A 71,281-nucleotide genomic window follows, 5' to 3' on the forward strand; every position below is an offset into this window, starting at 1 on the left:
GCTGAAACACCCTCGTTTCTGGTTAATTTGTGCCTCAGCAGGGTCTCCCTCCCCCCCATGAGGATGCCAGCACAGAAACCACTTGTGTTCCATCTCTGATCCAATAGGATTAATTACACACACAATGGAAGCTGATGCCTCTGGTTTCTACGCTCTGCGGGCTTCCTTGTGTTGACGATGGTGTAGTTAATCTTCACTGGGAACAATGGAGATTTTGTTCTGGTGTATTTGGTGGAGATGTAGATACAGATGTGAGCTTGACTATGCTGCCATCTTGTGATTGCATCTGGACAAGTACAGGGTGTAAATACAAGGACAAGAAAAATATCCTGGACTATTTTAATAATGCAACGCTAAGCACTGATATTAAATCAAAGGTAAATGAGGCACTTTAGGAGATTCAGTATCTGTCATTGTTACGGGTTCCCCCAGGAGGAAAGTCTTACTACACTCAGGATGCAGGCCAGATACTCAGCAGAGAGCCTCTGTGATCAAGAAAAAAAATCCTGACAACTGCTCAGACTGAAGAACCAGCAGCGGTCAGAAAATAGCTGCATGATGAAACTGTGAAAATGTAAAACGTAAGAGATGCCTGCTGCAGAACTGTGGAAGTGTCTGCAAGCACAGTGTGAAATCAAATAAATCCAATCATTTTCATCTGGAAAGTTAGCAATTAAATCTTTATTAGGTCTGCAAAGACTTACCAAAAATAGGTTAATATAACAAAAGTCCATTTCTCATTCCATACAAAACCACATTGCATCACACTTTAATCCTGTTGATTACTCCAGCATCTCTGAACATTCATATACTGCACTACGACATTACAACAAAACAGAGAGAACAGGAAATTTTATGGACCGAGCAAAAACATTTAACCAACATCACTCAAAGACTCTTCAACCACAACGTTGCCTCTGGATCCCTCTCAATGTGGAAGCACAGTTGTGAGCGTAAAATGTAATTTCTCGAGTTAATACAAAACTTTGGCACAAAAGATCTTCTGCCCATCAGTAAAGCTTTAAGCAAATGTCCTTGCAGGTTTTCGAGCATGTTGAGTATATTGCGATCCGCTGGAGAGCAAAACAGCAGGAGCCAGAAAAGAAGTACCGGGGGAATCTGACAGCAGAGAAAAGGGTGGTGGGCAGGGAAGGGGGGCGTTGTGCAGTTTTTTTTTTTTCTTTATGGTACAACCACTTTGTAAGGGCTCCCAGGGACGTTATCGTCGCCCCATTTGACGATGACGGTGTAACTGCCCTTGTCCTTGACGGCGTAGGTGACATTATAGAGCTTGTTGCCCATGTGCTTGACGTACACCTCTTCACAAGGAGCGAGGGGTCCGTGGACGCCCACCATCAGCATGTTGGTACCTGGATGGAGAAGCAGGAGATGGATTTAATGATTGTTTAAAAGTTGTTTGTGTGTGTGTGTGTGAGGTTTAAAGCTACACGGATCAATTTTTATGCAACCAATGAATGAAATGTAATGTAATGTTGCTCATAGCGACTAATTCTGCATCAGCATCTTAGTGTAAGCACTAACAATCACACATAGCTTACAACAAGCCTGTGAACACAGTGGAGCATTTTTTCAATTAGCAAGAATCAGTGTTGTTCAGATATTAACTGGATATTTCCCTAAGGAGTTGCTGGAGACCAAAGAAAGCACCTGACTTGATTTGTACTGACCAGGTGGCCAGAGACACAACAGAAAATGAATGCTAATTTTACTCCATGTCTGCTGGATGTGTAAACTAGCAGCTGGTTCCCAACACAACGACTCTGTAAACCAATCTGTCTGTTGTGTTTACAGCATCAAAGCAGACAAGTGTTTTTAATATTGCTTTACCTCAGCATCTGTATACACGATGTGTGCTTGCTTAATGTTTCACTGTATCAATCAAACAAATCCTGCCTGTGGATTTAAAAGGCACTTTGTTGTTTTGTTTTGTTTTTTAAATAGGTAAATTTACACCATTTACCAGACCCAGAAATGATAAAAACAGAGAGAATTATCAGACTTTCAGCTTTACAACAGTTTTTTAACCACTCATTCATAATGTGACTTTCATTACGAAACTTAGCGGTAAAAACTGTGACATTTCATCAGCACTGCTTTATTCTACCTGTCTCATTCAAACCTTCACCCTTTGTAGTGACCTGATTCTGTAACAAAAACCTGAACTAATTCTGAGCTACTGTGTTTAACCATGGAGCCATTTTCATATGGTGACACTTTTTAGCTGAACTGCAGCTCACACAGAGCAGATATAAGACAAGTATGGAAACAAATTAAAAATGTAAGTACTAAAACGTCTATAGTATGCACCGTTATTTCTAGTATTAGTCACACCTGGGCCACTTGGGAAAATGTTGTATATACTGAAGGAAATATCATGGTTTCCACAGAGGTGCAGGACTTCATTTAGCAGTGAAAAATGAGTCCACAGTGAGTCAAAATGAGATAGAAGCAAAAGCAAAAAAAAGCCCCAAAACTGGTCAGGGTTCAGAATGTTAAGACAAAATCTGTGTTTGTATCTTTGTTATCATCTTACCTGCTTTGCTGCAATCGACTGTGAAGTTGTTTTTCTGCCCGATCGTAGCCTTGGCCAGCCCTGTTCCGCGACAGACCACCTTGCTGGCATCGGAAGTCAGTTTGGTTGAGGTGGTAGAAGAGGAGCTGTAGGCACCACCCACTTTGGAGGTTTTGGTAACAGTTTCAACCAAAACAGAAGAAGTCTCATGGAGACTGTGTCCCCCTGACAGCCTCGTGCCTGCAAGAGAGAGCGAGACGGAGAGGGAAAAAGGTTATCTACAGTCATCGCGGCTCAGTCCAGACATTACATAACACACTCGGTATTGACAAAGATATAAGGCTGCTCGTGGGGAGAGTTTGCCTCGACAGAAAAGTACAAGGAAGAAGACTAGAGCCTGAGATCAGATAATAATAAAGTGAACTTCCAGAACTCTTGAGACTTGTTTTCAATCTAAATAAAATAAAAAAAACTAAATCTGTATGCACCAAGCAGTGAGAGAAATATATCACTGTAGTGCAGCAGAAAGGCAGCTTTTATCTAAGATGTACATTTAGCTGTACAAATGTGGATGACAAAACATTCTTCTTCCCCAATTTTCAAGCCACTTGTCATCTGCAGATCAATGACTGCGACGCAGACCTGTGATTTTAGCTTTGAAGGGGCTGCCCACGATGTGCTGTGGCCCGCCGTATTTGATGGTGATGAGATAGTTGCCAGGTGCCATTGGCGTGTAGTTGATCTTGTAGCCTTCAGGACACTCCCTGCAGTCCATCTTGACCTTGGATGGGCCGTCGATGTTGACTGACAGAGTGCCAGAGCCTGCGTTGCATGTGTTAACTACAAACTCTGAGGATACACCTGGAAGAGTGGGAGAAATACAGAAAATGATACAGTTGGAAAAAGGACTGTTGTCAGGACTGTGGGATAATGCTATACTAAAATACTATTAGCAAATGTAGTATATATTTGCAGTAGTGATCTCTACCTGTGGTTCCTCCCTGCAGTCCAGCTCCGTGTGCAGTCACCATGCCAGGGTCTCCAATCAGCCCCGGATCTCCCACTCGCACATTGAAGGGGCTTCCAGGAATGTGGCATCCGTTGAACTTGACATCTATGGAGTGAACGCCGTTGTCACGTGGAATGAAGCGGATCGCACTCTTGTCTGGAAAAACAAGTGGACATGTTATTGATCTGTGCTCACACAAGATGCTTCCAGGTTTTTAAAAAGGAATTGATTATATTCTAAAAAGTCTACTTTGCACTGCAAACTGAGAGGGGGGGTGCGTACCGCTGTCAAGGTCAGACACGTAGCATTCCTCTGAAGAGCCAGAGGGGGTGTGGACCTTGGCGTCAACCACACCTCGGGCCCCGTTGCGCTGCACCATGAAGGATGCTTCTTGGTTCACTTTCAAGTCCTTTTCCTACAAAAGACAGGGAACAAGAGGATCACAATATGTGTGTGTGTGCCTTTGTGTTTGTGTGTGCCCACACCTTGAGGGACACAACGTGTGTGACTCATCATGCCTGAACGAGAATAGATAGAGCACTTGGGTGTGAGAGGCAGAGAAGGTCAAAGTTTACAGCGAGGCGTTTAGTGTTTTTGCCCCACAGGCGGACAAGCGGTCCTACCAGACATAAGAGATAGCGTGACATTTTAAACGTTGCTATTGCACTTCACCTGGCTTCGAGTGGTAGAAAAGCACTCTGAAGTGGCATTTCAGTTAACTAAAAATACATGGTTTTAGCGTTATTGGCAGCTGTAATGGAGACTGGGAAAGCAAATATAACATCATCTGTCCTGTGATGAGACCAATATTGTGAGCTGTCGCAGGTATCTTTATGTTTTTGCTCCACTCTTTTTCTTTCTTCCTTCCTCTCAGACAGGAACACAATCACATGGACCAGCTGAGTGCCTACATAGCACAGCTTGTGTTGCCCCACATTAGCAAGGGACAGTTAATCCAGCCCTTCATCACTGGCCAGCATCACAGTATTATAGTTGTGGATACTGCTCCAACACTGGCATTCAATTACACTTCAAGGGCAAAGTACTATTAGACAGAAATATCTACAACCAATCATACGTTATATTACATGCCATCTGTTATTCACCCTTTATATTTTTGCATGCGTGTATGTTTTGTGTCCGCGATTGCTGCTGAGGTTTTGCAAATAATTAATGTGAGTATTGTCAATTTTGTGCATATGTGTGTATGTGTGTGAGCTAACCTGAAGGCTTGTGACAGTGAGCCTGCGGGCCTCGTCTGACAGTGTAGCAATCGGAACGATGAAGGGGCTGTCAGGGATGTGCTCGTTGTTGAACTTGATTGACACCTCGTAGTCACCTGGGGATACAGACGGGTTATTTACTTTCACCATCAAATGAACTGGAGGGAGCATAGAGGAACTACTGAACAGCTTTGCAGTTCAGAAACAGGGAAAAAAAACAGATAAAACATGCAAATGAGCAAAATTCTATGTCTGTGTTTGGCAAAAGTTTCACCTGGTTCTTTCACTATGTAGGAGACGCCGCAGGAACCATCCTTCCTGTCCTCAAAGGAGATTTCAGCCTTGCTGGGGCCCTCCACAGCAATGGACAGACCACCAGCACCTGCCTCTCTGGTCCAGATACTAAATTCAGCTGAAGGCGGTGAAACAAAGCTCGATTAGGTTCAACTTAAGTATCAACAATTCATTAAACATTAACAATCATGTCTTGAATAATACATGGAGACAATTCTTCCCATTGAGAGCAAATCCTTGTCCATAGAGTGAACTTACAAGGTGCTCCAGCCACGCCTCTCTCCAGACCAGGACCTCCTGCGCGGACCTTGTGCGCTCCTCCTTCTCCCATGGGGCCCACAGTGAACTGGAAGGGGCTACCGGGAACATGCTGGCCTCTGTACTTGACGTTGACAGTGTGGGGTCCGATCTCCTGGGGGATGAAGCGCACGCTGTATGTGCTGCTTCCTCCATCAACAATGTCAGCATCCACCGTTTTCCCACTGGGGCTGGTCACCTGAGCAGTCATGGCCTGTGAGCCACTCTCAACTGGTGAGGCACAGGAAACCAGCAGGTTAGACACTATCATCATACAGAATATAGAGCAGTTGTTTATGATTTAAGAAAGCATATAATTTAGTCGACAGTCAAATGTTTACAAATGTACAGAACTGGGCTTAAAGTCGGACTCACCCTCGGGTCTGGCAGTGATCCCCGCAAAGCTGCTGAGGCTCTCTCTGCCCAGAAAATCTCCAAAAACATCTCTGAATGGGCTTCCTCCTCCACCTCCCACCTGGGTGCTCTCCTCCACTCGTACCTCCCTCTTTGTCTCTCCACCGCGGGTCTTGCTGATCTCTGTGCGCTCAGTGCGGGTGTAGGTGTGGCTGCTGCGAGTGAATGTCCGGGTAAGCCTTTCCTGAGCTGAAACCATCTGAAACCAGTTTCCTACAGCAAGCAGAAAGCAGCGAGAATACAAATGTAAGAGTGCGGCACCTTTCGCTTATTTTAAGAAGGCTGACCGCTGCCCTCTAACCATTTCTGACTGGCCTCTGTACGCACCTGGAATCTTGAGGTTAAGACCACATGTGCTTCCCACTGAGGCAATAGAAGAGGCCTGTCTCTTCCTCGTAATACTCTCCTTGATCCTTCCTTCTCCGGTCACCTTCACTGTGAAAGGACTTCCTAGAAGGAAAACATGCACATACAGATTTAATTCACGTTAAGGTGTCGGAAATTTTGGTATTTGTTAATCCTCCAAGTAAAAGAGTCTAACCTGGGATGTGCTTTTCTGCAAACTTGATGTTAACAGTGTAACTTCCAGGTTCAGTTGGGCAGTATGTCACCCTGCATGTCCCATCCTCTACATCTTCACAGTTGATATCCACTTTGCTTGGACCCTCAATTGACAGTGCTAGACCTCCGTAACCTACACGGGGAAAAAAATAAATGGAAAAGCAAAGCAGCAGGTTAGATAAAATCAAGTGGGGAAAAAAATGACCTGTATTCTTTTCCAGCTGCTATAAATGTGGCAAATACAGTTTGCAATGCTTACCTGCATTCCTTGTATCCACAAAAAATTCAGCCATTTCGAAAGTGTGTGCCTCCACCAGGCCTTTGCCAAAAGCTTTCACCCTGCTGGCCTCACCGATTTCCGACTGGCCAACCATTATCTTGAAAGGGCTGTTGGCTACGTGCACGCCATTCTTCCTCACGCTCACTTCATGCTCGCCAACCTCCTTAGGGGTGAAAGAGATGCCTATGAACATGAAAACAGAGAGAGAAAAACCAATCAAGACAAAGAAAAAGCAGAAAATGAAGTCCTAAACGCATTAGATAATCCAATAATGTGTTATCAAAATTCTTTTCTTCGTGCTATTTTGTGTAAGCCACTATCTCACCGAGGTGTCTGTTGGGCAGCCTCTTCAGCAGGCAGGGCTCTTCATTACCCGATGGCGCTCTGATACTGGCAGCCAGAGAGCTCAGATCAGTCTCTGCGATCTTCAGGGACACGTCGGCCGCCGTGCCGACATTCAGCTGGGATGTCCTGGTTATGGAGTCATCCCCTGACATAAAAGAAGTGATTTGGATGCTTGTCAACCCTCAGAACTGGGATTTATAGTCGAAATATGCAACATAAATATCAGAAGTGTTAGGAAAGTCTGTCTATGGGAAACATAATGTATTTCCTCACCTGTGATCTTAGCAGTGAAAGGACTGCCAGGAATGTGCTTGTTGTCAAACTTGACAATGATGTTGTAGTCTCCAGGAGCTGTGGGCAGGTAGGACACAGTGCAGGTGCCGTCTTTGTTGTCTTTACAGGTGATCTCGGCCTTCGAGGGACCTTCCACTGCCAGTGACAGACCACCTGAGACAGAGCATAGCAAACAGTTTTGATTGGGTCTCATGCACAACTAATTACAAATCCAAATTATCATTAGAAAAGTATGTTATTCTACCTTCTCCTGCATTCTTAGTGACCACAGTAAAAGTGGCAGCCTTGTTGACCATCCCATAACTCAGACCTGGACCATAGGCAGTCACTACTCCACTGTTCACAGCATCCACAAAGAACTGCAGAGGGCTTCCTGTAGGGGACGTTATCATTAGCAAACCGTAGTTAGACTCTGAGCAAAGTCTCTTGTATTTTGTGCACAGAACTGCTTCCAATCCCATCTAATGTGGCGTGTTTCTGACCTGGAATGTGGTTTCCATCGTATTTGATGTCCATCTCGTGCAGACCTCTCTCTGTGGGCTGGTACTTGATTGTGATGGTGCCATCCTTATTGTCAGTGATGTGCGGGCGGGCAGTCTTGCCAGAAGGCATCCGCACCTCGCCTGGAGGGTTAAAACGGGTAAATGTCAGTGACCTAAAAAAAACAAAGATGTTTGGTCTGTATGGGATTTCGTGTCTGTACAAGTGGTGTTTGTCACACCTGTGATTTCTCCTTGCTGTGGCGTGAAAGGGACGAGGAAGTTAACGGGACGGAAGAGAGGATCCACGGTATCACGGGGAACGACTGGCTCATTTGTGGCCTGTCAATACAGAGAGAAGACAGATTGTTGGTTTCATACAACTAAATGTCACAACACGAGTGCACCTTGCAGACAGCTCTAGCAGCTATTTAATACTCCTCCACTCACCACCACATGGAAGGGGCTTTTAGGGATGTTCTGCCCCCCAAAGCGGATGGTAATAACATATTTTCCAGGTTCCGGGGCTGTGTAGTAAATGTCAAAGGTCCCATCATGATTCTCCACCACATCCATGTCCAGCTCCATCCCCTGTGGGGTTAGAACCTTACAGGTCACCTTGCCTTTCCCCGCAGCCTTGGCATCCACTGTGATAACTGTATCCTCTGAGGTCTGCAGCTTCTGAAGATTTGCTGTTAAGGACAGAGAGGGAAGACGGTTAAAGGGTAAATAGGGCAGAATAAATGCATGAATTCCTGTAAAATCTCCAAGGAATGTAGCACAGATATAAAAACAAAGCCTTGGCTACTCACACACGCCGTGTCCTCCGATTGAAACTGCAAATTAAAAGATTACCATAGTGAATATACATAAAAAATCACAATACAGTCTTTGATAATATTTATATTTATCAGAACCATTACAGATACACAGTAGTGTTCTTACCTGTGACACGACATTTGCTGGCGTCTCCTGTAGGCAGAGACTGGATGCGATATGGGGAATAAGGGATCTCATCTCCTCCATATTTAATGGTGATGGTGTAAGGGCCTGTAGAGTCGGGTACATAGGATACAGTGTACGTGCCGTCCCTGTTATCCTGGATGGTTGCATTCTTTGGCTTGCCCTCTGGGTCCTGTGAATAAACATTTCACGCTGTTTTAGATAGGGGCTTATGGTCCCAACATTACTGTGTAAATAGTAGGTAAACGCACCAGAATCTGCACAGTGAGCAGCCCCTCTCCAGCATCACGGGCGTCAATGGTGAACTCGACAGGCAGGCTAGCGGACACACCTTTGGTGTCGAGACCAGGGCCACTGGCGCGTACCTTGCTGGCATCATGCCCAGGCTGAGACATTACCTTGAATGGACTGTTGAAGGAGAGAATAGGAAGTGTAATTACAAAGCCCAGTCTGACAAAAGACAGAAATAGACAGAAAAAAATGTGCTGAACTACACTTTTCTTCCTTAAATCCAGCCAGACAGAGCAGAGATTTAATTAAGACATATTTGAACTTACTGCCCGGCTTCATGGTTTTTTGGGTCAAATTGTACCTGTGTGGGACTTCCTGATCCGCATATTTGACTGCTACAGTGTAGGGTCCGTCCTGAGCAGGGGTGTAGTGAACTGTGTGGGTGCCGTCACCATTGTTCTTCACACCGACAGGCTCCACGGTACCTGGAAATAATGACACAACACATACTTAGTGGTATTTGTCAGTGGGTGCAAAGTTTGTGGATTTTCATATTCATACTGTTTGTTTTTACCTGTTGGGCCGTAAAGTTTGACATCCAGTGGGGCCTGTCCAGCCTGGGTAGAGTCTACAGTGAAAGTCTGAGGAACATGGGCTCTTACTCCAGTGCCGAGACCCGGACCTGAGCACTTCACTTTGCTGGGATCCACAGGGTCCTTCACCGGTACACGGAATGGACTGCCAGGGATTGGGTGACCCCCATAGTTAATATTGACATCATAGTCGCCAGGAGTGAAGGGGACATACTCCACACTGCAGCTGCCATCTTTATTGTCCTTGCAGGATATTTTTGCCTCTGAAGCTCCCTCGATAGTCAGACCAAGGCCTCCTGTACCGGCACCCCTGACAGAAAAGAAATATGTTTTAAAATATTCACATATTAGAGTTAAACCCCATACAATCTCTTCTTTATGTGTGGTTTAGACGTACCTGGTCTCCACAGTGAAACAGTTAGACTTGTTGGTTATTCCTCCCTCCAAGCCCGGTCCATATGCTCGGACCCGGGTTGGATCACATCCCTCCACCACAGACACTCTAAAGGGGCTCTTGGGTACGGGAGCGTCATCATATTGCACTTCAATCAGATGGATTCCTGTGTACAAACAGATACATCGTGTCTGATGTAATACCTCTTTGTCTGACTGTTCTCAAAGCAAGCAAATATTTTCTGTTATTGCCTCTTGCTTTTAATTATGGGCCAGACAAATTCCCTTTTAGGGAGATAAACATCTGCTTATTTATAAAAGACACTATCTAGAGCGCAGACGCTCTGGTGAACATACAAGCATTACATCTGTTCCCTATTCATTATTCTGTTACAACATTTTTCTGACAGAGCCCTCTCAGTAGGCCTATATGCCAGATTCCCAGCCACACTGCTATGATATGAGAGCATGTCTGGTGGTGGAGAAGTTCTCTGTGATCTCTTTGCTTTGTGTTATAGGTCTCTATTAATATCCCCTGTCATTCCCCTGCTGTATTGCTGTGTGCAGGCAGCCTTCAGCACACATACCTGCCTGGTTAAGAGCTTCTGTTCCAGAGCACACTATTTATAAAACACAGCCTGTCTGCCTCTCTGCCTCCCTGCTCTCTGCCCCTCACATCATTGCTCCACTGCATCATCCTGTATTTATACCCCTCTCTCACTCGCTTTCTTTTCCCACTCTCCTCCTTTATTCCCAAATGGCGCCCAACACAAGCACCTGTTAGTGATTTTTCTGTCTGTCTGTATCCACTTTCAGACACCCTGTCTAGGTAAAATCCACAATTTATCTGCATCAGGTTAGGGCTGGGGATGTTGTAGTTTTTCTGACAAAGCTCTTAGTTCCAACACTGATCCTTTAATTGCATGAATTAGCACTTTTACGTGGCCTAATGTAATATTTTATCCATGTTCCTACCATCCTCGAATGCTGTGTACTCCACTCTGTAGGTGCCATCTCCTTTGTCAGTGATGTAGGTGTCTGTGTTGGTGCCAGAGGGGTTGATAATGTGAACCTTCACATGATTTCCTCCAACCTTGTTGAGGGCGCGAGCATCAACAATGAAGTGGGTTGTGACTTCTCTGAGGACCCCTTGAAACACAAAAGCACTTCAGGTGATTTGTTGTCCAGGACTAACATCAAATAGATTCAGTCTCAACAGTGAGACGTTATGTATCATCACTGATGCTGATTTATAAGCTGTTTATGAACTGCTTACTGGGTAACAACCAGTCCAGTGTTTACATCAGCAGATAATCATTTATAAGGTGAAGCCAGAACCTCACTTTTAAATGCGTAGAAGTATCTGCTTTATTTACTCTATAAATTACAATGCCATCATATTAAAAAGCTAATATAAATTGTCTTTAACTTGTCGTGTTACCTCTGGGTTCCACTCCAGGCCCGTAGACGTGCACCCCAGTGGTGTCCACAGATGGCTCGACCTGCAGGACCTTTGGAAAGTGGGGAATCATATGGCCCCCATACTTGATCGTGATGGTGTGTGTGCCATGGAAAGGTGGGATGTATGTGACCGAGAAGGTTCCCTCTGCAGTTTTCTGGATGTGCACTTCAGCCTTAGCTCCGGTCTCTGACACGATCTCGATGGTGAGCTCAGCGTCGCCTGCTCTGGTGCAGTCCACAGTAAAGGTTGCGGGCTCACCCGCCTTGGCCTTCTCCAGACCCGGTCCACTGGCGGTCACCTTGCCGGGGTCGAGGGCTGGACGAACAGCCGCTTTGAAGGGAGAGCCGGGAATGTGCTGCTCCGCGAACAGGATGTTGATAGCGTACTCACCAGCCTCAGTGGGCAGGTAGGACACTGAGCATGTGCCGTCGCCATTGTCTTGGCACTCGATTTTTGCCTCGCAGGGACCCTCCACTGTCAGGCCCAGCCCACCTGCACCAGCTCCCTTTGTATCAATAGTGAATGGAGCTGGTTTACCCACAATGCCTCCCTGCAGTCCTGGGCCAAAGGCTCGCACCTGTGATGCAACGGTCAAGTCAGTGTTTGACATACAGTGTTAAAATCTTTTGTATGTACAGTATGTATGGTTTTCACGAGCTCCTAGTATATACTAAGTGCAGACCTTCATGCAGCTTTCATGAACTTTTACCTTTGAAGGATCAGCAGGCATCACTGCTTCAACCCCAAAGGGGCTTCCCATCACAGGGTTCCCATCATAGCTGACATCAACCTTGTACTGCCCCTCCTCTGGGGGAATATACTTCACACTGTGAGTGCCTTTGGCCTTATCTGACTCCAACTTGCAAGGGATTGGTCGGCCAGAGGGTGAGGTCATCTTCACACCAACATTACCCTGCCCACCAGCGCCCTTTGTGTTAACTGTAAACTCCTGGTCCTTTCCAACTTCCACTTCTGCAAGACAGATTAAAATGAAATTAGTAACCACTCTAGTTAACTTTTTTCATAGTGTGCGTGCAGAGGAATAGAAGTCAGTGTTTGGTACTTACTGGTATCTAATCCTTCCACTTTCACTTTTCCAATATCCAAAGCTGGTGCCACTGTGATGTGGAAGGGACTCTTGGGGATAGGATCTCCTCCATGATTTACAGAAATTGCCATGTTGCCCTGAAAAAAAACACCAGAATAAGAATGAATATTAATTGATGAGGGGCGTTATTATGAATAATCCCATTGTAATGTTACTGAACAGAGGCCTACTGCACCTGTTGAAGAGCTGTGTACTTGACAGTGTAGGAGTAATCGTGGTTATCGATGATCTCAAAGTCACGAACCGCCTCTCCTGGGCCTGATGGTGCAAAATGCACCTCAGGCTTGGCCTTGCCAGCTCCCTTTGTGTAGATGGTGAAGTGAGTTGGAGCGCCCACCTCCACACCTGAAACACACGAGCATTTTGTCAGTGCTGCCAGAGTTAGTCAAATCAGACCATTTTTATGACACCGAAGCATTGCAGTAGGTGTTTGTTGTAAATGTAAATACCAACAAACGTAGGTGGCTGGTGATTACACTAAACTTTTTAGACATCAAAGACTCTCACCTGTCTTGTTGAGTCCAGGACCTTCTGCTCTCACCTTGCCAGCATCATGGGAAGGATCCACTTTGACTTTGAATGGGCTGACTGGAATTTCCTGGGAAAACCAATTCACAAGTAATCAAAAGAAGAAAATCAAAAAAATCATTTCTCAAGGGATGCGACACAACCCATCAGTCCCGCCTCAGTTGGAAACTGTATTGTTACCTGGTCAGCAAAGAGCACCATGATGGTATATCGGCCTGGGCCTGGGGGAGTGTACTTGACAGTGAAGGTGTCATTGTCATTCTTGATGATGTCAAAGTCGATGTCAGCCTCAGCAGGGCCAACCACCCCTGGGGCACACTTGATTCCAATGCTGATGTCCCCTAATGGTGCATAATAATGAGTGCAGTTCACAAAGGTTACTCAAAAGTAGATGATCTGAATAAATTGCAGCAGTCGCTCCACTGCCTTGAGCTTTATTTTGAGTACAATTATACATTTCAAATAACTTAACCTTACATTGCAGCCCAGCTTCACAGATTCACCTTTTCAGCTCTTTCTGCGCTTTATATTTCCTGACATTGACATGATGTGGCAATGACTTCATTTAGAGTCGACGAAACTCAGGAGTGTTTTTGTAAACACCCCCATCATCTCCTCGTGCGGACTCACCTTGGCCAGCCTCACCGCAGTCCACAGTGAAGTATGTTGGCTCGTTAGCCTTGAGCCCCGTCTTCTCCACTCCAGGGCCATAGACCTTGACTCTGTCTGGATGAGAACCCTCTCCAACCAGCACCTAATGAATTCACAGTGTACTTGAAGCAGAAGCACTTGATTTAAGTACAACTGCTACAGTCCTCTTGCTTTATCTATACTTGCTGAAGCATCATTATATTAAATTGGCAAATTTTTATCTGCAGGATAGCCGTGTGTGTGTGTGTGTGTGTACACTGCTATGTCTCTTACCCTGAAGGGGCTGTTGGGCACATTGACCTCACCCCAGGTGATGATGATGGTGTGTTTAATGGGCTTGACAGGAGTGTATACACACAGAAATGTGCCGTCTCCCTTGTCAGTGATCTTAATGTTGATGGTGCAGCCTTCAGCGTCCTTTATGGATACAAAATCCTGTCAGTTCTGCTCCGTACAGCCACATGCAATAAAAATGAAGTGCTCCTATGAATAAAAAATGAAGATTCCACAAACTGGTGCGCTTCATACCTGTGCATAGATCTTGAGATGACCCTTTCCCGCCATGCGAGCATCAATGGTGAATTCAGTTGGTTTGTTCACAATGACACCAGTTGGCTGCAGGCCTGGACCGAAGGCTTTCACCTGCAAACATTTCAGTTAGAACACAGTTGAAACAGAGGACTATGCTAACCTACTTTACACCTATATTTATGATTTATAATTCAGTGACTGGGAATTACCTTCTCAGGGAAAACATCATTGGCTGCGGGGAGAATGTGGGCCATGAAGGGGCTGTCCTTGATGTCTTCATCGTCACAAATGACATGGACAGCGTAGTCGCCAGGCTCAGTGGGCCAGTAGCGTACGTCACAGGAGCCGTCACCCTTATCATCGCACTCAATTTTAGCCTGCGATGGGCCTTCGATGGAGAAGCCTGAGCAAAAGAAGCATACAAACACTTAGATTTCACATTCAAAAGAATAATACAAACAGCACTTGTCTTTTGGAAAAGCTCATATCACTTTCACACATCTCACCCAGAGTTCCAACTTCCGTGCCGATGGCCTCTACGACAAAGTCAGCAGATTTTCCCACCATGCCAGTCTTCAGACCAGGACCCCAGGCCCTCACCTTCTGAAAACCAGCCTCCTCACCCACCTCCACTTCGAAGGGGCTGCAGCATACAATAACGCAGAAGAATACACAATATTAGCTAGTGTAAATGTGATTGTGCATTGTTAATGACTAGCTAAAGGCAGCAATAGGACCCTACCTGCGTGGGATAGGCTGGCCTCCCCAGGTGATGCTGACTGTATATTTGCCAGGCTTAAGGGGGTAATATTCACATTCATACACACCGTTCCCTGCATCTCGGACTTTTACTTGCTCCTCTGCTCCAGCTGAGGATGAATAATACTGTCAATATGGGTTCTTAGCAGCTTTGAGGCATTTTATGCATTTAGTCTGGTGCTCTATTATATACATCTGTGAATGTAACATGCAGACATAAAACCCAAACAAAAGAAATAATTCCAAAAATGTACGAGGAGGAGTGATGAGTGATGCAGAGAGGAGAGAGCTGTCTGACTCACTTGGTCCTCTGACTGAGACACTCAGTGCGCCGCTGCCAGCTCCCTTGGTGAAAACTTTGAAGTCTGCAACCTCCTTCACTCTCACGCCTTTAGGCTGAAGCCCTCTGCCAGTAGCTCTGCAAGCATTTGGGTTCATGGCTGAAAGGAATAACAACAAACGTGAAAAGAGAAATATTTAGCAGAGCAAAAGGAAGCTGAGTAGCCAGCAGTTGACAGCAGTGTTAGTAGCAAATTCCAATTCAAGAGGGATTCCACAAAGGTTGATGCACAGAACCTGTAAACGAGAACGATGCTTTTTGCAGCACATTTTACACAAAGTACTGAGTGGCAAACAAGATATTGACACATCGCATTGCAATGACGGAGCATCTGACAACATTTCAGCCAGTCGCTCCGAAATGTTGAGGGCAGGCTTTAAACTGAATGCTGGCTGATGCAAATTCAGACATGATAAAAACAAACATGTCAACAGCACAAGCAAAGATACTTAACAAGGAAGAACAAAGAAATGCAGAAACTGACTGAAATGCAAACTGAGACAGTCTGTTAACTATTTGTACAACAATGCATCTCATCTCTCTGAATATAACTAAACCAAAAAAAGCTGCAGGACGCAAGAAGATAGAGCAGGCAACCAAGCATGGCACCGAGCCAACACATCCTAAACTTAGAGAAAGCACAGAGGGGCATGTGCATGGCCTGGCACAGGGCATGGCATTGGGATTGTCTGGCTGAGCAATGGGCACAAGCTCCTCCTATCAGAAAATACTAACTTGGACGGTCAGGTTTTGGGGGGGGAGCCCCCTTCCCGCCCTTCGCTCCAGGAGGGGCACGCACTGACTGAGGAGCTATTTGCAGTGGAGCTCCCGTGGGAGGAGCAACAGTTGGAGCTAGAAATGACAGATAGGAAGGGTTACGGTCTATACAGGGAGGCTGTTCCCAGGGAAAATAAAGATGACTGCAGATTGTGATGGATAGATCACCCTGACACTAGCAGCATGCTAAGAAATCAGATTTGTCTGGCAGTAATTTACAACACAGACAGATGGCTTACCCTCTGCGATGTTGACAGTGAAAGGGCTCTTGGGGATCTCCTGGCCTGCAAACAGTACGTGAATGGTGTGAGGCCCCTCCAGCACAGGGCGATAGGTGCAACGGAAGACGCTGTCGCCCTTATTCTCCAGGATGAGCTCCACCGTGTCCTTTTTGCCCTGAGGATCGACGATGACCACGCTGACGTCGCCGTTACCAGCACCTAAGTGTGCCCAGAAAAATGACACAGGATGAAGACGATGCCACTGCTTTATTATGAGTTTTTCCAGCAACTCTTGATTTTAAAACATTGCAAACCTTCGTTGTCTGCATGTCAATAGAGTGATTGGTGGTTTTCCATACGTACCAGCGGTGTAGATGTCAAAGTAGGTGGGTTTGTTGGCCACATTGCCTGTAGCTTCCAGGCCTGGACCCCTCGCTTGGACTTTGCTTGGGTCACCCATAGCCTTTGTTACATTCACCGTATAAGGACTTTTGTCAATATCCTGACCTGCAAACAGCACTTTTACCTAATGTTGAAGGAAAAAGCAGGATAAGGTTCAGACACCTTAAATACAGTTGTTTGGCCATCTTGTGCCAAATATGTTCTTGTTCTTACCTTATGGACGCCCTCAACTTTGGGAACATAAGTGACAGTGTAGGTGTTGTTCTTCTCTCTGTTGGGTTTGACTTTAGCCTGAAGAGTAAGAAGTCAAAGTGAGACAGGGTTTAATCAAAGATAACATGCTACACTTCGCAACACTTTAAGACTTATTGTATGAGTTACTGAGCAGGATGTGTGCTACTATCACGTTTAACTTGCCTCCTCTTTGTGCCCCTCAGGATCCTCCACATACACCAGGACTTCGCCACTGCCAGCTTCCAGAGTGTCCACAGTGAACACAGCTGGCTGCAGCACCTTGTTGCCATGAGGCTCGATACCTGTGATGTAAGTATAGAGTAATGAGGTGTTGTTTACTCAGAAAGGTTCAGGGAAACACAAAGAGATAGTCAACCATACAACACTAATTTTTAGTTAGTATTGTAATGGGGTCAAAGTATTAATAGGATTTAGTATGTATGGGTTTAAGGAAGGTCTGTGCTGCGAGCACAGGGGGGAAAAAAAGCTTTGCAAAGCTCAGGTAGAATAGTGGTTCCTTCCAGAAAGACTTGAGGCAATGCAGCATTTATAGAAATACATAACACCAACATAAAAGTATTAAAAGATTTAACTGAAGGGCGATGCTTGTACTACTGCTAAAGTATGTATGTGGTACACGTGCCTACCATCACTGCTTTGATATTTAGAACTAAGGTGGTGGAGAACATTCATTATTCATTTCGTAGTGTTTATATGAATGCTGTAAGCTGTGCAGGCACTCGTGTTGGGCTACACACCTGGTCCATAGGCTTTGGCCTTGTCCGGAAAAAGCTGTTTGGGCTTAAGAGGAGCTCCGGGCTTCAGCTTTGCCTTGGGGAACTGAGACAGGTAGGTCATCACGGAGTGCTCATCCACATCTGGGTCCACGATTTCTTCGGGGGCAATCACCTGGAGCACAGATGGTCAACCGGAATTACAGGAGTGAATCACACAAGCTGGCTGTGCTTTTCTGTGCTAAAAATGTGATTAAGTTTTGGATATCGAGTTCAGCTTTCATGCAACCTCTAACAGCAACCCTGACCATGAAAAAGCACCATAGTTTAATTTATGCTTAAATTAACTAAACTGTTTTTTGTAACAACGTAATGGTCTATTTTTTTGACAAGTTTTCCTTATTACAGTGCAATGGGATTTAACATGAATTAAATTTGTTTATTCTCTCCACCTCTGACTTCTCTCTAGCTCCTTTCTAGCACTTGTTTGCCTGTCTATCACACAGTGTCACAAAGCCCTGCTCCACACTGGTTATATTTAACCCCAGGACAGTGGAGTTAAAGATTGTAGCCCTCAGTAAGCCAGCCAGGGGGGATTTATCCTGAGCCAGACCTCTCCCACATCTCCTTAACAACACTACACTGGAATCCAGCCCCCAGGCCTGCAGAGCCATGACATACACCCCCGGGCTATCTCGCCAATGCTAAGCCTCGTGGAGAATAGCTCACCCTGTGCTTTAGACAAACAAGTAAACAACCTGCATGGTGCACATTACAATACGGAGACTCAGTCTTAAAAAAAGGGACTGGAAATATCGCACTCTTGCTCTGTTCACATTGTTATTCTGATGAGCGCAGGCATATTTACACCTCTGTTTCAGTGGCTGGCTCGGAAGGTGTTAAGAAATCTCACACCTCCACAAATTCACAAATTCTCCCAAATAAAACTCCTACACAGTCACTTACTGAGAGCTACAATAAAGTAAATGGAAATATTAGAACTGAGCTGGGTAATAAATATTTCATGGCACCCTCCAGCTTGATCTCCCTGGACTCCATATGATACATAGTGCAGCTTTTTTCAGTTCAGTGTTGCCTCCCAGGTGTATGTGGTGAGTTAAGTTTGGATTTGGAGATTCGGGCTTGCTTTAAACTTGATTTGTGCTTACTGAATGTCAATCTGCTAAGTTTATTTCAGTTGTCGGTCAGAAAACAGAAGGAAGACTCTTGTTTTTCTCGGTTGTATTGTCTTATGAAATGAGACTAAAAAGTGTTTTTGAACTGATGTGTGTCATGCATCTTACCTGAGGCACACCCAGCCAGTCGTCGGCCTGTTGCATGGCTTCTCTGGCATTCTGCACAGGCTGGTTAGGGTCCCACTCTGCCCAATCAGGACACAAACCTGACGGAATGCAAAACGCCAATTAGACAATTCTGCAGCTGCTATAAAAAGACCACTTGGGCTGTCACCACTATCTGTCCAACACCTCTAACTACAACGCTGCATGACCTTATCCACACTGCCGAGATGCTGTGAATTCAGCACGCATGACGACGAATGTCTCTGCCGTCTGTTCAAAGAGAAACCCCTTCGACAGACACCGTGGCACTTTCCCTGTGGCTGAGACTAGCCTGCTCTGTGCTGCTAATGCCTAAATTGGATTAGCGTTGGCAATGGAGTGGCCACTCACTCAAAAGGCCCATGCAGGCACACCACAGAATACTGTTATCCAATTAATATCGACACAGGACCACTGTATTAACAGGGTTGAGTTTAGAGGTGCCTGCAAAGAAGGTGTGTGCAGTGACACTAAAGATTAGAGCTTTATAGAGCTGTCTTTTGGGAAGGCTTTTTAAAGCATTGTGAGCTCTGGAGTGAGACCATGTAGTTAAACATCACTGTTACACTAAAAGACACAGATGTATGTTATAGTTGTATAAGAAGATTGGATAGGAACAAATGTCTTAGAGAAACGGTAGCAATCTGCCTGTCAAACAAAATTCTGGTTTCTTTGTGGTCTGGCCAGTAAACCTGTTTTCTACATTTGTATCTGAACTAAAGGCAGAGCCTCTGTGTTTGAGAACAGAGCTAGTTTCATCAGTTACCCTGCTGTTTAGTATTAGGTGATGAAACAACACACCCTTGTATGGTCACTGTTGCAGCACAGTGTTTGAAAGATGCGTCTCCTCAGATCAATGGCTCATATAAACACAGTTAAACATGGTGTTCTACACTCCTCTTGCTACTCCTCCACCTTTCGCTCAGTGAGGCACAGCTAGAAGAGGACTCTCTAATGTTCAGTGCTGGAAGCAGACGCCTAAACTGGCAGTGACTCAAATTGTGGCCTTGTGGTCCTTGGATCTGTGGCTTAGGCACCTCCCTGTGACAGATTACACTGCATTTTGATGCAGAGCCAAGCATCCCCCTTGACAGAAGAGGAGGAATGGTGCCCAAATTTGGGGGTGTTGTGTAGCAGCAAGGCTATAAACACTAAAGCCTGGCTTGGGCCTCAGGGCCTGAAACAGCGAGAGGGAACGCTTCAGTCATTGTGGGACAGCTGGCAGGGACGTCCTCCGGCCATCAGCAACCCCTCCACAACCCGCTGACACTACCTGCACTCCGGAGACAAATTATACTGACTGAAATCTGAATCTGAATCTCAATGTGTGTGTGCATACTCAAGAACATGAGATACACTGTAAAGCCCTTATTTCCAGATGAGGCGCAAAAGAGATTGCGAGAGTTCTCCTGAGAAAGTGATACTGTTTCCGACACACTGACTGACACATGCCTGACCCCAGCCACCATAGCAACCAAGGAAAACCTCCACATACAACAAGCCCGTCAACATTCAGTGCGTGTATTCTGACTCAGCACCACCACCGTCCGGCCTGTAGAGTCAGCTGATGCCGCTACAAGCTTCTTACCAGGCGCACAGTTGTCGACCAGAGCTCCCAGGGCTTTACCATCCCGCCAGTCACGGTTGAAATTGTTGATGGGCAGCTGGGGCACCTTGTTCTGTATCCAGCCCAACAAGCGTTGTTTGGGGGTGAGCTTTTTTGTCTCTTCATCATCCTCGTCATCCCACATGGGCATGGAAATGGAATAGTGGAGGATGAGAGTCCAGATAAGACCCAGGATCAGCTTTAGATTCCCGTCCACAATGGCTTTGCTATCTGCAGTCAGACAACAGAGACAACAAAGTTTATGAGGATTTAAAACTTCACAAAGTTCACATGATGCATCACATCCTACAGTTTTTGTTGCCATACTAGTTAACTGCATTCTCCATCAGTTCTTTTCCCCCCATTTTTATTCTGTCCACTAGTAGATATGTTTACATCTTTGTTATCAGTCATCACTGACAACTGATAGCTAAGATGTAAACACAAGTGTAATCTATCAAAATGGGCCTTTCTGGCCATTCTGCAGGGTTGACCAGTTATTCTGGGAAGAAATATATACAATGATGATTGACTGCTGAGGAGACAAGAATCTAATGCTCCTCACTGCTTCCCCCCGAGCCCCTTTCTCTCAGACAGCTGTCTGGCTGAGGACCCCTGACAATCTGTCATCCAGTCACAATGGTGCTCTGAAGACAGTGACAGCTGAGGATATGTGGAAACAGATCCCTCTCTGCAAAAATACCAATCGGATTTCAATTACCTCCTAAACTCGTAGCGCTGGAGCGCGATAAATCAAATAGGTGGAGATTAGATTCATTGACAGTGAGCACGCAGCTCATTTCCTTAAGTTCTCGGAGGGAAAGTTTGTCAAATAAGCTATTTAAAATCCACTCTAATTTAGAAATGCAGCCATTTAAGCCAAATAACCTCTGAGGAGTGGTAGACTCTAATGTTTAATCGACTAATCTTGCGCGATACACTCCAGTTAATTCAGAAAGACTTTAATAAGGGAGGGCCTTGGATGCCAGTTGTTTATCACAAGACTGTTTTATTGCGACTGTTCAGCTTTTCATAGATCGCTGCCCCCTATCAGAGAGTAATGCCTGATGTGTCACTGTTTGACTGGCGGAGGCAGGTGGCACAATGTGGCACGGCATGGTTTTGATCCTGCTGTATCTCGCTTTAAGGACAACTGTGTGGTCAAAGAGGTGTCCATGAAGTGGTATCTGGTTACACACTGTGACACATGGGCAACTAAGCTGATCTTTTTAGCAACCCTGGTTGACTGTAATGAGGCTGAGACATTATTGTAAGAGGGCCGCATTGACCCACTGGCGCTGCATGTGGAGGGAGGGTGCTAAGAAGTAAAACGCCTGGGCTTTTATTATCACGCCCCGTTTCTGTCAAAGCAGTCTGACCTAGTGTGTGTCTGTACAGCTGCGACAAATGTGGCAGACAGACACCAGCATATTAAGTCCTAGACACATTATCCAGGACAGTCTCTCCACAGACTTTGAGGTAATATCTGTGATTGTGACCCTGTGATAAACAGGACCCCTGAGATTTTGCCATTGAGAGTTTCCTCCCTCCAATGTCACCACACTCACACACACGCACACACATTAAAACAAACACACTCAGTGCTTGTCCAGGTGGACACGCTGTGGCCTTCACAGTCCAACGGCCAAAGCCTCAGCCATGCCAGGAATTTCGCTCAAGTGTGTGGCAGGATCATTAGCCACCGAAACAGAAAGATGCTCTGTCAACGTTTAATAACTACTTTCCTGCATGAATTGTGGGCTTGTCTACAGGTGTCTAATAAAACCACTCTTCTTCTTGCAATGTCTATGCATTTCATATGAGGTTACTAGTTTCTCTGGAGTTATTACATTTTTTTAAGTGCCTTCCTGTTCGCTTTCTCGGAGCAAAGTCCTTCCATTGTGACCCTGCGGATGTGACAAAAAAAATGCCCACAAATCCACAACAATTTAATGTAACTTCAGCTTTCTGTGCCGCAGCGTGATCCTCCCCAAATCCCACCAGACTTAATCCTCACCTCACAGAGCTGCTGATGGCTCCGGACAGCAACTGGCTGTCAGCGTGAGTTGTTCTGACCTCTGACCCCACAGAGACAAGTGTGTATAGGCGTGTGTGTGTGTGTGTGTGTGTTTGTGTGTGGCTGCTGCCCTCACATATAAATTGTGTCATTCTCATTAGCACAGTCCTAGTGAATTTCCAGCCCATAGTTCACCACATTGCTGCGGCGGGAGTATGCAAAAGCGATAGAGTGCAGCCACTAGGTCTTGGCCCTGACACAAGTTAATGACCTCAGTGGCACCTCTGCAGTAACTTTCCAATAAGCTGTTGACCCCCAACTCAACACAGCTTTCCAGAGGCCTGTGTAAAGCCATGTGTGGCTGCTGGCTGACACCAGGGCTGATAACATACCAACAGAGACCATGTTGGTGAAGATATGACAGTCTAGCGAACTTCAAAAGGTTTCAAATGCTTTCGTTGGCTTAACTTTAAAAATCTATGCATTTTATGAGGATTCTGGCACATGCTCAGTTATCATAAACGCCTCCTTTCATTACTTCTTCCTGTACAATGACAGGCCTGGTGATGTTTTACTGCTACTGTTTTATTACTGAACTTTCCATTACAGAAGCCATTAAAGCCCAAGATTAACTCACCTATTGAGACCAGTTTGATGTGCTCTCTGTCCAGGAACTCTAGTGCCACAGAAACATTCTCCAGTTTCATCTGACGAAAGTTGGGTCTGGTGTGGTGCTTTCTGTACATTTTCTTCTGGCTCAAAACCTCCAAGAGTGAAATGAGCTTGAGCCCATCACTAAAATCCTTCTGCAGGTCGGTAATGGTCTTGTTGACGCACTTGAGGTGCTCGTTGCACCACCTGGTGAAGGTGTTCTGCTGGATCTTCTTCCATGGCGCGTCCTCGGCCAAGTCCTTCTCCGTGGCTGGCATCTCTTCGTCCTCCTCTTCCCCGAAGTCAGTGGCCTGGTAGTACTGTGGAGGCAGCTGCTCGTCGCCGTAGTTGTTGCTCATCATGGTGGCTTTTTCCGTGTCCACTTTTATACCTCGGTGACACTTGTGTGTGGAACTGTGCGCTCAGCAGCGCAGAAAACTTTTAGCAGGTCGATGGCAAGCGCGCTCTCGCGAAAGGAAAGTTCAGCCTTGGATGAGTTGAAAAAAAGCAGCCCGGAGACTTTTCGGATGTACTTGCGAAGGAGCTACTTATGTCAGGACAGTGATGGATTAAATTATCCGATTTACAATGTGCAAGGCAGCTGGTCGTCCGCTGTTTCTTTTTTTCTTTCTTTTAATTGGCACCTTGCTGACAAGTCGTTCCTTCCTAATACGGCCCCGAGAAGAATGTCGCTTTCAGAAAAAGTGGAGTTTGGTGGCAGGTGAGCTGGAGCAGCACTGAGTCTGTTTAACTTGAATGTTGAGAGAGCAAAGAGTTGGCTTTATAAAGGAGCCCCGGGACGCGTCACTGTGCGGCTGTGATCATAGTCTATTTGCTCATCCATAAGGATAACGGGAGTCGGGGTCGGTTTACGCGGAGGAGGGGGCAGGGATTGGTCAGACCCCGAGCAGCGCAACAGTTGCGGCATGCGCCTTATTTTTAGGCGCTCCTATTTGGGCTGGTGGGTGGAGTGGGGGGGCTGGGACTGACCGATTGTTGTGAATGTGTGTCATGCTGCTCAGGGTCCAACAGGCTGAACAACTGAACTAAGAAAAGAAATGTGCAGCGAGTCCCTCTGTCCCACTAAGTTACCATTTTACGCGTGATAACTGTCAAAAAAGTGAGATTTCACTCATTAAAATCTCCAACTGAGGCCTCAGAGATAGACATTTTTAAGGATGAGGTCATTGTGGTAAAGATGAAGCAACGCATTGTTTGGCAGTTATCTGTCAGCACCAAGTGAAATGCATTTCTGTGTAGACAAGCCAAACCCTGGATACACTCTAAAAAATAATGCTTGAGCTGAAGGAGAAACATGAAAGCAACAATTTGAGTTTGGAAAACTTCTAATGATGTTATTTTGAACCATCAAACTGCACTGAGTTAGCAAAATCAAAACTTTTCCTCAACAGTCAAAGGTCCTTTTTAATTTTCACATTTTTTTTCTAATAATTAGTACCATAAACACAAGTTTATAAGCTAATTACTGAGAAAAATGATGTTGTTTCAATTGTTCCAGGTAATTTCACATTATTTTCTGTGTTATGTACTTCATTACCATATTTACAAACACATTTTTTTAAGTTGGCAAATTTTTTTTTTAAATAACTTGCTCCAACTAAATTTTCTGAATTTCTTTTTATGTTTCTGTTCTTGTAGCAGCTTTTAAGAAAGTAGTTCAATCACAATATTGCCAACAATTTACTTTTTATTCTGGACTGTAGTTGTGTATTTTAAACACGCAGTATTTAAATTTAGAAAACAAAAAACAACAAATCTGAGTTTAATTTACACACAATATTCAGTTGATGTAATCACCAACATTCTTGTGTCAAAGTAGCTCATCAAGATAATGTTTGAAACTTAAAAGGTTTTATTTTTTATCTTGCAGCCACACAGCTTATTCACGCGGTGGGAATACGTCCAATGAATTACTTTTCAGAATGAAGGTTATGAGATGATTTGGACTTTGATGTTCGTTCATTCACATTTCTGCTCTGTCATGTAAAACCATAGTAATATGTGTCCCATTTTGTGAAGATCCTAAATATTTTCTTTCAGCTCACAAAGTCTAAATTTTAAAAATTGCCTTCATTTTAAACATATTTTCAATTGCATGCAAATAGTAAATGAGCATCGTCTCCAACTCTGCTCAGTGACAGCGTGGTGGTGCTCATTGATGGTGAGGCTGCGTATTGAAATGCACCGGGGGAAGCTCGTAGAAATTTCAATGATCTGTGTACAAAATGAGTGAGTCAGAGTGAACGCTGTGTTTGCTGCAGGTTCGTGGATTGTCATGATGTTGTGACTCAGCACTCAGTGACATGCCAGTGACACCAGATGCCAGCAGCAGCCTTGATGAAGTAGTGGGAGGTAAGAATAACTGTGACAGATGCAGGAGGCATTCTCAGGATACTCACTGAGGCTTCAGCAGGGGTCCCCATATTGATCTCCCACCATGTAATAAGATACTCCAAACATTTCTGTGTATGTTTGTGTGTGTTTTCTTTTCTTCATAGTATTTTTAGCCATTTGTTAATAGGCTGTCACATACACAGTGTTGTCACCTGAATTAGGTCAGAGCCTCTCAGAAAGTTCAGTGAAGCTCCAGAACCATTTCACTTTGGTTTCCTTCCACACAGAGGATTTACTTCCCTTCTGATAGAAACAAATGGACCCATTGACATTCAAGTTTTACCCTCCTCTGCTCTGCTCATAAAACTATTCTGCTAGTTACGGTCAGACCTTGGCACTGCAGGATAATTGTGTGCTCACTTGAAGCATGCGCTGAATTATTCTCCAGTGATAATGAAAGCAAGTGATGTGTTATTTCTATTGTGAGACAGTTCTGTCAATAAATAATAATACTGGCAACGATGAAACAACACTGATTCATTTATCATCTCTCCAGAAAAGCATTTAACAAAAATGAAAAAAAGTTTTCTATCTTTTGTAGCGTCACGATAAAACGTCAACTGTCGCGTTTAAACGAAAGGATTGGAAGTTTATTTGAAGGAAGTTTGCAGACTCAGTTATATGAGAACATTTTTTAAAATTAGAGATATCCATCACTAATAAAACAAATGACAGTTATAACGTTAGAAACTAGTTTCCACCTACCGCCCTCGATAGAAAGTAAGTGTGTGTGTGAATAATTAAACTAAAGCAAAAGCTAAATCACAAATCTAGATCGGTTGACCTGGGCACCGTGGAGTTGGCATTACATCTCCGGAGATCGCCCATGGCTGCTCTCACTGTCAGCTTTCCACCTTTTTTTAATTAGCTTTTCCCCCTGTTAGCCTGTCAGTTGAAAATATTAAATATTTAAGAAGGGATTTGGGGAGAATTTGCTGGACAGATAGGCTGGAGGCCAAGGGCCGGTTGATTACATTTTGTTGGGGATCTGGATCTGATATTTAGACTGTTGACATTTTTTATTTCTTTGGCCGTAACTCTGACACAAAATGAGAAGGGGAGACTAGATTCAGAATCCAAAGGGGATATTTCCTCAGAAAGAAATTCAATGGAAACCTCTAGTGACAGATTGTCATTCGGTGAAGGTTATGCTAACTGTACATTACGACTAGTTTCCACTTTTAGATAATTAGCGTCACCTAAACCTGGAAACCCATTAGTCGTGGCAATGGAGTAATGAGTGTAGCCTCATAAACAACGTTGACACATCAGTTCCCGCCATCTGTAAAGAAGCCATGTCTCTGAGCTTATGTCACGTCTCTGGAGTGAAGGTTATTAATATCTACGCGACTCGTGTAACGTGACGCCAGCAGAGCGACGGTTCTTGCTCAGGTTGACTCCCGACGTTTTCATGAATGGGATTCCACGAGACCTTCAACCTTGTGACTGTAATAGCAGATGAGGCCACCAACCAGGAAAAGAAAGCTCGCAGACGTCATGTGGGTCGGGAATATTTATTTTCTCAAGTCATTTACAGTGCAAAATAGACCTCCAGGTAACAAAATAGCCACAGCTATATTGAAAACAACAATGCTATCCACATGTAAAGCAACAAGCTGAGAAACACTTTGAAGCCTCTGAAACTATGACGGCTAATTCGTGAAATAAGCTCAGAAATAATGATAAATAAGAATCTGACAGTATTCAGTTAATGGAATTCGATTTCTATTGCAAAATGATCAAATAGTGACAACATTTGCAGTCCAATGGCACATTATTTACTTAATCTATGTTCATACGTAGAGATAACAATGGTCAGGCATCGCTCAACAAGGTTCTGCGTTTGGACGTTTCAGAAAAGATTTAAACATATTTCTGAAATATAACAGACTTAAAAAACCAGAAGTCGAATTAGGTTTTCTGGCAACTAAGGTCAACTGCAATCTAAACACATGCAATGACGACACCGCCTTTAAACATAGAGGTACTGAAAATGGCCAGCAGTGCCAGCCATTCTTCTGAATAACGTCACCATAAATAAACATTTACATAGCATATAATTTGGCTATCAAATATACGATGCTCTTTCAAAATAGAATAAACCTTTCTACAAAGCTAGTACAAATGGATTTAAGAAATATCTCTCCCATAGTACTGTATGTCACATCTATTTACATGAAATACAAAGTAACAGTATCCACATAACAAACATAAATCATATATTGTGCTTCTATATGTTTTTCTAGCATGCTTGTTTCAGTTCTAAAAGTTTTCCACACAAAAAAAAAAATTCACAAACAGAATCCTTCAACACATACGTAGGATTTTCAGAACTGATGCTTAGACTAAATCTTTCTCACAGCTTCCTATTTACATAGTTTGGACCCATATCAGTGTATATATTGGCCTCACAAACTTTACTGCATTAATGGTTTAATCCATCTGCAACCGAATGTCAACTGGTGTTTATCAGATACGCTGCCAGCTGACAATCGACCTTCTCACACTTTGTACCTTCAGTAATCCGCCATCACCACAAAAGTTACTAACAATACACTTGGAAAAACCAAGCCGATTGAAAAAGAAAAAACACGTTTATTTCTCCACAATCAAACTGACATTGAGTTGAAATGTATGAAAACATAACAACATGTTTCGATCATCCCAGGATTTACTCCCAAAGTTGCTGTGATATATTTACTAGTACATAACAAGGAAAATCCTACTACAGGTGTAACAATGCAGCTTGGGCTGCAAGATTTGAAAGTGTGAGTATTCAAGATGAGTTAAGCTCACTGCACTGGCTTTCTGGCTTGTTAGTTTACTGATAATTAAAGGGGAAAGAGCTCCAGAGAGTCCACCCACCAGGGGTGACATGCCTTATTATACACTAAGCCTGGATTGACAGGTGCTCGGTTAGCCTTACCTGTGCGTCGTGCAGCTGCATGCCAATGGAACAAACCGATATCTAATGGAAGGTCAGAATAACACTGGCAGGATAATATTTGTGGGAGACTGTTAGACTTGGTAATTCATGATGATTTTGTGACCTCTAAACCACTTTGGCAGTATTTTGCATTTATTGCATTTAGTACTTTGAGGGCTAGTTAAAAGCACTTTCTGTTAATGTTTTAAGGGTGTTACATATGTACATTTCGGGCCTTTCAGTGCATTGTGTCCAGGCTGAAAATTCATCATTATTATTATAAGAGACACCTATGAACAATAATAAAAATAAAAAAATAAAACAACAAATAAATAAATAATGATTAAATAAAGTCAAACCCATTTGGTGCACATTAATAATCAAGACCTTCATTTTGTCACATTGTTAAAGGAGAGAAAAGTAACATTCACAGACACAGAGGAGGGATGACACAGCACTAGCATACATTTAGCGGACACATCAGTCCTCGTGTGGGCAATCTGCAGGTCAGCTCATCTTCGTTTTCAGTCCCAAGCGAGACCGAGCACATTTTTCTCAGTCTCCGTGTGCATGTAGTACCATCTCATTAGAGATAAAAAAAACTTCCAACAGGTTTTTCTACTACACAGTTCTATCACATTTAGATCATTCCAGTTCAGTCTGTAGACGTGGAAGGAGAGAACGAGGGCTGGTCTGAAGCGGACGTCCGTCCCTGTGCAGTTGTTACCCATCCAATCAACAGCGGATGAGAGCTCTCAATAAGCTCGTCATCACTAGTAGCACTGCTGCGGCGGCAGTGATAGTCACAATGGAGTTCCAACCTACCTCACTCCCCTGAGGGAAGACATGAAAAGAGCAGCGTTAAGAGCCCACAAAGGCAAAGTCATCATCTCTCACAGACAAACCACACACGGCCTTTTTAAGGAATAGTTCCACATTTTGGGAAATACGCATTTTTGCTGTATTGTAGAGAGAAAAATAAAAAGATTGTCACGACTCTCATGTGCGTACGGACCAATATAGAACTGGAGTCTGGAGGTGATTAGCTTAGCTTAGCATTAAACCTGGAGCATAGGCAAGTGCACAAATGCTCAATAATTAACACACTGTTTCTAGTTTAGCTTAAACCACACTCAATTTTTTTTTTTTTTTTAAATCCAATTACAAACATGTTCTTTGGCCTTGCCTCCACTGGTTGTGGTGACCACCTCATGATCTCAACTCCCGCCAAGACAACAAATTGCTTCAGAAAAGTGGCATATTTATTTCGTTTTTGGACTACGTTAGCTGTTTTCTCCAGTTTCTAGCCTTTTTGCTAAGCTCAGACAAGTGTCGCCAAGCAGCAGCTTCATATTTACCACAAAGACATGAGAGTGGCAACAATTTTCTCATCCAATCCTTGGCAAGAATGAGAATTAAACCTATTTCCCAAAATATTGAACTCTTCCTGTGAATTACTCAAGCAGTGCCGTTCAAGTAAACATTTGGTTATACTTTGCCAAACTGCCCACCAGTCCCATGTCCACCTTAAATACTTAACATCATTTATTGCAAATTAACTTCATTCACTGGAGATTTATTTAGACAGCTTTTTATTTTTCAGTTTAAACTCTCCCATAAAGACTAAACGAGCCCTGAACACAAAGATTTCTAACTATTAATATTAAAGAGTATAAATCACCAAAAATAACAGAAAAACATTTGCCTCAAGTGCTATTTAGTCATGCAGACACTTCTGTTTTTATTTGAACAGATTTTCATTTTGTTAAACTCAACCACAACACAGTGAATTGTCTTTTGATTTTAATTGCAGCAAAGAGCACTGAAGTCATGCTTATGTTTGCTGATTTGCATCAGCTGTTTTTTTCATGCCTCAGAATCACTGGTTCATTCATCAGCTGTTTGGCTACCAGCTAAGCATTTTCATTCAGTCCTATTTCTGGTAATGCCGAATTATTAAGTCCATGTGTGTTTACGGGGGATTTTTTTTCTTCGAGCCAAATAATAATTTCTGTTTGGATTCTTTCAGAGCTGAATCCAAAAAATTGTTTTTTGGGGGGGGGGGGGTTGTTACCTACGGAAACCGTTTGCCGTAAAGTGCCTCTAGTGTCTAACTGAACCACTTTCTGCTTTAGAAATGTTTGCAATGGAAACTGTAGTGAGTTTATTAGGGAAGGTTAGGAGTAATCCGAAACAAAACTCCTATCACCCCCCAGTTCTGACTTCTAAAACCTGAGCCAAAAAAAAGAACTGCAGTATTTGTACATCTAGATACAACTACAGGTGAGCAAAAAGGTCTTCTATTTTTGGAATTCGGGTAAACCAATCGGCTGTAAGAACCATACGCAGCATTATACATCAGACAGAGATAAGCTCCTCCCATACCTTGCTCTCTGGGACGCCAGCTCCGACAACCAGCACCAGACCACAGCCACAATTACAATCATTCCTATGAAGGGGATGGAGAGAACAGGGTGCTCAGACGGATGGATGAATCTCTGAGGAGGGAACAAAAACAAACACAAGGACCATGGAGATGAAGGGGATGAATGAATGGATGGGCTGAGGTAGCCAAATCATAAACACACAGATAAGGAGCCGTGCCAACAACACAAACGGACCACCACGACAAAAAGAAAATCACTAAATTAAAAGCGTGGCATGGGCTGTGATTTATACAAGAAGGGTTGTGATGGAGTGATTACCATTTCCCATTAAACAAACAATGCGTAACTCAACGGTGACATAAACATCAACTCAACGTGAGTATGTGTGAGCAGTCCTGTGCGGCATTTACTGGCCGCTTGTGATGTTATGGTGGCAAATAAAAAAAGACATAGAGCATGAATGATGTGACGAGTATATGGAGGTATTTCAGTCTCTCTATCCTCATTTTGTACTTAATTTGTTTTTATGTTTTGCAAAGATTTGTCGTCAGACAGGCTGAGAGGTCATGGACATTCAGAGAACAAGGACAGCATCAGAGACAGGCACGGGTAGACAGTTTGACACAACGCAGAGACATCTCATCACGGCTGTTGCAGACAAAACACAGAGGTTCAGTTCTGATTGTTTTTGTTGTTGTTTTTTTCAAACATAAAGGGCCACATTAGTTTTCATACTTTATATTGCTGCCAACCCTTTTCTAAAGCTTATTATTTCTGGACATATCTCTGGATTTTTGGATATTTATATTTCCTGACCTTTTAGACAGCAGTTGCTGCCCAGTCTGTATAGAAATCAACTTTCAGAAAGCACAGCATCAGTCAGCGCTGCAATCCAAATCTTAAAGTATATCTTCAGAAAGTCACACCTGGAAGACGAACACTAAGCAAAAACACCTTGATGTCTTGAAAAAATATACACATGTGACAAATTAATGGAAAAACCTCCATTAAGTGGGGTCTGATAGTGATGTCTTGGGACATCACATTACACCACAACAAGTTCATTGCTCCTAGTTACCGACTGTCCAGTCTTTTAACCTCTACTGGAGGGATGAACACCATTCTTTCAAAAAGATATTCCCTCATTTGGTGTTTTGATGATGCTGGCGGAGAGCGCAGTCTAACATGTTGGTCCAAAATCTCACATATGTGTACCATTGGGTTGAGGTCTGGTGCCTGTGAAGGCCACAGCGTATGATTCACATTATTTTCATACTCAATAAACCACTGAGTGACCCCTCGTGTCCTATTGATGGGGACATTGTCATCCTGGGAGAGTCTGTCACTCCTACCGGGATAGAAATGTTTCATCACAGGATGAAGGTTATCACTCAGAACAACTTTGTATTGATTTGCAGTGACTCTTCCCTCTAAGGGGACAAGTGGAGCCAAATCATGTCAGCAAAATGCCCCCCACAGCATAACAGAGCCACCAGATGTCCTCACTGTAGGGGTCAAGGGTTCTCTTTTTTTTTTCCTTTAATTTGTCAACCGTCTGCATTTAAATCAGGTGTTGTTGCTTCTTGAGTTAAGCAACTCATAGTTGAGCGCTTGAATACGCAAATCCTGCTGGATTTTTTAGAATTACCTATGCTTTCAAGTGGTAAGACTAGTGTTGCCATAAATGGGCATGGAATTAACTGTGTTAAGTTTCAGTTCACTGAAAGTAGATTTTCCCACAGCATCTTATTAAAAGGAATAGAAACTGGTCTGATGTTAGGGGGAAAGTACAAAATAAAGGAAAAAATTGCTGCGCTGCAAAAGTCCTTTAATTACTTTTGCTCTATTGTAAAATTTCTAAAGCGAACATAAAGGCTTCAGTGGCGCAATATGCATTATTTCCCCTGGTGCCTGAATGCTTTTTCTCAGGTTTAGTGTTTTTGTCCAACAGCAGTATTTAAGCATTGCTGTCACAGGGAGGTTAGGACACAGACACAGCGGGGGGAATGTTCCCCAGCCCAAAGCACACAATAAATACTGATATGGGCTGACAGCACAGGTCAGCTCATATCAAAACATATATTGCTACAGTATGGGACACATAAAAAAGTGGGCTCAACAGACACAGGATACAGCAGGGTGTAATGTGAGGATTGTTAGTCGACATCGTGGCTGCAAAGATAAAGCTTTATACTTCTTTAATCACTTAGAAATCGTGACTGGAAATGTTAGAATCAATTCACATCAGTTATGACATAAGGTAAATTACGCCTTGAGTTCAGAATGCAATGATCAATAAATATTCTATCATTAATCACTCAAAGCTGTACAGCATTTACATTTAGTTTCTCTAATTCTGAGGCCCGTCCCATTGCGGCCTCGGACAGCTGGTTCCTCACCTGAGTCCCTCCTGACAGCTTCTCCAGCTCGGCCTTGCAGCGCTGCAGCTCCTCCTCCAGCTCGGCTCGTTCCTTCTGGCTGCTGTCGTACAGTATCTGCAGCTCCTGCAGCTCCAACTTCAGACCGTCACACTGGGGGACACACAGGTCGAACATTCAGTCTCCAACACCAAATTCATTGTAACTGATTGAATTTATTGCACCCAAAACCAAATAGAAAGTTCTCAAATCTGATCCAAACCTGTGCATGTTTTACTAACATTTCTAAGACACCTTACCTCCCTCTGAACCTGTGAGGCCTTCTCCTCTGCCTGTTTCAGCTGGTCTCTCAGGGAGAAGATCTCCCCGATGCCTCCGTTCCAGCTCGTCGGCGTCACCGGCTTCCCATCAAACGAGATATTCTTCTGGATGGAGGCGTCCACCAGGCGACAGTTCTCAGACTGGGCCATGGTCATGTAGCTCTCTGTCATGACCTCATCTGAGCCGGTCTCCATCTCCTTCACCTCCGTGCCCTCGACTCCATCCTCCTCTTTCAGCGACAGGTAGACACTAGAGCTGTAAGGTGGAGATGAGAGCTCAAAAAGGAGCTCCAAACGCTTTGATTGAACAAAGAACAGACACCGTTGCTGTTTTATGTGATTACACAGTGAGCTTTTTCTTTTTTTTTTTTCTTGTCACATACAGAATTTGCCTTCCAAACACATTCAAACCCCTGGGAAGTTTTCCTCTTTATCGCTTTTCAACACTGAATCATGGCTTTTTCAAAATGAATGCACAAAAAGACGACTCTTTCATGCTAAAATGAAAACAGATTCATACAAAGTACTGTCAATTAAAATGATTGCGTCAGTCTTTTCCCCCTTCTAAAGTGACTCACCAGTTTAACACAGGTGCAGTTAGTTGCTGCTAGTTGGTGAAGTCACGCAGTGAAATAAAGATCAAGTGAGTGCAGCGATTGTGTTTTAAGTGATTGTTGTATAAAGACACCTGTAACTGGAAGGTCTAGTCACTGGTGAATCAGTACTCCCGGCTGTGACTACACAAAAGAACACTCCCAATAACCCTGCTTATTGAAAAGCATAAATCAGGGCGACGAATACTAGAAAGTTTTCATGCCGCTGAGCAGTACAGTTAAATCCATCATTAAGAAATGGAAGGAACAGGGCACATGCACAAATCTGCCCAGAGCAGGCAGTACTTAAAAACTGAGTGACAAGAAAGGACTCCTCTAAAGGAGTTACAAGCTTCAGTGGCTAAGATTGGAGCAGCAACAACTGTTCTTCACCTGTGAGGGCTTTATGGGAGAGGGGCAAAACAAGGAAGCTTCCAAGGAGGGGTGAATACTCTGGAGAGACACTGTAGAGTGCTCAGTAAGTCATGCACAGACGTCTGATAACTAATGGAGACACTGATTTCTAATTATTCGGTTTCAGGGGCTTTAATTAAGAATTGTTTTGATAAATCACATTATTACTTTATTTATTATCAGTTAATTCCTGCTTCGTCTACAAATTGCTTGAAAATAGTAAAAACGACACTGATGAATATTTGAGGCCACGTTTGAAAGAACTTTCTCAATATGAGTTTTAATTGTTTATCAATTAATGACCAAATGGTTTCCGCGGTTATGTGCAATCTTTTACATGATGTGACAAATTCACTGCAGCGATTAAGCAGCTGCTCAGTGTTTTCTAAATGGCTGTGACGAGGGTTAGTATTCCAGAGGCTATCCCCTCCAGCTGATCTGCGGTGCACAGCTGATGAGCGAGCAGGCATTGACCTCTCACCATGTCCTCTGTCTCTGCAGCAGCTGCAGCCTCTCCGAGAGACGTCTGTTGTCCTCCTTCAGGGTTTGACACTCCTCCCTCAGCGTACGACACTCCTCCTTCAGCAGGTCCACATCACCTGCCGGAACAAGGAAGGTCAGCCATGATGGTATGAAAAGAGGTGAGTCATCTTTAATGTCACTGCTGGTAGATTTAGCATCGTTACAACACACTGAAACACATGAAAGTAAACAGCTTCTTGAATAGATCACCTTCTCGCCAGAAGTCCTACAACTTCCCCAGTTCTATTCTCCTTTCAAATTAAACCCCGAGCCTGAGTTCGATTATACTTGCATACGAAATACATTTTGGGTGATGTTCTCATGAAAGAGCACAACAGTTACATAACATGAAGTCCCCCTCCCTCAGTCCCACCCGAGGCCCAGCTGCAGAGCCCAGCGGTGACATCATGTGCTAGAAGTGCGTCCCTCCCCGTAATGACTTCACGCTCTTGGTATCCTAAATACACACACATCTGCACACACACACACACCACTCCCTTTGCAACGCTCAGCAATCACATTTGCAATTTGTAATATTTATTGAACCCCGCGAATGATTTATGGTCTTGACTGCAGGATGCTAACATGATGCGAGGGAATAAGGCCATCCATAACCTCGTGTTTTGTTTTCATAATATCAGCCACAAAGACTGATCGCAGGCTATTTGTGCTAGCAGCAAGCTGGATAAATTCCATAGCGTAAGCAGAGACAGTCGGTCCATGTGTGTGTCTTTAATGGGCTTTTCTCACTCATGGCTGTTTACACATGGTGTGAAGATACAAGTGTAAAACCATGACTTATGTTTTTGTATTTTTCATGTCCTGTATGTAAAGTAACATTGCATGGACTCTAATGAAAACACCTCCATTCTTTAATCCTCCTTCTCTGACATCCACCTGTGATGGTGTCCATCTAGTGCTTTATATTGTTAATTGACAGATTTTGTAGACAAACTGTTTTCACAAGGGTCTTTTTTGTTTTTGTAAATTCTTGCACAAAAAGCTTCCTATGATGGTTTCCGTGTTTCTACTCTTTATTTACTGCACTGACTTCTCCCCTCCTCACCCCTCACCCTCTCTCCTCTCGGCCTCCCTGCGCTGGCTCTTCATGCTGATCTCGGCCCTCAGCGTGGTGATCTCCAGCTCGTACTCCTGGGTCTCTTCGCTGAGGCGCTGCAGCTCAGCCCGCCGGCGACACAGCTCCTCCTGCAGCGAGGCGATGTCGTTCTCCCTCTCTGCCGCCGCCTCCTCCGCCGCCTGTTGCAGCAGCAGCACCTCCTCCTGAGCGGCTCGCAGCTCCTCCTGGGCCTCGGCCAGCTCGCTCTCCTTCTCCTCCTCCAGGCTGTCCATCTCCTCCTGCACAGAGCGCAGCTGGGCTGTGGCAGGAGGAAGAGGAGGAGGAGGACATTGTTAGGTTTCCTTTAAGGAGGATGTGGGGGTGAGGCTGCGGTGTCAGTATGGGTGTGTATGTGTGTGTGTGTATGATCTCACCTGAGCCTGCATGTGTTTGTGTGTGTGGGTGGTGTGTTCTTGCATTTGTGTGTGTGTGTGTGTGTGTGTGTGTGTGGGTACTGTTGGAGAGAGGAGCTGATGTAACTTATGGTAACCATCACACTATTTTTTTCAGAGTTGGGTTTAGATGATTAGTTTAGCAGTTTCAGGGGGAAAAAATTTGTCTCCACCTCTCACCAACTTTGAGAACAATGCTACACTCCACCTTTTTCTATTTTTCGTCATCGCTCTCTTTTTTTGCTCAAGCACCAGGTTTGGAAAGCTCCTATTTTAAAAACAAACTATCTCTCGAATAAATGTGTAGGTTTTTCTTCCTCCTTTCTATCGGTTATCTTGTTTCTCTTTGACTTTTCAGTGAAAACCCCTTCCTGCCTGAATAAACTCAGATGTGCTTTTGCACCTTTGCTTTCTCTAAAATGTGCAGATCTACAAAATGCACTGCAAAACTATGTTGCTCAATATCAAGATTTAAAATCAGAGAAATTCAGTCGTACAAACTGGAAACCAATTCAGAAGAGAAACATCGATGCCGAAAGTCCCATCCTGCAAGCTGACAGGTTTGGCTCCTTGGAATGGATTGGTGAGTTAAATTTAAAACGCTCAAAGTTTGAATCTGTATTTCTCACACTCATCGGCAGTTTCAAGGTGAAAATACTCAGCCATATGCAGCCCTAACTGCTTATTCCTCTCATGTGTGTCTTCTAGCATATAAAAACACCAAATGGACAGTATAAAAAACAGATTTTAACCAGAGGGGGCCTTTATATTCACATGACTGAGCACACCTTATTAAAGTATTTTTTTTATTTATTTATTTTTTAAAGAATAACCTTTTCTCTGTCTTAATGGGTTTTTTTTCTAATGTGAGTTTATATATCTACTAAAAGAAAAACAAAAATTGCTCATAAAAAAAAGACAATGACCTGAAATCAATGAGCCTGAACAATTGCGCCATGTTCTAGTTCCCAACATGAATACGCTGCACTTTGTGTCCGACACGAGACAGAGCGGGTGAAACAAAAGAAAATCCATACAAGACATGGCACGAGATGGAAGTCTTCCTGAATAATGCTAAATTAGCAGCTTACACAGCAAAGTCATCATTGACCATAAGTATTGACAAAGGTAATAAATGGAATGAGCAATATATCGTTTGATCGTTGATAGAATGGCTGCTATTAATGAAGCTTTTGCTTTATTATGTTGATACCTTGTAGATTCTGGATCTGCCGGGTGAAGGCCTCGGCCTGATGGGCGCTCGCCAGACGCTCATCCTCCAACAGACCTGGTGGAGAGGAGGGACGGAGAGTGTGTCAAGAGATAAGAGGAAAAAGTGAGTTCAGCAGACCAATAGAAAGATGACAACCTTGATAAGCTGCTCAACCTTGAGGCACGACTGCATGACACAAAGCTCTGTGTGTCTGCCTGTAGGATAAATTCACTGAATAGTACACGAGCACACCATCAGCATGAGTCTAGGAAGTGTTTTTGGTGTGTATTATTTCCTAATTTTCCTTTTTATTAGTCATACTCTCTTGAATCTAGCAACTTTTAGGGACAGCGGGAGAAAATAAAGCTGATTATTTTGGCTGCAGTTTTCACAGCTTTGGGTTTGCTGCTATTTTTTGACTTTCTATTTGTTTTTTGGTCCCTATTGGTATGTGTCACGCCAAGTAAATGCTGTCGTGTATTTCAAGCAGATCCACTGATGGTTTTATCACAACAACAACAGCAACTAGTTGAATAAAGAGAAAAGCCAGTTGAGTCTGCGTGTTCCTGAAGAATCAATTAAACCAAAAATCTTTCAAATATATATGTAGATAGAATGCTATGGGAGATTTTTTAAAAGATCACTGAAAAATAACACCATTAATAGTTTTCATGAATCAGTTTACATCATATGGAATGCAGTAAGCATGAAAATCTATATTTGGTGTGACGACCCCAATCTATAGAATCTATACTCCAAGGTTTTCACAGTTAGGTTGTTAGAAGCATCTTAGAGAACTTGTCTTGTTGTCTTCTGTCTTTTCATGTAAACCCAGACTGACCCTGCGATGTTGAGATCAGGACTCCGTGGGGGTCGTACCATCTGTTCCAGGACTCCTTGTTCTTCTTGTGGCTGAAGATAGTTCTTTATGACTGCGCAACTATTTTGGGACGGATCAGATGCCTTGTTGATGATTTTGTGTGATGGATAAGAATGTGAGTGCTTAAAACATTTGCACAGTGCTGTATATATACGTATATATTTCTTACTATCCATCCATGTCTAGTTATATTATAGCTTTAACTTTTCAAAATGTGAATTGAATACTGTCTGCTTCCCACCACTTTGATCCAGACTGATCTCAACATCTCCAGCTTAGACTGCCGCTTTCCTGTAGTGCCATCAGCAGGGAAAATTTTTAATTAGTCCCAACTTTGGTTTATGATCAAATACCTGCAAAGCTAATGACATTCTCAGCAGCCTCAGGTGTACTTTGTGTTTACTGCTGCTGAACAAACTTTAGTGCACTGATAAACTTAGAACATAGTAAAGATAACTGCTAAACATCAGCATTTTGCCATTATCTCAATATAAGCAGGTACCACCTCACAGGGCTCTTTAGTTCTAGATGTTTAAATCATATTTAAAACTTACTTTAATCAATTTTCATGGGGATTATCCGGAAAACTGGCAATGCAAACATGTCTTTGAACTTTCGAAATATAATCTTTTGATGCCGTTAGCACCACAAACTAATCCATTAACCCAGATACATCACAGCAGTGCGAGGGCAGAAATCTAAAACCAAAACTACAGCATCCTTTTGCATGGATCAGCTGCCAGCAGACTGAACAGCTGACTTTTCCCAGAGAGACCTGACCAGTACTGATTTCTGACTGCGGTCTAACACACTCGGTCTGGAAGCTTCCCTCAGCGCGCACGCAGTTGTCTGAGGAATGCCTCGACCGCTGCCAGACCAACGACTGAGCTCACCACACCATGTCTCTTAGAGTGACGCGTAGTCGAATGCACACACTCATAAATGTGCACACACACTGTGGCCTCATACCGAAGGCCTGAGTCACCGCTGGTGTCCCCGAACATTAAGCTCACCATTTCTAAGGTATGATGTGAGGCTCTATTCAGCAGCTGTGAGCCACTGAGCATGTCAGTAGCCATATATAAACAGTTACGCTTCTCCATGTCCAATTAGGTTGTCAAGAACAGAGATGTCTCTGGTGGGAAGTTAAGCTGTTCTGAGAAGTGAAGCTTTCTTCTGGGAGTGTGACTCAATTTATATTGTCAAAAAACAAACCTTCACTGAGATGCAACATTTTAATGTTTACTGTAATCATAGTTAGGGTGAAGATGTTGAGATTTCAACAGGAATTCATGACACCTACAATATTAATTAAGTCATTTCATAGAGCCAGAGGACTCCAAACACCAGAGGAGCCAAAATGTGACTATTTGAGATGTGATTTTACATTCCCCTGAACCGTGAGCAGTTTCTGGACATTTTCTTTGCTCCTGTTATATTTTTTACTCACTGTGAGCTCAATGTTACTGCTAAAGTCCTAAACCTCTATGGAAACAGCACAACCATAGCTACAAGCAGATTTAAAAAATGTTTTCTGTGCAGTATGACACGATGCCATCACTCATAAAAAATAAAAAATAATAATTTCTTTATTTATTTTATAAAAATTAAATTTAAAAAAATCTGTAATCAACATGTGCAACATTTTTCTATTTGTTGTTCAGTTGTTGCAAACACTGTGGAAAAAAATTGTGACTCTACATAATATGGATATTTTACTACTTACATTTCTAATTTGTTTCCATCCTTGTCTCCTGTCTGCTCTGTGTAGACACAGAGTTCAACCCAGTCCAGCCAAAAAACATCCCTGAAATTTTGTCACGTGACTTGTGGTCACAGCTGAGCCACTAATGACACCAAGAGCCACAGAATTTTTGGTTTTTACAGAATCTGGTGCAAATGGTTTATTTTCGATACATTTTTTTAATGAGACTTGTAGAATAAGAAGATTTTTGACGACATTCTTTTATTCTAAACTTGGATTTGGTTCATTTTTCTGACGTGTCACATATGAGTAGTTCAAGAATAGTGTCTTTCTGTTTTTACAGTTTCTGACTCTGATAAAATGTGCGACTTTTTTCTTAAAGATAATATTCCTTTTAAACTCCAAGGTGGGTTTTGGGGTTCAGAGGGTTAATAAAATTTAGCTCATTAATAATTTCCCATTGATTATTTGCGTTTTTCTGCTTTCCTTGCAGGTGCACTGCAGACGCGTCCATTTTACAAGAGCAATTTGCAGGTAGTGTGGGTTTGCAGTTTGCACATTTGACAAATGGCAGCGGATGACAAACTGCTAATAAATTCATGAAGCAGACTCTCGGTTTTAAACAGTGAATCATGTCAAAATGAGAAGAGAGGGAAGATTATCTCATGCTGCAAATTTTAGCTTGCATCTTGCAAATTTGGTGAAACAGGCCCTACTTAGCATGGCATACCACTTTTTAGTAAACTGTGGCAGGCTTTTAATTTAGCTCATGTTTATGCGAGGGAAGTACAATTATAGACTGCAGATGTGTCTAATTGCTCTTCATCTGCTATATAATTTTCCCACCAGTTTGACTCAGTGCAGTTTTTCTGTTAGATTTCTATTTTTTTCAGCTGCCCCAGTCAGGGACATTCTTGTTACCATAACTGTTAGTCATAGTAGTGGACAAAAATATAACACCCCTGTTGACAAGGGTAGTTTCCCTTTGAATTTCAGATGGATTTAGGGTATTTGGTTGGATGATCGAGGATGTTTGCATTCAGCTCCGTAGAGGTTTATCTGTATATTTATTAGCATCCCCATTAGCGGTGCCCTAAAGGATAGTAGTCTTCCTGTGGTCCATGTTAAACACATGCATTAAACACTCTTTAATTATTAAAAACAATAAACACTAAGCACATACAATGTCAAACTGCACAAAAACAGTGATAAAATGATCACATTTTTGAATAAATTTGTGAAGGAAACTCCATTTCTGAGCAGTTTGATGTTGTTTGGCAGCTAGTTCCAGGTAGAAGAGTTTCTATACAGACTGCATACAGTGGACGAGGTATTATCGGCTGATTTATTTTATGTGTTGCATACCCGTGACCATAAACAGTATATACTAATTGTCAGCAGAGAAACATGGTGCATTATTCTATTAAACATTTTTAATGAATAACAGTAGGCCTGACTATAATTTATCCTCCACAGTTACCTAAGATGCTTGTTATTGCATCTTGCACACATTAGTAGAAGAAAAGAGCACAGGAGAACTAATCCTGCTCCTCCGCTGAGTTCAATTTAAAGGTTTTTTTTTAAGTGTTTTTCAGCACCACTTGACCAGATCCTCCCACAGAGGCTGATTAAAGGTTACACATCTGTTCTGTGATAAAGCAAGATTAATGATTAAAGATATTTAATGATGAAAAAGAAATTGTGTAAGAACATTGTTTTAGTATTAATTATACCCAGAGCTGGAGTTCTCACCTTGCAGCTCGTGGAAGCTCTCCTGGTGTTTGTTGGAGGTCTCCCTGGCGTCCTCCAGCTCCAGCAACAGCTGTAGCACCTGGGCCCTCAGCTCCTCCAGCTCCTCCTCCTCTGTCAGGGGCTCGTTCTCCTTCTTCCTCTTCTCCTCCCCCTCGCCTTCCTCGTCCTTCAGCTTTTTTTCTTCCCCCTCCTCCTCCTCCTCCTCCCGTTCCTCCTGAGATCTCTCCTGGTCCATCTCCTCCTTCTCGTTGTTCTCCTCCAGGATGCCTCTCTCCTTGGCCGTTATCTCGTTGTCCATGGTGGGGCTGCTCTCAGCTTTCAGATCACAGAGGTCATCTGATGGAGAGACGACACCGATGTTAGAGGAGAAAAGCCAGAGAGGGCGGAAGGAAGAGAGAGATTTACAGGTGACAAGCCCCCTCTGTCATCACCTAAATTCAGTCATGACTTGATGCAGCACAAATTGTCTTTTCTTTTTGAATCAACAGCACCATCTTGTGATTAAAGTGGCATCGATTCCTTTGTCGACGAACCTCGATTTCGCCCATATACTCATTTAAGCTGAAACTAATTTAAACACACGGCATAATGGACAACCTTGCAATGTAATTAGAGCAGCAAAGATCGTGATCTTTTTCCTTCAGTGAATGCATCCACTAGAGAAAGGCCACGTGAGCCTAGAAATGTCAAACTGACTAGTGTTGAATTTTTTAGTGCTATAAGGTGTGAAAGTGTTCGTGACGTGTTTTTGTTTGCATTTTTAATAACTGATGATGGCACACGCATCACTTTGATTTCAATTGCTCAATCTGCACTGTGGATGTACGTGTCTGACCAGTAGGTGGAGCGAGTTAGCTGACACAATGCGGACAGAGAAGAGGGGGGGCCGGTATGCTGAAGCAATCACTATGACTCACCACTCAGCAATGCACCTCAAAGTCCATAATAACACAAGCTACCACTCATAGTAAGAGAGATGTGACACATATCTCCCTCTCATTACACTGTGTCATATCATGTGGTTGTCTGCTGCTTTTCTCTTTCCCTTTTTCTTTTTTTCCTTTTTTCTAAAATTTCTTTTATGAAGCTTTTCTTGTCACCCTGCCTGGCTTGGATCTGGAGTTGTTGTTAGTGTGGGCCTGTAAAACCAAATGAGACATTGTATATAATGTAGGGGCAATACAAATAAACTTGATTTGACATCTTAATAGTCGCTGCTTGCTAGAGCCACGGAGACAAATGCAGATCGGGTCAGAAAACTAGAAGGGAGAGCATAATTTACACCCAAACAGCACGACGGCACATTCCCATTTGAAGTCCCTTCCCATTAGTCAGATGAGACTTTTTTTTTTTCCGTGAGGCGGCAAGGACGGCCAGAGACAAATGGAGATTATATTCACAGTGTCGGTTTGTTCTCAGGAGCAATTTTTGAAGGTAAAAGATCACTTGTGCCCCAATTTCAGTCTCATCTGTGGCGACTCTGCTTACATCACACGCGCTGACCTGATATTATTTCACTCTTATTTCTCAATAACCTGCCCTCCGGGGTCAAGTCCATCTCAGGAAATAAATGAATATGTAGCATCGCACATTGGTGCTCCAACGGTCTCCGGGAACCTTCCAAATTGCTGTTTGTAGTCAGGAGGCGGTGTGAAGGAAGGGGAAGGAGAAACGATGTTTGCTGAGAGACGTGATGAGAAAAAGGGTGCAGCAGGGGACAGAGTGGAGCATTAACTACAGATCTATCTAATTAAGAGTGATGCTCACCGGTGTAATCTCGGCCCTGGGGATGCTTCCATTTCTTGAGATAATTATTTCTCTGCCTTGTTTTGCCCCCACTAGATGTAACTATTTCCATGTGCGCCATATTTTATCATATATCTATGACAGCCTTTTTCCTTCTTGTTTCATAATAATGTTAATTTAAACAACGCAGCCCCTGAGAGCCTTGTGAGAGGTTTCATGAGCACTGGGCTATTTTGTCATTAAATTTTGATGCCGGTGTAATGAGTTAGTCATAAAGAAGAGAGCCGGAGCACTGTAGCAGGGAGCAAGCCAGAGCTGCTTGTATAGCCAGCGGCTGCTAAAGGCCATCAAGAGACGAAAGACTTCCCACCGCATATCACTCACAGCCAAATCCTTCAGGACGCCGAGCTCAGGGTGTGATAGCTCGGAAAGCGTCGGTTCAAGTGGTCTCTGCTGTATTTTATTTTACTTTCAGGATTTTGTAAATGCAGCATCCAGGCCGCACTCACTGCAGCTGATCACAAACAAACTGAGGACTGTACACACTTTCTACACACCTGCTGTTGGGCATTCAGACATTCTACAATAGTAGACAGATGAGCTGAATTTCCATTAATCATCTTTGCAAAGTAATTCTCTTATTAAGGAACTTATTGTGTGCTGAGCAACTACAAAAAAACAAACAAAAAACACCCCTTCATACAATCACCCTGACTGGCTTCACAGTGTTAGCTCTACTCCGCTTGTTAATCATTTCCCTCCTTAAAGAAGCTTTATCGCCTCACCTTGTGAGTGAATGTCAAACACATTGTGCAGCAGAATCAGCTGCAGTAACACCTGTGATCACTCCACTGCATACTTGGCACGTTGCCGGTCTTTAGTCACGCTGGGATTGCATTAGACATGGATGCGTCATGCATACAAGAGCAGGAACGGACAGCAGAGTCATCTCAGGAGCAGCTCCAGGGAGAGGACGGCTTTATCTATGCACAACACATTCCATCGTAATCACATTGCAGCAAAACACATTGAGCACGTCAGTGCAAACAATGTGCCACTTGAAAAAAAAGGCAACGAGCAGACCAAGTGTTCTTTGTCAGCATCTCGGAAAGACTGTCTGAGATTAAATTTAAACATTAATGTGGCAACACAAGCCCTTTGTTCTGCCTCTGATTTGGTGCTCGGTGATGAAGTGAGGAGCGTAATGAAATTTGCACTTTGCAAAATTGAGGAGCACAGTGAGGATTTTAGCAAACAGAGGCATGCAGGGAGCAGGATGAATGTAGGACATCGAGTTGTTCATAGAGGAAGGCTTCCCTCCATGAAGCACTCAGTTTGATTCTGCATTCAGTTATAGTACAATAAATATGCAGAAAAACTGTAAGCGGAGACAGCAATATACAGAACAAGGACTCGATTCCCAGCCTGGGGTCTTTCTGTGTGGAGTTTGCATGTTCTCCCTGAGCCAGTGTGGGTTCTCACCGGGTGCTGCGGCTTCCTCCCACAGTCCAAAGACATGCTGAGGTTGATTAGTGAGTCTAAAGTGTCCGTAGGTGTGAATGTGAGTGTGCTTGTTTGCCTCTCGATGTGTCACAGTGACAGACTGGTGACCTGTCCAGGGTGTAACCTGCCATCACCCTGAGTCAGCTGGGATAGACTCCAACCCCCATGTGACCCTACAGAGGATAAAGCGGTGTATAGATAATGAATAGATGGATGGCATAAGGAGCTTTTAACTCCTTTTTACAGTCTTCATCTTCCTACTGCTTTATGAAATCAGGTGTAATATTACCAACTCCTCCATGTAAAATAATGAATCTGCTGTAATCTTTTCCAATGACTGCTTGTTAGATCTAATTCTAGTGTATTGAGAGGAACATCTGGAGTCAAATCAGCTGTGAAAAGAAATGACAGCTCACTGAAAACAGGAGTTGGAAGCTACCTACAGGTGTGGTGTGAAGAGCGCTTTCTGCATGTTTGAAAATAGGATCGAGCAGACAGGTGCTGGTGGTTGTGGGAGTGCTGGTGGTTTGTGTTAAAAAAAATCGTGCATGAGAATCTATTGCGTGACCACTTTTAGTACTTGTACCCGAGTGTGAATAGGTCGCATGTGGGCGCGCAGGCCGATGTATCGACGTGTGGCATGATCTCCGGTGAGCCTATCTACGCTACATATATCATGATCATACAAATCTGCCAGGGTTTCAGCTGCATGTGTTCGTTATGAGCATGTATGCTGTGAATCTCTGTGTAGGAGGCCATGCATAATGCACTCCACCCCCTCCTACCCCAGCTTTGAAGCCAGCCCGGCTCTGATGTTGTAGCTTTTCCCCTGCACTGGCACACTTCCTCAGCAACACATAATATGGAGCAGAGAGGGGGAGTCAGAAAAACACAGAGAGACCACGCGAGCAAAGTACGAGCGGATGGGAAGACAATAAGAGGGATGCAAAGAAGGAGAAAGAGTTATCATCTGGCCTAAGATCCCTCTTGCTGCTCCCTTAAACCGACAGGAATCAGGTGCAACCACACACGAGGTTCATCTCCATGGTGACCTCAGCACACCAACAACCGCAGCTTCATCATATGGAAAGTCACCATGGTAATAAAGCTGTGTGTTTTGTCCGCAGGTTTGCTTCCCATGGAAACCTTTCTGTCTGCCATTTGCTTTTCCCTCCAGAGAAGTCCGAGCGATCTTATCAGGTGCACCTTCACGAAGCCCACACAGTGAGGTCACCGTCATTGCTGATTTCAACCTGCGTGAGACTCAGCAGCTTGAGATGAGCAGCGAGCTACAGGGGTGGAGGTCTCATGAGGTTAATGTGAGTTTATCGCTCTCTCTCTCTCTCTCTCTCTGTACTTAGAGGCTGAAAACACCGGGGAGAGCGAGGAACAACAGCAGCGCGAGAGGACAAGAAAAGAAACAGGAACCGCGTGCACCCAAGAGTTGGACCGACTTAATCAGCCACTCTGTTATTTAAATGGAAAACCCATGTTAGCACTTTCAAAGGGAAATAAGGGAAAGTGGGTCAATGGAATAGAAAAGCATTGCAGAATGTGCTATAATTTGGCCTCATTAGATGAGCATGCATGGAAACTGTGTCAATGTGTGTATACTGCAAGTGATTTATTCTGGGATTTTGTTGTTGTAGGAATGTGTGTGTGTGTGCTGTGAAGTGCGCTAGTGTGTTTGTTGTGCAGCAATTCCATTAAGTGATATGAATAGCGACGGAGAACAAAGCATGAAAACAAGTGATGCGATAATAATCCATTTGATCGCATATCAACACCTCCCACCTGAAAGCAATCTCTCTGGAAGGTTTTACATCACTTAAATCACAGAGAAAAGAGGGGATACCACAGCTCCCCATGTAGCTGCCAAATCCAAAAAGGATAAAGACCCAGAGGGTGAGAGAGGGCGCGCTAATGATAGGCTGACAAAGCCAAGCATTTTTGAGAGGGAGAAGAAAAGTCAAATCCATAGAAAAAGCTGCAGGAAGGAGCTGCATGAGTTCATGAACCTTCTTCGTTCACTTGAAAGTTTTAAGAATTTTTCCATTATACAGCCAAGAGAGAATAAAAAAACATATGGCACACTCAATTTTCGTCAGGGACCTGCAGAGTGCCTTGAGAGCCTTTTTTTTTTCTTTTTTTTTTAAATGAAGCACTTAAGTCTGATGGGGAGGGAAATGGGGGAACGGGGTGGTGCACGGAGACGCCACACTGTTCAGGGCTGAGAGAGAAGGATCTTGGATGCCTGAGGGTGGAAAAACATGCAAGATTTGTTTTCATTTGTTGTTTTTCTCAGAGGTCTCTCCAAGCTCCCACATCTACAAAGTTTGTCTAAGGCAGCAACTTTGCTGTTTATTAGTTCGAGAGCGCTGAGAGAAATCCTGTTTGTGTTCCTTTGGGGAGTTATCGCTGCTGATGTGAATTTTCGCAGCGTGAGGGCATGAGGAGTTGAGGGGAAGGAGAAAAAGGACAGGAGAAAAATGCTGTGTGGGCTGAGGCGCTGGCAGGTGCAAAGGTTTGTGTGTCTGTGCATGTGTGTTGGAGGGTGTGTGGGCGCTGAAGAGAGCAGAGGATTGCAAGTGAAAGAGGGGGAAGAGAGATTGAGTGGGAAAGCAGAGAGAAGGATGCAAAGAGACGTGTTCAGCGACTCGTGCAAATGAGAGGAACAGCGCGGAGGCCAGTGATGTATAGACAGCTTCCAAATGTCAAAGGCGCCTCTGATGATGTTGTATCGATCAGTGGGAGCTTGTAAGAGCATCTGTATTCCCTGGTGGCAGATGTGGCCAGTGATTTTATAAGCATTTCGTCCAGTGCAGTGCAGAAGCGAATCCCAGCAGGACTGGGGAAAAACTATAAAGTTACTGCTGTTCTGAACTAAGCCCCCTTTTTCTAATTACTCACACTGATGTCTAGCTTGACCTGAAACCAGCCAGGGCAGAACAAAAGCACTTTGATGCATTTAGATTCCCAAGTGTACATAATTCTAGCTGATATACTAATAATAGTTGCCGCTCAATCCACTTTACAGCTGCTGTATGTATCTTCATATACTTTAGGCCGGACTCTTGCCATCACTAGATGCTTCCAGCTTTAAAAGCAAGTCTCAGGCTGTGATGAAAGGAAAGAAGTCCCTGGAGTTAAGGCAAGAGGAACAAGCTTGTTAGGGAGGAAACATTTCTCCTGAGACAGCATCCATGTTATGATGGTCAATACGCAGTCATCAGCATAATAAATGTAATGGTGTAAAGAGCACACATTACAAGTCTACGTTTCATCTTCGTAACTGAAAGTTCACTTTTAAGACATTACTCCACAGGAAAAGGAAGCAAACTTCTGGCTGCTGGTCAAAGGGTTGATGACCTGTGTTTCTCTCTGAGCCCCTCCACACCAATAAACATCCTCCTAGCACAGAACTGCTCAGTCTGCACACAAAACACACACATCTTTCCTTTCTGGGACACACAGACCCAAAAAAAAAAAACATTCCATGCATTCTTCACTGAACACAGTCACTCTTCTGTACACAGCAATAAATACACATGCTTTGTGCTCAGTGGTATGAAGTTACTCAGTAAGCTTAACTGCAGCTGTTCAACACAAACCACTGTATGCAAATGCAAGCTGAACTAAAATAACATCCAACACTGTCTGACTTCACATTGCATCAATTCTCAATCAGAGTAACATATGCAACACATCTAACAGTGCCATCTAACTAACAACTGTATGATTTCCTGCCTGCTGGCTGCCAGATTCTCATTACCTGGCAGTGTGTAGCCTCCATCAAACGTCCACAGATGCCATATCTGACAGTAATGCCCACTCGTCAGTCAGACTGTCAAACTCGCCTACAGCGCCTAATAAAGACGGGCTTCCACAATCATCTCCCCTCCTCCGACCACCTGACCGCCTCCCTCTCTCTCTCCCTCTCTCTCTCCCTCCCTCCGCCTCCTCAGTTCACCGCCACCATCCCCTCGCTCCTGGAGTAAACACGCATTTCTCAGCAGAGATAAGCATCCGAACCTCCTCTCTACCTTCCCCGGCCCGATCGGCTCGCAATCTGTAGTGCAAACAGCCACACACACACTTGACAAAAACAGCAGCACAGACCTGTAGAGTCCAAAGCCTCCTCTATGAGTGGAGGTAAACGCAGTCCATCCATAGCCCCCCTGAAGCTGCAGCAAAGAGGGAGAGACGGAGAAAGAGAGTGGGCGAGAGAGGGTCAGAGGCTCCACACGCCCACCTCAGCTGCAGGGAGAGAGAGAGAGAGAGAGGAGACAAACACACGGAAAGTGCTGAGCGCCGTGTCAAGTACTCGCACCAACACACGCACACGCACACTAACGCAGGCTTTAATGCAAATACACGCACACGGAGAGCGAGAGAGGGAGAAACAGGCTGTACCTCGGGAGAGTTTGGGAGGATCCGGGGAGCTGGCTGAGCTCTGGAGCGTGGGAGAGATGCCGAGAGGGAAGAGGGGAGGAGCAGTGTGGAGGGAAAGATGCTGTTTTCCAGACGGCAAGCTCCGTCCCCCCTCCCTCTCTCTCCCTCACCTCTCCCTCTCTTTCTCACACACACACTCTCTCTTCCTGCCTGGCTTACTCTCTGTTTACTATTTTCACACTCTTCTTCCAACTTCACACATCTTTTCCATGCTTTGTTCTTATGCTCTGTCCCCTCCACGTTGTGCGTTTGGTATGGATGAGTGTATAGAACTATGCGTATTTACGCACACTGTACGCACAAACAGCAGGAAAAGGATTAAAATTGGGTCCATAAATCCAAAAATGGATCCTTTCTTTTTGAAAATATTTTCATAAGGCAAAAATTTGATATCATAGAAGACCTGCAGATGGAGTTGCATAAAGCATTAAGCTGCCCAACACTAGATCCGTCTATATGACATTGAGTAAATTCCACTTAAGTGCAAAGACATCAAATATAACTACAAGATTTCCCTTCTTAACATATGCAAAAATCTACCTCTTTACTACAAATAGCATTTATCTGTGCATTCCTGTGCCCACATATACACAAAGTCTTCCTCCTCACTCACTGCTGCACATTTGGCCTTGGCCCTTAAGCCAAATGTATTTACCTATAATGAGATCCAGACAGGCTGTTGCAGTGGAGGCAGACAGCTAACATTGCATATTACTGATCATTTCCCCTCCATTGTTCATTTCCTCCCCTCCCCTTGCTGTGTCTCTTTCTGTTTACTGCTAATGAACAGTGGCTCTTATGCTATAAACAGCATCTGAACCATAACGCCGCCCCTTCCATTTTAATCACGACCCCTTCACTTTGTCTCTCTGTCTCTCACCTCTTTCTCTGTCTCTCTCTCAGCCGCTATCACATCTGGCAACTTGTGCGCGGTGTACGTCAGAAGCCAGATATGTGAGGTGTGCCGACAAAGCTTGACAATATGTCAGCAGAGAGAGAGAGAGAGGAAAGGAGGGCCAGGCTCAACTGCTGTCTGGCCCAGTAGGAGGATATTCCTCTCAGAGCACTGTCAGAGAGCAGGAAGTGCTTTGCAAACACACACACAATATTGTCACACACATTCTCATGTGCAGCCTGGTGACATCTGAAAGAGGAAATGTTTAAAAAAAAAAACAGAAGTTTGTGTAGCGGAAATAGAAAGAGGCACAAAACCCGTGTCTGGGTATCAGCATGTGCTTGTTCGTACGTGTGGTGAACTACAAGCGATTTCTCAGGGACACAAAACAAGAAACAAAGGATAAAAGGCACCAGACTGAAAAGACTGTTGTCTGCCTGTAAGCACTTCCTTCACTTCCATGTGGCCCCGTGCAGCTTTCCTCAGGCTGCTATAATCCCCTGACGAGGAGCCAGAGCATGGAGGCATCTTTCAACTTGAAGTCATCCCACAGTCCTCCTACCACACACAATAACACCCCCCCCCACATACACACAGGAAGGGAGAGCTGTGCAGAGGGAGAGCTGGCTGACAACGCATGGCAAGGTGTTGATAATGAGCTGACAATGTCTGGCTTCAACCCACAAGTGTCACTCCAGTGTGGCAGCAGCCTGCTTGCAGAGCAGAACGGGCAGAGGAGGAATGCAGATACTATCGAACCAAAGTCAAAATAATCCTCTGTGTTTGTTTTAAAGTGCCTGCTGAACCAGATGGATGGCACGCAACTGGCTCAAGACAACTGCTCAGCTGCAAAGCTGTTTGCCAAACTACAGTAAGTGGACTGTTAAACGCTGCTGGAAGCTGCACTGACGATCACTCAAACGTTCCTTTATGGGAACTGACACCCACTTCATAGCTTTACCTAAAATAACAACAAAAAGGGAAATTAAACTACGACATCTGATATTTCACCAAGGTGTGGTCGCGCCGCAGCGGGAGCGCATTAGAGACGGGCTGTTTTTTTCTGCAGCAGAGATCAGTCCCACAGAGTGTGAGGTCATATGAAGGGAATCTCTCCAATCTGCTCATACTGCCGCCTTTGTTTTGTCCAGATTTGACATAGTCATACGCATGGCGCCTTCAGCTACAGTACAGACCGCAGGAATGTGAGCCTGCAAATTGACATGCGACACAAATGAACACACACATGCAGAACACACAAAAGGCCCAACAGTTCCTTATTTCGTCACATTTGTGACACACGTCTGCATATTTGTGGTTTTACGTTCAGCATTCGTCATTTGTGTGAATCTTGAGTGGAAAGATTGTTTGAATCAGAGTGTGGGAAAAGGATTTACACAAAAATGTGCATCATGAATGTGAGGAATTCATGAATTATCTGATGGTTTCAGCCACATTTACAGCCCGACTGTAGGGAGGTCAGATGTCAATCTGTCAGTTGGTCCACCAGCTTAGTCCAGACTGAAATATCTCTGGAATAATTCAAGCGATTGCCAAGAAATTTTTTAGTGATATGCAGGGTCTCCTGAGGATGAATCACATTGGCTTCAGTGGGATTTTTTTCTTGAGCATCATTAAACGCTAACATTTCTGATTTTTAAGGAAATTACTCTGTAACTCTTGGATAAAGTGCAACAGAATATTTGTGGCATCCAGAGGACGACGTCTAAGATCCCCTGGCTTTTTCAAACCTCTGAAATGCTACAGAAAGCTGTATTATGTTGTCTGCAGTTTGCTTTTAGTAAGGATTTGGATTTTGCAGAGAAAATAGGAACAGGCATGAAAAAGGCCCATATAAGCACATATGTGTGAGTAGGGGGAAAAAGTCCTGAAATAAAACTACAAATTCACACAGACCAATAGCAGACATCACTTGTGGATTGCAGATCTTAATTGGACTTTATATCCATTCATAGACATCTGTGGGAAAATGAAAGTATTATCAAATAAGCAACCACTCCTCCACAAACTACATTTTCAGCATTTTAGCAAACGTGCCACAGATTGTTAAATCTCTCAGAAATTCATTATATTGCTAAAAGTGCTTTTTCAGTGGCTCTGGTCAATTAGAAAAGAAAAAAAAAAACACTACAACCATTCAGCTGACTCCATTTGCTTGCGGAGGCACCAGAGGGATCAACAGGCTGTATAATTACTCTGCAGTGACAGTGTATCATTGTCATTGTCAGCTGGCCATGTAATGGAACCTCAGAGCTATAAAAGACAGTGATTCACCCCACAATCCACTTTACACCACTGGGCTGCCAGCCTTTAACTCCGAGCATCGCTGTGGCGCTCCACGGTTGCTTAGCAACTAAAGGAAATTGGAGGTGCCTTTGAATTAGGGCATTTTAAGAGGTGATTTATATGAAGACCTTGATGATAAATGTGTCCATAAATCTGGAGTTTTCCACTGGCTATTTCCACGTATTCATCATTGGAGGTTCTAAATCTGGTCACAGACACTGCAGCGTCACAGAGCTGCAGATCTGCTGCCGGCTGAGGTATGAGGCTGCGGCTGGATGCAGGGTATATTTTCACGTTATAGCGCAAAAGCAGAGGAAGGGCGCATGGCCTGTTTCCATGACACCATAAACAGGAAAAGGGAAGGGTCCAGTAAATCAGTGTGGAAGTTGCCGGAGAGGTCAGAACTTTCCCATAATTTGAGTTCATGCATGAGTAACACACAAAAACACACTCGATACATATTTAGAAACACACACACGGAGCAAAAAATATTCACAGAATAAAAACCAGCATTATGTATAGCTAATTCTATCTACACACACGTCCCACTCTCTCCTTTGTCTTCATGGGAGAGAGAAAGAGGGAAAAAAAAAAAAGCCTCCTTCTCACTCCCCCTCAGCGGAGCAGGAGTGAAGCTGCGGCAGTCCTTTTGGTGGCCTCCTCCAGGTCCCGTCCCCTACGGTCACCATGCCAACCTGTGCGAGGAGGAGGCTTAGCTGCGGGCCCAAAGACACTTGATGAGGTCCTGGGATAATTAGCAGCTCATTATGGAGCCCAGTGAATAGGCCAGCGAGCTCCAGGAGCCACAAGGGACCGCACAATGGAAAACGCACAGGATGGGAGCTCACATCAAAGGGAAGCGCTCACTTTTTAGAACCACATAATAAAGAGGAGAGAGAGATTGGGAAAGAAAATATTGCTCTCCATTCACACCTACAAATATAGCTCATAATCCCTGTTTTTTAAGCCTGCGTGTGTTGGTGGCTGTGTATGTGTGTGTGTGTGTGTGTTAGGTTCTGCGTCACACCAATCGTATTTCTTCTTCCCCAGGGACCTTAGTTGCTCCACAAATGCATGAAACGCAGCCAGCCCTCCTACACACACACACACGCACACACACACACACAGACGTATGTGCACACAACTCACTATTTCACTCCTCAACTTAAGCTCTCATAAAGTATGGGAACACTGTGTGAGTGCCAGAGAGCCCCAGTTAAGCTATGTGTCTATCATCCAGGTTTCTGTTCCCGTATCTCTGTACCTCTGTTTGGCATGCAGGCAGCCGCTAATGACACAGACTGAAACATGCACACTGCTGTGCCAGGTGCACCATCTTACAGTGCTGCTGCTGCTGAGTTTAACCGAGCACAGGGTTCATTTTGTGTACGTAAAAGTTTGGGCGCCTTTGGGCAAATTCCAATTTTTGTTGATTCCTGACGTAAAAAGAAGGAAACACAACCCCAGGAGAAAATATACGTTAAAAAAATAAACTATTATTCAAATGGGGATTCACTGTTACTGTTCGTTTTATTAACATAGATTGAAATTCCTTTTTGTAGCAGCTACATTGAGAGTTTTTTCTGATTTAGGAAATTTTGCCCTCTTGTTTTCTGCAGATCACTTCAAGTTCTGAGACATTTGTGTTCTGTCTCAGATGCATGGTAGGTCCTAAGATGAGGGGACTGTGAAAGCCACTGATAAAACTTCAGCCTGTGTTGGTTGAACTGGCTCACGGTGGATTTTAATGTCTGCTTTGGATGTTAAAGCCTCTTTTCAGTTTCCATTTCTTGAATGACTGCACGACATTTACTTCCAGAATTTCCCGGTATTTAGCTAAATCCACCCTTCCCTCTATCTGCGCTGTGTTTCCTGTGCCACTAACTGTCACCAACCCAAAAGCGGAATTTTTTTTCCCCCAACGATTAACAGCTGGAAAGTTTTTCTTTTCATCAAATTATCCAAAGAGTTCAGTTTTTAACTTTGTCTGTTCCCTCTATTACATTCAAAAATGAGTCTAACTTATCCACATGTGGCTTTGCAGCTTTCACGTGGGGAGCTTTGTGATAAGGTTGCATGAGGTTCCTTCAGAGGTTCCTTCTGATGAAGATGCTGTTTGTGCATTTAAGCTGCTAAACCTTCCTGCAGCTTCGTTGGTGCTTGCATTTCTGGCTAACAGGTGCTTATCTCAAAGTTTTATTGGTCTTTCAAGTCAAGATTTCTATTGATTTCCACGATTTCTTAATGACGTGTCAGACAGGGGAAACTGAATGCTGGAAGCGCTTTCTTATCTCTTCATTGCCTTCCTCTGATTTGTGGGGATCAATTTTCTTCATTCTAAGATTCTGAGTGTTAGCACAGGGTTTGAGGAGTCTGCAGTCGTAGGGTTTTTTTTTTTTCCTTCTTTTTGCTTTAAAAATCAACAAAATGTTGGCAAAGTGTATTGAAGCTAGATGATGCATTCATTATTTACTGTTTTGGCTGTCTGATGTTGTTGGAACTGTACTTTTTTATTAGGGGAATTTCACCTCAATTATAAGCATCTCTGATCATCAGTTTCTTGCGTGCAAAAACCCACATAATGGAAACCACGTCACACATTTCAGATCAGATCTGTCTGTAGATTCCTGTTCTCAGTGTGGAACAGAATGACCTAGATTTAATGATAGCAAAATATATAGAAACATGCCGCAACAGAGCCGTACACGTGCACAGTGGACTTGTATGAAAGATATAGTTGGATGTTCAGCAACAGCAGAGGGCACCACTCTTCCACAGAGACATTACTGTTACAGAGTCAGTGCAGTTTTAACATATGTGTGAAGCGGTGGCATTGATTTTGGCCAAACAGAAATGAATTATTTAGGAAAAAAACATGTATAAATCCCATTGGTCCCATTGGTGTAAGATTCTGCATTCTTCCTTTCTTGATCCTCGCCAGATCATTAGTGCAGCACCTCTACCCCCTAGTGGTGGTGAAGGAGATCATATTCAGTGCTGAAAAAACACTGCTATTCATATTAATAAAGTGTAACTTATTATAAACTGCATGCTTATTCAATTTTTTTTTCAACATTTACTCTACTGGTGCAAATGTCCCAGAGGAAAATAAAGAATATTAATGCAAAAAAAAAAAAAAAAAATCAGCAGTTTTATTCATGAAGAGTATACTCAGTAAATTCTGTGAATATAAATAGGTTACTTCCAGGAAGTTTGAGTGAGTTAGCAAATTTCCAACTTTTCATTGGCTTCCTTTTTTTTTTACACCCGTGGCACATAGTGAAGCAATTTCTTATTTTCTGATAGCCGTCCATGCTACTTAAACCTCCCAGTGCTTGAATATTTATAGAAAAGAAAAAGAAATCCCCTGTCAAATGTGACAAATACGAAACACAAATTGCAAGCAACAGTTGATTAAAAAGGTTTGTTTAATTTAACAGAAATTGTCAGACAAAGGCACGTAATGCATGAAAACACAACTGATTGATCACATAGTGCACCGGAGATGAAAAGAGAATGTAAACCAGATCGTAGTTCTGCATGTAAAACTTCCTCAAATAAGAACAACAAAAAAATATGAAACAGTAAGTAAAACAGAAAAACATAGTCACAAACATGTTATTATGGTAGACAAACATTGAAAGTGGTCCGTTGCTTCATGTGAAATCCTCGTAATCAATGTTCGTAAGACTAACAAGAAAGTGGTCAGTCCAAAACAAGAAAAAATGTAAATGTGCACCTTTGTCATGATGGAGTGCTGAAGGCTGTTTGTTGCTCCTTTAAAAAAAAGAAAGAAAAAAAAGAGAGAATTGCATTTTTCCTCATAAAAAGGCCTTGTATCACAGTATAACCCATCGCCTCTCAATCACATTATTAGTAAAAGATCAACATAAAACTGGGCAAAACCCAGAAGATATTTATATACAGAGAACCAAGTGACAGACTCTGTTTTTATTTTTTTTGTTGAGTGTGTCAGTGCCGTTACTGGCGAGCTGGCTGGCGTTGATATTACCACACTACTAATGCAGTTGGATTGATTTTTGGCCCTTGAGAGAGGAGACAGCTGGTCTTATCAGAGCGCAGCAGTGGCTTCGGTGGTTATGGATCTCTCATGCCAACATTAACGATACTTCCTCAGCTCGGCCCTCCAAGCACCGACACACTGTCACTCCTCTCAAATATTGATGTAAAACACTCGCTCCTAAAAGAATCACTTTTTTTTTTTAAAAACAGCGCTCCTTGAAATCAAATATATTGCACTTTAAACGTCAAGAACAGTTAACAGAGCAACTTAAGAGATGACTGACCGCACAGGGCAGACGAGGCAATAAGGAATAAAGAAAGTAAACACATATGAACAGGATGCCCAGTACCTCTGCTTTAGTTTGTAAAATCTCCTTTAAAAAGGAATATTTCCATAAATGGGAAAAATATGTTTACTCGTTTTTAATAACACCAGCAGCTTGTTAGCTTAGCATAAAATAAAGAGCGGAAATGGAGCGAAACTGTTAGCCTGGCTCCTTTCAAATGTAACCAAATCTGCTTACAAGCATCAAAAGAATACATTGCAGTTTTATGCTAAGCTAACCTGGTAGCAGCGTCATATTTACCACAAAGATATGAGATTACCTCTATATCAACAAAACAGCAAATAATTTCCCCAAATATCCAAGTATTCCTTTAAGGGCGACATTAGTATTTCACATAAAGAAAAAACTAAGATTAAGGTCTTGTTTCTGTGTGTGTGCATTTAGAGGTTCTATATTCTGGGAAATGAGAAAGAATGATTATTTTTTTTCTAGTTTTTATCTCATCTATGAATTGTTTTCCCAAAACAGTGAGCCCCAGGTGGCTGCAAATGAACTTTTCTTCACCCCTTCTTAATCCTTGAATCAACCTTTTCTGACGATTTCATAGCAATCCCCGGGGTAGTAGCAAAATTTACTGTTACATAAATATTATTTTAAAGGTTATATGAAATTATTAGTTACACACATTCAAGTTGTAGACAAGAGAAAAAAAAAATCACCAAAATTTCATTTCAGTCTGAATTTAAAAAACAGTGACCTCTGTAAATGCATGGCGATCGTGTCTTCTGACGATTGTACAACCAATCCTCTTAGACAGTCCTATCGTGACAACTGACAGCATCCATGTTAATGGTATTTTCAGTGTGTTCTCTTCGTTATTAGGCAGGCACCAGCAGCCTGTCTATGGCGTACTGTAAACGGTCCCAGTTCTTCCAGAATATGGTCAAAAAACAAACCCCCAGGAAGGTGGCTACCACGTGATACCGGCTCCTCATCAGCGGGGCGGCAAACTTGGCGGCAGTGGACACGCACACCAGGATGACGGTGATGATGGCCAGCATGATGTTGATGCTCTTCCCCAGCAGGACTCGGGCGTCACGGCTCTCGAGCTGGACCGTCTGCTGTTGTTGCTGCTGCTGGAGCTCCAGCTTGGACACGCGAGTCTGACACGACTCGAGGGCTTCCTGAGAGAGACGAGGAGAGATTGTATGGGTCAGAATGTTCCTCGAGCTGCTAAAGGGCATGTTGCTGACCTTCTAATGCTCAATTATGCAGATTTCGCTAAAAGATTAATCATGTATCAAGAGGGACTCGTGAGGGCAGAGAGGGTTTGTGGCCATAAAAGTCAAACGACAAAACGGACTTGAAGGGAACAATTATATGCAGGCAACCAGTGACAATGATCAATAAATGGATGTGACACGAGCTTTTCGGACAATGCATTGAGCTTTTCCTCAGAGACTGATCTAATAGAATGGTATATATGTATGATCTGGTGTGAATGAGAAACAGGAAGCTACATGTTCTGCAGTTTAAATGTAAGCCAACACCACACAACAGGTTTACTATTACACACCTGTATGTCCCTGGCCCTTTCGTGAGCCTGGTAGGCCACCCTCTCCTCGATGCTGGCCAGCTCCTGCTTCAGATTTGCCATCTCGTGCTGGTGAAGTTCTGTCAGGTCGTTCAGCTGGTCCTCCAAACGCGCATACCTGCCAGCCGAAACAAGAGGATCCAGAAATATTAGTTAAATATTCATATTTACAGGTAGATCTGAATGTACTATTTATGAAGTGCTTCTGCAAATGCTAAGGTGATGAATCACTTGTGCCGTTGGGATAAATGTTTAATGTTATGTCTGTTCTCCCCCTGACAATAGACTAAATGTTAGATATTGGTGATGTATTATGTAAGGACAATGAAAAATGAAGCAATCCACACATACCTGTATCTCTCCTCCTGCAGTGTCTGACTGATAATGTCGTATTCTCTCTTGAACTGTGTTTTTAACTCTTCTATATCGTCCTCCAGCTGACTCTGGGCATCTTTGATCTCCCTCACCTCCTCCAGGCTCAGGGCCAGTCTACTCTGGCTGTCTCCCCCCGCCGGCTGCTCCTGGCCGGGGCTTGGACCTTGGACCTGCCCTGCAGACGCTCCTCCTGCTGGGTTCCCGTTACTGTCTGCAGAAATAGAGGCGCTACCTGAGGAGCACTCATCATCACTGGGGTACTTGGGCTTGCCCACCATGGAGGTGCTGCTACTCAGCCCCTTCCCTGTGCTGTCGGTGGGCAATGGTGGGGAAGTGTCCAGAGTGGTCTTGAGGTGGGCGATGTTATCAGCGCTGCCAAACTTGTTCCTGATGAGGTTGGCGAACTCTCTGGGTTTGCTGAAGAAGAATGGAGGTGAGAGAGAGACACCTGGTCCGATAGTTTTGATTTTGTCCATGGTCGGGTGTCGGCCGCTGCCAGTCATGTCCCTCAGCAGCTCTCTGGGCGACTCCCTGGGAATAGTGCTGTGTTTGACAGTGGACGGGTGAGGAGACGGGCTGTGATGGATTTCACTGTCTTTCATCTTTCGATGGTACTGCTCCAGCTTCTTCTGCATCTGGGCGATGTTTTGAGCCGACTTCTGGTTCTTCTTCTCAAACACCTGCTTGATGCGCCCCACTTGCTGCTTGTCCGCACTGTTCACCAGCTTCAGGTACTCAGCTACGTTCTCGTCTCGTGCCGTTTGCTCAATCTTCAGCTGCTCCGTGACTTTCAGAATCTTCTGCTGGAGGTTGTCCAAGCAAGAACGACTGCGCTGGACCTCACAGCTGAGAGCAGAACCGGGACCTCCATCGCTCAGGTCCAAATCCAGGTTGTTTTCTGAAGAGCCCCGACGCATCGACACAGGGATGTTCAGAAAACTGCCCTCAGTGCTCCGGTCCTACAAGGAGGAGAAGATATTGTGTTAAAAACGGTGCATTAAAAGGAAGAATCTTTTACGACAGAAATTTGTCTCATCAGTCATCAAGAAAAGTACAATTCCAATTTCATGCATTGATAAGTTGAGTGTAAATGGTAATGTTATTACTTTGTAAATCATGCCTTGTTTTCTAGTTTTGGCTTCCATTCATGGAGAATATGATACAATATCTTATTCGCCAATAAAGTGTACACTTAAAATGTTTCTATGTGTGTGTCCTTACTAGAAAAGATCTACTTCACCAACATCTGCATTGTGAGCAACCCAAGAAAACCAACTGGTGCTTAGAACGGTTTAACAAACAGTTTCAAATGACTGACTTGACAATGGGGTTATTTTTATAACTCAGTTGTAGATGCACATTAATCAAAGGTTGTAAAACAGTATTATTTTCATTCAATGGTCTTTTAAATTTGTGTCTGATTTTCTGTATATACAATTTTTTTACACAGTGAGTTCAGCCTTGTGCTTTGTTCTGCTACTGACACTGTGACACCATCTGGGTATATCTGTAATGCTCTTATTTGGCATCTGCTTCGGTTAAAGAGCCAAAAATTTAATCCTGTTTGTTTATACTATAGAACGCAGACGACACAGATGACAAATTTCAAATAACGGCTATTAATGTGTGTGACAGAAGTGGAGCATGCAAATCTAATGTAGGTCAGTGATAATGTCACACGAGGCCACAAGACTCAGAAAATCCCTTTTCCAGACAATGTCCTCAGTTTTCACAGTTAATTACCATCTTCCTCATCGAGCCTCGACATTATAGTCAGTGTTTTAGCTGCTGTGTCAATAGAAAAAGAGCTCTCTGTTATAGATATGAGGAAGTTAGACAGAACATATAGACGGGTCGAATAAGCAGGTTTAAGTGCGGCAGGAAACCCGAAGACGCTCCATAAAGAGGAAACTGAGGAAAAGAAGTGAAGCAAGAACCTTAATTAGGTTTGTGAGCAGCATTATCAGAGCAGAAGTGTCACTTCAAGTGTAGTAAAGCTGCATTGTAATAGTGGCCAAACAAGCCACTGAATCTTGCAAGTTGATCACAGTACAACAGTGGTGTAATGATCGGAGGTGTAAGCTGATAAAGCCTAATACAAAGTGTTGTACAACAAGCACTACGGGCGGTGCAAAGCTGCACTAATCCTTAACAAATGTAACACAGCTAGTTTCAAGCAAACAAACAGATCACAGCTACACTCAGGCAGACTTAGGGTTCAATCCTGCTTAGCATTGCAACATTGTACCTTCACATTTGTCAAATGCATGAGTTCAGCACATAGTGACGCTCCTCAACACATGACTGTCATGTGGGTTTATGCTTAATAGGATGGTTTGTGGCTAGACGTATACCAGTGCGAACACTGAACAGTATATAGCAGTTTCTGAGACAAAAACAAAAACACATTCAGCAGGACTCTTCCTCTCTTAATTCAGTTGGGCTTAAGTTATCAAATTACACATGTAAATTCCATTTACTTGCTGTTGGCACTATAACCTCACACTCAGTCAACCAGTCGAACTCGTTTGTGAGGGCGATACCTGGAGCAGGGAACTTAGTGTATCATCTCTGACATCGACATTTATTACAAGAGCACATGTCACCAGAATAAGCATGCAGAAGCTGTTTCATGCTTGTTTTCAGCCACGCTTGCAGCACTAGTTAAAGGACAGTAATGATAGTCTGTCAGTTTCCAACTTTGGTGCAAAATAGACAACCACTAGTATTAATCATAATCCAGAAGGGACATCCATAGTGGCAAGAAAATAAAGCCCATTTCAGACAGGTCATATGTAATACATTTTTTTGTCATCGCTGCAAGATTTGACAGTATGTCAAGTGATGTGTAATAAATAATAATGCACTAAAAGACTAAATCTAAACTAACAGCAACTTATCAAACTGTCCAAATAACTAATAGCAAAGATTAATCATGATCTAATAAACAGTTCTGTGTGATGATAATCATAATCAGACCTGTTCGATGTGCACAAATATACACATTTACTGTAAGACCATGATCAATCCTGTCTCCATGTCAGGGACAGTTTATAAGTAATTAATGAAGTTACTGTTGTTGTTCCACATGTGTAAATGTACGTAACTCCAGCTTTGGAGACGCTGATGTGGATCCTGCTGCTGAAAGATGTGAAATTATAGAGCAAAATAAACAAGAAAGGTTTTGCAACTTTGGCACACAAACTGTTTTAAGGAGTTTGCTGGACCACTGATGGTTGAAATGGGGAAAAAGCCTTTCTGCATCACTCCAACAACTTAAAGTGCCGCTGCTTGAGCATGTATATCAGTTTAAGGGGACAGCATGACGTTCAGACTTGCGTTGCTTTGAACATAGTAAAGAAATTCTACTGGGTTTGAGTAAGACTGTCATAGCATTTTCATTAAAAAACAAAAAAAGCCAACATCTTCAGATGCTTTCAACGGAATAAGTGCATGTCTGGAAAAGGGATTAAATCCTAATTGTGACCCTTTCACGTTTATTTTAATGGCATCATCAGGTCGAAGATGACATTCTTCCAAAAGCTGCAAAATAACTGTAGAAGTAATGACGTGTTTAGTGCAGTAGTTCATAAGAGTTTCTTCCCCTTCCTCTTCGGAAGCCAAAACAAGAATCATGCCACCTCAGCAAAAACATAAATTCAATTTAAACAGTCATTTACAACACAATGGAAACTTCCAATAATAAATTCTCAGCAATCAAACAAACAAATTCAATCAGAGAATAAATTAAATCAACCAGAAAACAAGACAAATTGTTTTATGAGTGTTATCGATTGAAATAAACATAGATTGAAGATAGCCTTGCTGGTATTAGATCATTCTGGCTGTTTCTGTCATCACAATGACATGAACAACTTTGGATTCGTTGAGCATTTTTCACCCAGATGCCCGCTGGCTCTACGCTGTTAACCCACTGTTAACTCTACACTGTTAATCACTGCCAATTAGCAAACGTTAGCACACCAACATGCTAAACTAAGATGGTGAACACGGTAAACATTACACCTGCTGAACATCAGCTGCTAGTAGGTCAATGTGAGCCTGTTGCCATGGCAGCATTACTATTTAGCTTAAAGCACTGCTGTGTCTAAGTGCAGCCTCAACAAGCTTCGAGCAGCGCTGTATACTCTAATCTTGTTTGTATATGTATGTGGGAATGTGTAGTTTTACTAATCTGTGTGTGTCTATAATTATACTGTACACACATAATATATACTTATTCATGTATATTGTGTAAATAGAGAATGACATGCTTATTTCTACAAGCATGCCTGGGGTATTTCAGCCTCTGTCCTCATCCCACTCTCTCACTCTCTCTGGCATCTGTCCTTCTTGAACACAGAACTCTTTCTCTGCAGAGAAAAAAGCACACTTTGTCATGTCCTACCTCTGCTCTGTCTCAGGACTGAGCTGCTGCATATGGATTCACTGGCCTGACGTATAGCCTGAGGAAGCCAGCGTCCAATCACAGCCCTGCTCCTTCCACAGCGCACGCTATACTTCTTGTCCAAACAGTTAGGTTCACAAATAAGCTGCCCTTTTGTCAAACCTGTTTGCCGTATAGAAGGAGGAGAAGCCAAACACGCTCCGTTTTCACGATAAGTGTGAGGCAGGCTGGTGTGTAGGTTGCTCATATTACCAGGCCTTTTTAGTTTTCAAATGACAAACACAAAGAACTGCCTGTTCAAGCAGGCAGCTCAGAGTGCATGCTATTTCTGCAGTGCTGGAACTAAACTAGCTCCTCGGGCGCTTTCCTACCACTGGCGTTTACTTTGAAACGTTCTATATTCTCCTCTGTAGCATTAGGGGCCAAACGCAGAATACAAGGGTCTAGGTTTATTGCTTCGAGGTGCTGCGATAACACAGATATGGGATGAGTGTAAAATAGATCACATGGCCACCTGGCAAGCATTGATGAATCACGGTTGAGGTCTGAAGTAAAAACAGACGGGAGTAAAAGATGTTTGGAAAGCGTATCAATACAACTTCCATATTTATACTGCACCTCAAGCTGAAATTGTATTACACAGCTGGAGCGAGGGCGTACACTTTGTGTTATGAAAACAAGATGGCTTTTGGCAGGATGGGGCCTGATTCATGAGATGTAACTCAAATAATACAACCCAGATGTTTTACATACAATGGAACGCAACTTCTGACAGTTTCCTGATAAGAGATTTGCACCATTTCCATTTAAGAAGCCTATTTCAACTGCTGCCACTGTTCAAGATTTCTACCCACTCTGACTAACCACAGGGGCAATCTGAGGGTCTTTCTGGATGACTGACTATGTTAAAATGAAGTAGCCTCATGCTGATGAAAATGTCCTTCCAAATCTGCTGAGGAGCTGCCCTACTTTTCACTCCATTTCTCCCCAACACTTATGCAGCCGCTCTCCGGGGTTATTGAGGTAGCAGGGGCAAAAGATGGCAAGGATTGAAGGTCTTTGGCGATGGCCGGTGATGATGAGGGGGGTGGTGAAAGCCCTGTAACTAGGGGAAAGGCTGCCGCAGCGAAGCACTAAAGTCAGACAGTTACGTGAACCGTCCTTAACTGAAAGGTTACAGACTGAAACCAGGTTAGAGTTTGATGAGATGGCGATACAATCTCGAGCTCTTGGTGTCCCAGAGCAACAGCGTGAACTCGTACATGTGTTTTCATTGGCTGTTATGCTTTGGGATTGTGTGAGACGCATTTATCCGATCGTGTCCTTAAAATATTGCCACAAACGAGGGATTTTTTTTGGGCGCTTTCTCACATTAAAGTACTCAAGATGTTGTCTTTGAAATTAACATGCCAGGCGTACGCCCACTGCTGCTTGAGTCACTCGTTGATATTACTGTGTCAGTAGAGCAGAAGAAGAGAGGCCGACGGAAAGTGGGAGTAAGAGAGCGACTGAAGCAGATATGAAAGATAAGAGCACATGAATCGAAGATGCTCCCAAAACACATCATCCCAATCTCTACCAACAGGATCTTGCGGGAGTCCTCGGTGCCCTCGGGATGCATCTCCCACACCTCTGCTCTGCATGAGCCCCCTGTCCCCCACGCTGCCCTACATAGCACACAGCGTCTGTCCAACACCATGACCCATTTAATACGCCCTGACCTCACTAGACAGCATAACATAAAGATCCATCTGCATTAGCCTCAATCAAACCCCACAAAGCAGCTCTGTGTCTGGTTATGCTTCGAGAGCTCTCCCCAGATCTCAGCTACATTTTGGGAGGAAAGTCAGGGGGGGGAGACGACAGGAACTGCAGATGCTGCTTATCTTGCACCGCAGTGTGCTCCCTCCTGGATCAATGATCTAGTTAGTGATTCAATTTTTCATGCAAAAGCAGACCGTACGGTTATCTGCCCGCTGCAGCACCGTAAGAAAAAGGCAGAGTGGCAATTCAGCATTAAAATCCTGAAGTAGATAGGGGTGAAAGCTCACAAATTATTTAGAAGTGGGTGGGGATGCGCCGAGTGTTTCTTAAATACTAAGCGGTATTAGTAGATTAAATATTGCTTCAGATTAGCAGAACATACAGAAACTGAATCTCTTCCTCGCTAAACTGCTGTCCCTCTCTGTTGGTGTGTGTATAGGGGGGCATTATTAAAAGTGGAAAAACAGGAACACACTGTCTTCATCACGAGGAAGTAATGCGTGTGAGTGCTCACAATCGCAGCTGTAATCTGGCGAAACCATAAGCTCACAGTGTCAGACCATGCAGGAACACAGACGCATGCAAACACGAGCACAGGTGTCTGCAGTGGTCTGGAGTAACTGGACCCAAATGATGAGGTCTTGTGTGTGTGGTACATAAAGTGGCACTTCTTTAGTGCTCTCTGTCATTGCCTCTGGGTGCCCCAATAAAACACACACCAACACACACACACACAAGGCAACAGAGCTGGCACACTCATGGAGATGGAACAAAACCGTCCCTTCAGCAGAGAACAGAACCACAGAGGGGAAGAAGCCTGCGGTGCTTATTGGTATTCCCTCCAGCTGATCCTCATGGATACAGACAGTCTCCCACTCAGGGCTCACACAGGGAAACGGGAAGAAAACCAGAGACAGGGAGAGCGAGAGCGACAAGGAGCACATCTTTCATTTTAGTCAGAAAGCTGACCCAACATCCCCTCCTCCTCCTCCTCCTCCTCCTCCTCCTCTGCATCCCACAGCTGCCTATGTGGTCAAACTTTGATTGCTTTCTTTAGAGGCCAAACAATATGCCTCATCCGAGTTAAAGAGGGGTGGAAAGAAAAAAAACAACTAGCAATAGAGTTTGAAGTCTTAAGTTTCCTGAATGAATAATCCCCAGGAGGTCGGGGGAATGAGTTGCTTAAGACGTACTCACTATTATCTCATAGTCCAGGACTAAATCAATAGCCCATTAACACAACCAGTGTCTGCTTGCCCTCGCGGACTGGGAGAGTATTGAATGGGATTCAATTAAGGTAAATATGCAGCTATATTGGATGTACTGATCCAAAGCCAGAGAGCGAACAGAGCTGATGACGTAGCAGGGCTCCTGAGGACTCAAACGGCTCATGAGCCATTAGAAACACAATAGCTGTATCTTTAAAAAAAACAGCTGCCATTTAATGAGTCATAGAGTGTATTAAAAATGACACTGATGTGATGAATAATGTCCGCCTTTTGTCCGATGACACTGATTTCACCAGTGGAGGGGCGAGTGAAATGCCACACAAACCTGCACGCAGCCCCCAGCCGCTAAGAGTTAAAGGCAGTTTCTGGAAATCGGCCACAGAAACTCAAGTGTTGCATCATGTCTGACCTTAAACCTACTATATCTGCTGCACAAAGGCTTTTTGAGGAACAAAACCGGAATGCCACTTGCGGCCAACAGAATGAGGGAAAGCATAACTAAGCAGCACAGTGCTAATAAACCGGCCCAACAGTCAGATGTGTTGCTCCATTGTACTGCGTTCGGTGATTATACCACAAGGGTCGAACTGGTTACGTGAGAAGCTGGGTCAAATCATTTGAGTACAATTCCTTCAAGATCGGCATGAGGGGAAAGATTATTGATTTTATTCATTCATACACTGCCCAAATAAGACCTGGCAGACCCAAGCTGACACTATGACAAAGAGGCAGCTCTTATTGTTTATGCATAGCAGGAAAAACTACCTGTTGGATGACACTTGACTGACTTTCTGGTTTCACAAGTATCTTGCATTCTTCTTGTCCGTGTCACTAAGGGCACCTGACCTGAAACAAATACTCTGGTTGACACATTCGGGGATTTCTGATGCTATTTTACATTTTCATTGGCTGATGCTTCAATGGTTCCACCAAGAGACTGTTTGTGTTGTATGAAGGGTTTTTTGGTGTTGTTTTTGGTGTAGTTTCTTTTTTCAGAATTGAAGTGTCTGAACAGAATGTGAGTCACGTTGTACAAATTGTGAAGCTCTCTTGAGGTAAATGTGTCATTTTGAGGCTGTGGAAATAAAAACGGATTGCAAACATGAAATGAGATCAAGTGTGCTGATAATCAGGACATTTCTCCACGTCGTGTTAAATGACAAAAGGTAAGTAAAACAATAAATGTTGACCTTCCTCTCTTAATCAGCAGTAAATACGACATGGCAGCCACCAGAATATGTCATAAACAGCAAGGGACGGATAAGAGTTGAAATTCACAAAATCTGGGTCAGCCGCTGAGTCACTAAATGACCACAAATACAGAAACACCTGTAAGATAAAATACAGAACAGCAGCTCTTGAAATAAACACAGGTTCATGGTGCAATCCGAGGCTGCGTGTGCCGTTGTTGTGTTAACCTGGTTTGGTCACACTAGAAACAGCTGAGAAGTAATGTAGCATGACCACAAAACCTGCAGCATCGGAAAACACCATCAAACCCCATCTGATAAAGACCAGCAGCTCTGGTAGCAAGTATTCATTATAGAGTCGTGGTGAACGACTGGAGTGCATGGGGGTATTTTTACTGTTCAGTGCAACACTAAAAATTTGCATGATAATTTTAGTTAGGGCTGAAACACTAGTGAGGTAGTGTCTACACGTTTCTTGTAGATTGTAGGTTTTTGAGGATGCATACACACACGTGATGAACATGATTTGAAGATGTATCTATAAATGTATCTCTTATCTTTATTAACAAATTGTAACCCCCCCACTGCATTTCAATATTATGATTTTGGATAACATCTTGAAGAACTGTTCAGCCCCTGTTTTGAACTGTTTTCTAGGAACTTGTGGTGGGCGTGTTTCACTATTATCTGACACTGCGTAGGCAAAATGAATTACAATAAAATCATCAGATTAACCGACAATGAGAACTCATTTCAGCACCCATGTGGATAAACCCTTTATGTCTCCAGCAGGATTTTGTCTGAGACGCACAGAGTTTACAGTCACAGTCCTTTGCACCACTTCTACATCCTCGTGAAAACATGCCCTCCTTCTCTTATCTTCGTTCCAGCGCACAAACCCGGGTTACTTTGCAGCTCTTTGTTGAGAAACATGCAGCTTTTACGCGGCGCAGCTGTTGGTCACGCATGACGCACAGTTCAAGAGACAACAATGCAGCGCTGGTACAGTACGGGACCTGCCGTTTGTGAAACAACAATGCTGCAAAACTGCCTCACATGATACTCACCATCCGGCTGCTGAGGTATTTCTCTACTTCAGACAAACTTCTCACGGACACGTTTGCGCTGGGCATAATAAATCTCCGGTGAGAGGCCACTCAGGAGGAGCTGCTGCCGATTCTTCACTCCGCTATCAGGACTAGTTTCCAACTCACGCCTGAACTCGGATCCATGTTTCGCCCCGTTTTCTCTCCCTCTTTCACACACACACAGACACACACACACACAAACACACACTCTCTCTCTCTCTCTCTCTCTCTCTCCGGCAAGCACACACTCTGCTGGCTGCTCCCTTCAACATACAAAAACTATGTGTGAACCCAAACTCCGCCTATTTCTCAGCGCAGAGGGAGGAGGGCTTAACTCTTTCAACACATGTTCCTATCAGAGGCAGATAAAACAGCCTCACTGGCTCTGATCAAAACACAACATCTGAAATGTGACTGCAGTGGTTCCAGTTGCGCAAGACACACACACACACACACACACACACACACACCATTAGTTGTAATAATAAATGAGTTTAACATTAAAAGAGTGTCTGAAATGCAGTTTTGTAATTATATCACAAAGCATGCTTGAACCTTCCTAAATATTGTCATTGTTTCATTTATTACGTGTTTATATACACACACAGTGCTTAACAAATGTATTAGGCCATCACCCAGTGTAACATTTATGCCACTGTAGTCCTAAGTTAACATTGGTAATTAGCAAAATTGTTTTTTTATGTTTCTGAAATGGTTTAATAAACCAGTATGTAGAAGCTCTTTAATGATATTTTTAATGCTAAAATATAATTATTATTGTTATCCATGAATTTTTACATTTGCTGTTTTACAAAAAAAAAAGAAAAAAAATAGTAAAGCACATCATAATTTCTTGATTAAGATGTCAAATTATAGTTATTTACTTGCATTCCTGAACAAAAAAAAATGTTTTAGTGGTTGAATGTTATGCTTGATTCATTTTTGATTTCTCAGAGAAGCCCAGTGGCTCAAATTTGGGTATAAAAAGGTAAATTCAGTTTGAAATTCCTCATTCCTGTTCAAAATGGTAAAATGTAGAGAGCTGAGTGCGCATTGAAGCACTTCATGATGCTGGATGGTCTATACATATATATATGTATATATAGTGCTTAACAATTTAGACAGGTGGTCTAATAAATTTGTTATACACACACACGTATTTAAATAATATATACAGTGAAAACCCGATACTTACATACACTCTACAAAAAGACATAAAACCTATAACAATTAACCTATCAAAAGCTTCCAAAGTCATGACATCATCTGAACTTTCCCAAATATTTTGAAGACATAGTAATCCTAGTGTATGTAAAATTCTGACTTTGACAAAAGCAATAAAAAAATTCTCTAAAAAATTCTCTCATTTAGCAAGTAGAAATAATTCTGGTAATCCTAACTGACCTAAAATGTTTAGTCTGATTTAATGTCAGACAGTGAGAAAAAAAAAAGTTATATGTTTTTTTATATAGTGTATGTAAACTTCTGGCTTCAACTGTGTGTATTATTTAACTACATTGCACTCATTCCACAGTAATTGCATTTGAAGCAACAAAGTAAACGTGCTATTGGCTTCTGATTACTGATGCATTAATATGTGGGCAGCATTTCAATGTAGCAGGCCAAGTAATTCATTTACTACCAGGCAGTTTAATCTACAATAATGGATGGTGTTTAAATTGTTGATCATATTTTCTGCATGTCAAACCGAGCGACTAGTCAAATTAAGCCACTGTTATTTATATCAAACATTTAAAACAACAGACATTCAGCCATAGAAATTTCTAGCAGAAAAGTAAAACTGGTGTTGTGACTTTACTTAACAAGAGCAAATATTAAGAATATACTATTTTCTATGGTGTTATTTATTACGTGAATTTATCTCAGTAATATCTGAAGGTTAAGATTAAGCAAAATTATACATATTACAAATCAACCTGACTAACTTAAATGTTAAAGTTAGGGGCCTACAATATTACATACACTAACAAACTGCCTAATTAATTTTAAAACTTGAAGGTTACACTCTACTAACCTATACACAGAAAACCAAGAATCCAAACATTCCGTATGTGCGACCTCTTTGGTGACAGACTACAACTATCTGTCACTGTGTTCAAAGTGCAATACTTCCCA

At 43.3% G+C, this 71,281-nt stretch overlaps 3 protein-coding genes across 4 annotated transcripts; all 3 read right to left on the bottom strand.

Moving 5' to 3' along the window:
* Window positions 1-651: 651 nt before the first annotated feature.
* LOC103358317 (filamin-C-like) lies at window positions 652-24,022 on the bottom strand. Of its 2 annotated transcripts, XM_008283231.1 has the most exons (47): window positions 23,257-24,022; window positions 20,585-20,833; window positions 18,961-19,058; window positions 17,681-17,831; window positions 17,106-17,224; window positions 16,902-16,979; window positions 16,650-16,812; window positions 16,305-16,505; window positions 16,024-16,140; window positions 15,251-15,388; window positions 14,932-15,058; window positions 14,696-14,832; window positions 14,399-14,592; window positions 14,187-14,300; window positions 13,932-14,075; window positions 13,638-13,761; window positions 13,188-13,348; window positions 12,987-13,077; window positions 12,655-12,824; window positions 12,439-12,556; window positions 12,081-12,343; window positions 11,351-11,948; window positions 10,885-11,058; window positions 9,914-10,076; window positions 9,498-9,826; window positions 9,285-9,408; window positions 8,944-9,100; window positions 8,675-8,864; window positions 8,542-8,565; window positions 8,180-8,421; window positions 7,972-8,071; window positions 7,733-7,873; window positions 7,495-7,623; window positions 7,230-7,403; window positions 6,937-7,101; window positions 6,591-6,794; window positions 6,312-6,464; window positions 6,098-6,220; window positions 5,732-5,983; window positions 5,318-5,587; window positions 5,040-5,177; window positions 4,766-4,881; window positions 3,825-3,957; window positions 3,522-3,698; window positions 3,176-3,394; window positions 2,555-2,773; window positions 652-1,370 (listed from the first exon to the last, which is right to left on the bottom strand). In XM_008283231.1, exons 1-47 carry the CDS (start codon window positions 23,630-23,632, stop codon window positions 1,183-1,185), a joined length of 8,235 nt encoding a protein of 2,744 aa, XP_008281453.1. In that variant the 5' UTR covers window positions 23,633-24,022; the 3' UTR covers window positions 652-1,182. The 2 variants fall into 2 exon arrangements, with proteins under 2 accessions (XP_008281453.1, XP_008281454.1); XM_008283232.1 differs by lacking the exon at window positions 16,024-16,140.
* A 3,161-nt stretch (window positions 24,023-27,183) lies between these two features.
* Window positions 27,184-42,519, bottom strand: LOC103358331 (coiled-coil domain-containing protein 136-like). The gene is made up of 8 exons (XM_008283259.1): window positions 42,285-42,519; window positions 37,948-38,022; window positions 36,299-36,601; window positions 35,185-35,302; window positions 33,676-33,952; window positions 33,398-33,529; window positions 30,997-31,109; window positions 27,184-29,445 (listed from the first exon to the last, which is right to left on the bottom strand). The coding sequence occupies exons 1-8, from the start codon at window positions 42,517-42,519 to the stop codon at window positions 29,433-29,435; spliced, it is 1,266 nt and encodes a 421-aa protein (XP_008281481.1). The 3' UTR covers window positions 27,184-29,432.
* Window positions 42,520-56,597: 14,078 nt separating this feature from the next.
* On the bottom strand, window positions 56,598-69,384 carry LOC103358318 (transmembrane and coiled-coil domains protein 3-like). Its single transcript, XM_008283233.1, has 4 exons — window positions 69,125-69,384; window positions 59,443-60,425; window positions 59,074-59,209; window positions 56,598-58,681 (listed from the first exon to the last, which is right to left on the bottom strand). The coding sequence occupies exons 1-4, from the start codon at window positions 69,188-69,190 to the stop codon at window positions 58,376-58,378; spliced, it is 1,491 nt and encodes a 496-aa protein (XP_008281455.1). The 5' UTR covers window positions 69,191-69,384; the 3' UTR covers window positions 56,598-58,375.
* Window positions 69,385-71,281: the final 1,897 nt, after the last annotated feature.

The sequence above is a fragment of the Stegastes partitus genome, unplaced genomic scaffold (genome assembly GCF_000690725.1).
Source record: "Stegastes partitus isolate 25-593 unplaced genomic scaffold, Stegastes_partitus-1.0.2 Scaffold303, whole genome shotgun sequence".
NCBI classification, from domain to species: Eukaryota; Metazoa; Chordata; class Actinopteri; family Pomacentridae; genus Stegastes; species Stegastes partitus.

What these genes read in the sequence shown, in the direction of transcription:
- LOC103358318 (XM_008283233.1), bottom strand. Translation starts at nt 69,190, where the DNA reads ATGCCCAGCGCAAACGTGTCCGTGAGAAGTTTGTCTGAAGTAGAGAAA. An exon ending in AATACCTCAGCAGCCGGATG is followed by an intron (nt 60,426 to 69,124) that starts GTGAGTATCATG and finishes TCCTCCTTGTAG; the next exon opens with GACCGGAGCACTGAGGGCAG. An exon ending in CTGCAGGAGGAGAGATACAG is followed by an intron (nt 59,210 to 59,442) that starts GTATGTGTGGAT and finishes TTCGGCTGGCAG; the next exon opens with GTATGCGCGTTTGGAGGACC.
- LOC103358331 (XM_008283259.1), bottom strand. Translation starts at nt 42,519, where the DNA reads ATGGACCAGGAGAGATCTCAGGAGGAACGGGAGGAGGAGGAGGAGGAG. An exon ending in GAGCTTCCACGAGCTGCAAG is followed by an intron (nt 38,023 to 42,284) that starts GTGAGAACTCCA and finishes CCTCTCCACCAG; the next exon opens with GTCTGTTGGAGGATGAGCGT. An exon ending in CTGCAGAGACAGAGGACATG is followed by an intron (nt 33,953 to 35,184) that starts GTGAGAGGTCAA and finishes TCCACCTTACAG; the next exon opens with CTCTAGTGTCTACCTGTCGC.
- LOC103358317 (XM_008283231.1), bottom strand. Translation starts at nt 23,632, where the DNA reads ATGATGAGCAACAACTACGGCGACGAGCAGCTGCCTCCACAGTACTAC. An exon ending in ACTGGCTGGGTGTGCCTCAG is followed by an intron (nt 17,832 to 18,960) that starts GTAAGATGCATG and finishes TCTGTGCTCCAG; the next exon opens with GTGATTGCCCCCGAAGAAAT. An exon ending in TCTTAACCTCAAGATTCCAG is followed by an intron (nt 5,984 to 6,097) that starts GTGCGTACAGAG and finishes TGCTTGCTGTAG; the next exon opens with GAAACTGGTTTCAGATGGTT.